General features: G+C 37.4%; 1 protein-coding gene, 1 non-coding gene and 1 pseudogene across 2 annotated transcripts; all 3 read right to left on the bottom strand.

The window, feature by feature from the left end:
* Window positions 1-19,002: 19,002 nt before the first annotated feature.
* Window positions 19,003-26,281, bottom strand: LOC130957347 (uncharacterized; annotated as a pseudogene).
* A 6,362-nt stretch (window positions 26,282-32,643) lies between these two features.
* On the bottom strand, window positions 32,644-35,394 carry LOC130958051 (chloroplastic import inner membrane translocase subunit HP30-2). Its single transcript, XM_057884939.1, has 6 exons — window positions 35,002-35,394; window positions 34,604-34,719; window positions 33,570-33,696; window positions 33,133-33,281; window positions 32,970-33,032; window positions 32,644-32,879 (listed from the first exon to the last, which is right to left on the bottom strand). Exons 1-6 carry the CDS (start codon window positions 35,296-35,298, stop codon window positions 32,840-32,842), a joined length of 792 nt encoding a protein of 263 aa, XP_057740922.1. The 5' UTR covers window positions 35,299-35,394; the 3' UTR covers window positions 32,644-32,839.
* Window positions 35,395-48,678: 13,284 nt separating this feature from the next.
* LOC130958799 (small nucleolar RNA R71) lies at window positions 48,679-48,782 on the bottom strand. Its single transcript, XR_009077904.1, has one exon. It is a non-coding gene; the product is annotated as a small nucleolar RNA R71 (small nucleolar RNA).
* Window positions 48,783-72,089: the final 23,307 nt, after the last annotated feature.

Consider the following 72,089-nt stretch of genomic DNA (forward strand, 5'->3'; position numbering starts at 1 on the left):
GTCATCCCTGTAACTGGAAGTCCGTCCGTTGGAAGACCAAGTATTAGAGCAACATCTTCAAGAGTGACGGCACATTCACCAATGGGAAGGTGAAACGTATGTGTGTCGGGGTGCCACCTCTCGATTAAAGCATTCACCAATGCCTTTTGACATTGGACTACCCCAATCTGTGATGCATGGTAAAAGCCAGTAAGTCGTAGATGCTCCTCTACCCTATCATTGTACCGATCCGGAGGAACAGGATGCTCACATGTCAACATTCTTAACTTCTGCAAAGAACATAACAAAGTATCACTCAACTTCTTAACACTTACTAGCTTACTACTAAAATAAAAATATTTTTTACCACAACAACTATTAATAATAATGATAACTAATACATAAATACCTAATCAAATCTCTCTACAATAACACATTTATCTTGAATAATATGTAATACTAATTACATATACTATTATTTAAATAAACATATTTGACTGAATTATAAAAAACATTGATAACAATCACTCTATGCCTAAATTCTTTTTGGAACATCATTCATACTAACTAATTAATAGTTTCCCAAACTAAGACTAATAGTTTCTCACAACAAGAATAACATTTACCTTCATTCATTACAATTATACCTAGTTAATAATTTAAAAAAATTATAAAAATTAAACCTATTTTCAATATTAATTACAATTATAAAATTGAACCGTTGGGGCTCCAATTTTTTTTTAATTTGCTTATATTTATATTTAAACATAACTATAATTACAAAACATTCAAAATTCACAAACAAAATTTCCGTGCTCTATAAAAACGTCCCAAACTTACAAAATAATAACAATAATTTCACTAACAATAATATTTACATTTAAAAATTAATTCAAAAAATTCTAAAAAATTTTAAAAATACATATAAATGCTAAAAAATAGTAATAATCATTCTATCCTATGGATATTTCAAATTTGCACTTCTAATAACAACAATCATAACAAATAAATATTTTACATTAATACTTTTAAATAAAAAATTTAAAAACTTTAAAAAAAAAACTTACATAATCAGAATGACTGAGATAATGCATAATATGAAGCTCAGGTCGATCAACATCTCTAGTTTTATTTTTTTTGGCATTCTCTTATGTATTCAAACATGCAGAAATGAGAGGAGGAAGATGAACAACAATGGGGGCTTCAGCTTTGAAAGTGAAAGTTGGGAGAGTGATGTTTTTGGATGGTGAGAGGAGTGAATGCATGAGTGAGGGTTTGGTATAAGGGCACCGAATTGGGGAGCTCCTGCTACGCAACACGTGTCCTTCAGTGAAGCAATCGGACGGTGAGTGTCCTGGGACGGAAATCGGACGGTGCGTGTTGCCAACTGGAACTCGCACGGTGCGAGTTGGGTGCTTACTGACACCACACTCTCGTCATTCCCCTCCCTCTCCCATAACGGCGTCTAACTCAACCACAGTTACAATATTAAAATTAAAAAGTGCCAAAAGAGGTTAACATGTGTCATATTCTTTTCCTAATTGACATTGCGTAATCCGTAATATAACCATGGAAGAACTGGATTAAGTTGGTCTAATAATTAATTTACTAATTTATTTAAATAAATATTAAAAATTTAATATGACAATTGAGATAATAAAATAAAAATACATTACAGAAAAATTTTTTTCTTGATTATTTTGTTACTATTGATTTGTCTTGTTGCTCTTCTGGCAAACACAAGGCGTAAGGTGGGTCTGTAGGAGAGTTAAAAATGTCATCATCGATATCAATTATATCTTAAGTTTATCAGGTGGATCAACATTATAATCCTATTAAACATGGACTCTTCTTTCATTTTTAATTGCATGTTTATACATTTTGAAATCACTATCAAATCTAATTAAGTGTAAACCATCATCAAGTCTAAAATTATTTTATTGTAATAGAAATTTTTAAAAGTGGTGTATCCCAAATCTTTGAATAACCCTTCCATACAGAAGATATTCTGCACTTCAACATTAGCCCTTTCAATTTCTGACACCTCTCCTCCAATATATATCATAACTCCATTGGCATTTCTCTTAAAATTTTTCTTATGATAATGTAGAAAAGTTATGTGATTTGACAAGTTATTAACAAAGTTTATGAAAAAAAAAATACCTCAATCAAATACGATCAAATAATCAACCCATCACGTTAAGAAAGAAAAACAACTCATGAATACAAAAATATACCTCATGAAATCAATATCCAAATGAGAGTTAAAAACAAAAGAAAGGAAAATGTGTTGCCTTTTTTTGCTCCCATCTCTTTATTTATTGTGCCTTTTAAAAAGACAAATGAAGGAATTAATACCTAACTCCTCGACTGTCCTTTTTCAGCTTGATTACAAAATGAACAAGACAAATAGATGAAAATGAAAAAGAAAAATGGGACGCGAGATGATCAGTATTCCATTCTTATTTTCACCTCTCTAGATCTCTTGAAGTTTGAAAGTTAATGAGTTACAAGAATGCAAAAGAGTTCTTTTCTCTTGATTTTAATATTGTTAGAAAACTTTTTTTAAAGCAATTTTCACCTTATTACATCTATTGCCACATCACTAATTGTACAGTGCCAGCTAGGACAAGAACGTGACACATGTTAACCTCTCTTGAAGTTTGAAAGTTAATGAGTTACAAGAATGCAAAAGAGTTCTTTTCTCTTGATTTTAATATTGTTAGAAAACTTTTTTTAAAAAACTGGACTGAACTGCAGACCAAACCTGACCGGTCATTTGACAACGTCACCTGCTGGGTTCGAACCTGACACTCCTGAAAAGATTGCAAATTTGTAACCACCAGGCCAACATAATTTTTGAGGTTATATACGCCTTTTTATAAATATATAATAACTTATTAGACATATCCTAATTAATAACTTTATCTTATTAACTTTTTTACTCATGTAAAATTTAAAATTTTCTTACACTTTTGTCTTTTTATTCTAATGAGTAATTTTATATTTAATTTTTTATTTTATATTTATTCACTTAAATTAATTATTTTTTAATTTTACATAATTATTAAAAATATTAAATGTTGTTAAATATTCTTTAAATTAAAAAAATAAACAAAAATATTTTTATTAATCTTACCATAATTTTTATCGATAATTATATAATATTTATTAATATTAACTTTTTTCAACATATATTTGATTAATATAATTAATTAATAAATTATTAAAATATTAAAATAACTTAATTTTGCATAAAAAAATTTATTATAAAGAGAAATTAAATTTTATATAATTATTTAATTATAACCGAGTCAACCGGTTTAACCTGTGACCCAACGGTTAAACTAGTGACCCGGTAATCCAGTAGTCTCACCGGGTTGATTACCGATTCGGTTTTGATAACTATGCCACTTTTATTAATATACCCCTTTAATTAAATAAAAATAAAAAAATATTTTTTATTTAATTTTATAAAAAGTCTTATACATCCTTACTTTATTTGATTAGACAAAAATACTCTTTTAAATCAATCAAAATTTTGAATTTAATTAATTCTAATTTTTTAGTTTCAATTAATTTAAACAACAAAACAAAAACATATTAAAAAAAACAAAAATCAATCATTCTTCTCCAATTCCCCTAATCATTCATCCCCCTCTGAAACAAAGCAAAACATATAAAAAAATAAAAAAAATCAATATGTTCTTCATCTTCTCCTAATATCATTCGTGCCCCCTCCCCTCTGAAGCACACCAAAACGGCAAAACCCTAACAATAATTGATTGCGTTGATCTTGGTAGCTAGCCACCCACAAAATTTAAAGAACCTAAAAGAGAAGGAAGGCTAAACCACTCAACTGGCAAACACTGCGTCTTTCTCCTCTATGGAAGTTCTTTGAATGCCCCTTCGCCCTCCATCGTGGAGCCCCGTCCAGCCGTCATCGTCCAGCGCCTCTCCCTTTCTGGTAGCCACCGCGTCTTCCTCCACTCCTCCCTACACTCTGCCACTCTCTGTCTGCATCATCAAGAATGGAGCCTCGGACTCAGGTTGGTTCTTGATTTTTTTGGTCTGATTTTTCACTGCTTCTATTTGTTTTTTTGTTCTGTTCTTGAGTTAATTTTATTCTCTTAAGAAGCTAATTTTGCGCTGAATCAATTGATTAAGAACTGAAATTAGTTTTGGTGTTAATGTATGAGGATAGTTTTGTTCTTTTGTTCCTTTTTTAATTTTCATATAATTGTTGAGTTATTATGTTCTGTATTCTGATTTTGTTCATGTTAAAAACCAATAAGTAAGATATGCAAGTGTACTGTTTGTCAAATTAGAAGTAAGAGTATCGTTGGATTATAAATATAATACACTTAGAATATCATTGTGATATGTATGTGAAGTGTAATTACTCAATGCTATTCTCAATTAGATAGCGTCACACCTCTTTGTAACTCAGGAGCTGAAAATACCCGTTAGTATTGGACTATTATCTATTGGTGGACACGTGGAGAAAGAAGTTAAAATCAGGGAGATCCGCCACAGTGCTAGGATTTGAGGATCCCACCCAGGACATGATGATTTTGTAATAGGTTGATGGTATTAATAGGAGAATAAGATATCAGGAAGGGTGTGTTTAGTTGATGTGAATGGTCGCCCTTTCCCTCTTATTTTTCTTCGATACTTCGGTTTTTTTTCTCCCTACTTACTTGAGCAATTGAGACCCAATTGGCTCTACTTCTTTTCCCTTGTAAGAAACACATAACTGATAATACTAGTACAAAGAATTAACCACTGTATTGTTCTGATGATCTTGGAAAAACTGTGGCATAGACCTTTCACATAGTCCAGTATTTTTGTATTTTGTATCAGTCTTGGTCCTTTCTCACTGTAAATATTTGTATCTGGGTTGTATGCTTTGGACTTCATAACAAACTCTTCGTTGTCATGTGAAAAGTTAGTCTAAGATTACTTATCCTGTGCTGTCAGTTCAGAAGTTGAGAAGATTTGACTGAAGATTAAGTAATGGATTCAACAAGGGGAAAGTGCACTTGCAAAAGCAAACTCTTAAAGTGTATTGGCATAGATTTTTAGTAATGGAGGATGATATGAACTCATACCGTGCCCCTTAGGAACTACCAGGGGAGCTGTTGGTGGTCATGGTATCAAGGTGCTTCCACCTCTACACTGGGGATCCTATATTTGATTATCTATCATAAATATCAAAAAGAGTGTTTTTGTAGTTTCATCTTTTTGTGATTACAACCTTTAGCTTAGTTCAATTGAACAATGGATGAAAATAATGTAATGTTGCTGCTCTATATTGAGCTTCCTTAGCTGACTTTGACTTATGAAAATACTGTTAGTGTTCTTTTTAAAGGAGACAACCTATATACTTTTTGGTTGAAATGCATATAGTTATAGTTCAGTCTCCCTAATTTTGTTATTTATTTTGAATTGCCACTTGGTTACCTGTATGTATGAGTTTTTTTATTTTCAAATGTAGCAGTAGTTTGCTTCATCTTTATCGATTTTAACTTAGAAGTTTCATGTTATGCTTTTTAATTTTTAGCATAGAGTTATCTGGTCCTAGATTTTGCTTTTCTAGAGTATACATGGCTCTTTAGGTAGTAGAATGCGCAATAATAGCCGTTGATGAGTGTAAAACCAGATTAATTAACGGCTAATTAACCCATAAATGAGAATTTATTCTAGAAAGCCTAAAATGTGATTTTTATGGCTAAATGTGATAGAGGAGATTGAGACGAAAATTTCGGTACCAATTTTATAGAATTCGGACCAAGATTGGACCAAACGGGCCAAACCGGGCCAACTGGACCCAAAGTGGGCCCTTGGCCCAACACAACTAGACCAAAACCCTAGTTTTCAGAACTCTCTCTCCTCACAACACTCAAAAACACGCTGAAAAAGAGAAGAATGGGGGAAGAACACTCTCTCAAACTTCTATCTCTCACTTGATCTTCAAACCACCATAACTTTTGATCTAGAGCTCCGATTGCCGCTCCGTTTGAGGCCACGCGTTCACCACGGAGAGCTCTACAAAACCCATACAATTAATCTTGAGGTAAGCCACGTTTTGTGCTTTGAAATTCCAGCCTTGTTTTCGAGTTTTATGAGCAAAAATGTTGAGATTTTGGGCTCTTTGATGTTATAGGACCCAACTCTCTTGAAGGAGAAGGTTAATCTTGTCTCCTTGGACCTTGGGTGTGGTAAGATTCTCAACCCTAGTGTAATTTGTGGTTCTATGATATTTGAGTTTTGAGATGTTGTGTATGGGTGTGATGATTGTGGCTTAGGTTGTGTATATGTGAATATTGGAGCTTGATTGGTGATATTGAAAAGCTTAAAAAGGGATTTGGTGGTGAAAAATCTGTTCTTGGAGGTGTTGAGGCCTTGAGAGCTTGTGGATAAGTGATTTGGAAGTGCTCCGGTTGAGCTTGGGAAATTGGCTAAGGTATGGTTTCGGTTTTCCGTATCTAATATGTAATGTGGTTGGAAATACTTAGGTTAGAGGCCCTAAGATAGGCATTGAATGGTTGATGTTGTTGAATGATTGAGATATACGATGTGGGCATATATGTGGTGATGATTATTGATGCCTTAGTGGTATGATGTATGAGAAATATGCATGTTGTGATATATGCTTGATGATTGGTTATGGTTGAATTGTGGGTTGAACCATGTTGATGGTGAGTATGATATTGATTGTGTATAATGATGATTTAGTGGAATTGATGTTGTTGAGAATTGGCATGAGGAAGAGTATATGATATGTCAATATATTTGAGTTTGAGCCAATTGGGTGAAGTGGGTTAAAATGATGAGATAGTGATTTTGTAAAGTGTGGTAAAGTCTCAATGTGTGAGTTGAGGAGGCTTGATGTTGGATTTAATATATTTTGATTGATTTCAAAGAAAATGGATGAAATTGGTATGTTTTGATTGATTTTGAAAAGAGTTGGAAATGGCTTGTTTTGAAAATGGCACTTTGTGGTTTTTATGAAAAATATGGTTTTTGGGCATATTTTGGTGGGACATAACTTGGACTACGGATCTCTGTTTTGTGCCAAATCTATTTAGAAATGAAATTGGATCCGGGATGTCCATGTCGTTCGAAGAACGGGTGAAAAATGATTTAAAATGAAGAAGTTATGTCCGTTGGAAGATTGGGGTTTAAATTTGTGAATTCTGCCGCTTTTAACTTAGAAAATTTTTAGCAGAATGACCCCTTGCGCGTGGGCGCACTTGGCGCGTACGCGTCGTTCTTCCAGAAAGCGTCATCCACGCGTGCGCGTGATGTGCGCGGGCGCGCCGATCGTGCTGCACCCAATGCCCAGCCATTTTCCAGAGAGTTATGCCAGAACTGTGCCAGTTTTGTGCCTGGGGCACGAGAGTACCCACGCGTACGCGTGGTTGACGCGTGCGCGTCGTTTGGCTAGTTTTCAATCCACGCGTTAGCGTGCATGACGCTTACGCGTCGATGAGTTTTCGAGGCCATCCACGCGTGCGCGTGGAGTGCGCGTACGCGTGGACCTGTTTTTATCCCAAAGTTGATTTTTGAGTTTTAAAAGCCAAATTTCATACTTCTAAGCCTCCGATCTCACCACTTATGTCTTAAATCATTGTGATATGCCTAGCTATAAGAAGAAGGGCTAGTGAATGTGGTAACTTGCGAGTGAAGCAAGGGAAAAATGAATGATCAATGAGGATCAAGCATGATTATGTGAGAGGCGGAGGATGGTGGTGGAAGTGCTTGTTATGCCACGGGCCGAAAGGCTGTGATTGTTAATGAAACGGCTGGTTATGGATTTAACCGTGAGCCGGATGGCTGGATTATTGCCGTGTTACGGCGGAGCCATGATTATGGCTATGTATAAATACATATATGCTATTGAATGAATTGTGAATGTTGCACTTCCACTGTTGGAGATGAGAGTTTCCCTGGGAGGAAGCAGTGACTAGCCACCACGTGTTCCAGGTGGAGACTCGAAGCTCTTTTGACCCTATGTCATAAGTGTGGCCGGGCACTGTGAAAGACCCGGATGAGCTCGCTCCCGTAAATATTCACCAGTGAAGGTGATGGATATAGATCATGATTCTGATCAAGTTTATAATGAGTATAACTCGAGTTAGGGATGCGTGATAGAGGGACAGTCCAATGGTTAGCTACCAGGACTTGTCGGGTTGTCTCTATAACCGACAGATGATATCATCAGCCACTAGGGACAGGCATTCATCATATGCATACTATATGAATTTTTTGAGATTGCCTATTTGACTGCATATTACTTGCTAATTGTCTAAATGCCTTAACTGTTCCTATTTGTATATTTCTTGTCTGATATAACTGTGTTTGCTACATTATACTCCTGCTGGTGGTTGGGAGGTGAGAAGGAATTGGAAAGGGAAGTATTAGTTAGACTGAAGAATCTTTAGTCAGTCGCCACATATGGTTTAGCTTGTTTATAAGCTTTGATATTATCTGGAGGAAGTTCTAGGATTGCCTTTGGCTTTCCTCTATTATTATGTATTATATATGTGGAAGCTGTTACCATGATGGGGACCTCTGGTTCTCACCCATGCGGATTTTGTGGTTTTCAGATGCAGGGCGTGAGGTTTCCCGCTGAGGCATGCTAGAGACTTCTAGATTTGCAAAGATCCTTTGTTCTCGGGGCTATGTTTTGGTTTATATGTTTTGCTTAGATACTTTTATCTCCATTAAATAATACAAACTGTGATGACTCCTCTTATGAGAGATTTTGGAGAATATGTTTTATGTATTTGTGTCCCTTTGGGTTTTCTTTGGGGTTTTCCTTATTTTATCATATGTATATATTACTATGCTCGGACCGGTTATCTTCGCAGCCGGATTTTGAGTCTTGATATTCCTGTTTTTGACACTCCTTTGTATATATATATAATCTCGCGTTAGTTATCCTTGTTTGTTACGTTATCGATCAGAGTGTTGCGCGTTCGAGTTGCGATTTTTGTTTACCCCTTTTTCTACCAAGGCTCCTAGTTATAATCAATCATTCATACTACTATACTTACTAAATTTTTATTTTAGAGGTCGTAATACCTTGCCATCTCTGAATTATGACTTAAGCATAAGACTCTGTATGGTAGGGTGTTACATTATGGTATCAGAGCAGTTCGTTCCTGTAGAGCCTGAGGGATGGACTGACTATGCTTCTGTGCATTCTCTGTATGTGTGTTATGTGCTATTAGTATATCTGCTTGATATAATTGGCATAAACGTTCATGAGCATGCATTTGGGACTTTGAAGCACTAGACTTCCGATATTGAGACTGATCAACTTAATATCGATTGTTTGGTGTGTATAGGAACCAGATGGCGCCGTGGACGCGGTAGAGGTAGTGTGAGAGGTCGTACGAATACTCGTACACCGGAGAATAACCCTAATGACCCGGTGAACTTTATGACTGCGTTGGAGAACATGGCTGCTGCTATGCAAGCCACTGCTGAGGCTCTTGGTCAATAGATGAACAACCATGGTAATGATGGAGGTGGAGTTCAGGGCCCGATGACACTGGCAAACTTTTTGAAGGTTAATCCGCCTAAGTTCAAGGGAACTACTAGCCCGACTGAGGCTGATACATGGTTTCAGGCTATAGAGCGAGCACTGCAAGCACAAGTGGTACCTGAAGGGCAGCGTGTCGAGTTCGCTACTTATATGCTCACCGGTGAAGCGTCGCATTGGTGGCAAGGTATCCGACGTCTTCTGCAGCAGGGTGATGACTATATCACTTGGAATGTATTCCAAGAGGAGTTCTATAAGAAGTACTTTCCGACTTCTGCTAGGACGGCTAAGGAACTTGAGTTACTACAGCTGAAGCAGGGTACTATGTCAATATCAAAGTATACTAACAAGTTTGAAGAGCTGTTCAGGTTCTCTCGTATGTGCCAAGGGACTCCGGTGGAATATGAGGAATGGAAGTGTGTTAAGTATGAAGGAAGACTCCGGAGTGATATCTTCAGTTCAGTAGGGCCAATGGAGATTAGGACTTTCTTCGAATTGGTGAACAAGTGTAGGGTTGCTGAAGAGTGTGTGAAAAGGGCAACCGCTGAGAAAGGGAGTCACAAAGGATCATTCCCACAGAATCGAGGGAAGAGCTTTGCGCCTAGAGGTCCGCCTTTCAAGTGAGGAAGCTCTTTCAGGAGGCCCAACAACAACAACTCCCAAGGAAAGAAGTTTGGGAAGCAGCCTCAGAATGATCAAGCTTGTACTAGGTGTGGAAGTCACCATCCGAGAGCACCATGCAAGGCCGGATGGGGTTTGTGCTACAATTATGGAAAGGCGGGGCATAAAGCTGCAAATTGTCCGGAGAAGCAGAAACAAGGTGCTGGAAAGGCACAACAGACTGGTCGGGTGTTCACCACCTCAGCTATAGGTGCCGAGGGATCCGAGACACTCATTAGAGGTAACTGTGAAATGGCTGGTCAAACTTTAAATGCTTTATTTGATTCGGGAGCATCGCATTCATTTATTGCATTTGAGAAAGCCCATGAGTTAGGATTGAAGATCGTAACCTTAGGTTATGATCTAATAATGTACAATGCTACCCATGAAGCCACGGTAACTAGGCTAGGATGCCCGAAAGTTTCCTTTAGGTTCCAGCAGCGTGATTTTGTTCATAATTTAGTCTACTTGCCGATGATCGGTCTTGATCTTATCTTGGGATTGGACTGGTTATCTAAGAACCATGTCCTGCTTGATTGTTCTACAAAGTCGGTGTACTTTATGCTGGAAGATACAGAAGGGTCGGTCGTGGTAAATAATTATTACTTGAATTCGATGATGGTGAACTGTTCTGGAATTGAATGTCAGGGTATCCTGTTGTTAGCCGCGGGTGTTTCGGGTGATGATCAAAGGTTGGAGCAGATTCCGGTTGTGTGTGAGTTTCCGAAAGTGTTTCCTGATGATATTGATGAATTTTCACCTAACCGAGAGGTTGAGTTTGCTATTGAGTTGGTACCCGGGGCGGGACCAATCTCAAGTGCTCCTTATAGGATGTCACCGTTGAAGATGAACGAGCTAAAGTCTCAGTTAGAGGATTTGTTGGGAAAGAATTTTATACGACCAAGTGTCTCTCCGTGGGGTGCTCCAATGTTACTGGTGAAGAAGAAGGATGGGAGTATGCGACTTTGTGTGGATTACAGGCAACTGAACAAGGTTACAATAAAGAATAAGTACCTATTGCCGAGAATTGATGATCTCATGGATCAGTTACAAGGAGCTGGAGTTTTCTCCAAGATCGATTTGCAATCCGGTTATCACCAGATAAGGGTGAGGGGTGAGGATATCCCTAAGACCGCTTTCAGGACTCGTTATGGTCATTACGAGTACACTGTAATGTCTTTTGGGTTGACGAACGCTCCTGCGGTATTCATGGATTACATGAATAGAGTTTTCCGTCTGTTTCTGGATAAATTTGTTGTTGTCTTCATTGATGACATACTAATTTATTCCAAAACTGAAGAAGAGCATGCGAAACACTTGAGGACCGTGTTACAGATTCTAAAGGAGAAGAAACTCTATGCAAAACTGTCTAAGTGTGAGTTTTGGAAGGGTGAGGTGAAGTTTTTGGGTCACGTGGTGAGTAAGAAGGGAATAGCCGTAGATCCAACTAAGGTGGAAGCTGTGATGGATTGGAAGCAACCAACCACCGTAACAGAGATAAGGAGTTTTCTGGGTTTAGCTGGCTATTACCGAAGGTTTATCAAGGGCTTTTCACAGATAGCTTTGCCAATGACAAAGTTAACCCGCAAAGACACTCCGTTTGTTTGGACTCCTGAGTGCGAGGAGAGCTTTCAGACATTGAAGAAAAAGTTGACCACTGCACCTGTGTTAGTGTTACCCGAGCCGAATGAGCCATTTGAGGTGTATTGTGATGCCTCATTGAAGGGTCTAGGGTGCGTGCTGATGCAGCATCATAATGTGGTGGTGTATGCCTCACGATAGTTGAGACCTCATGAAGTTAGTTACCCTACGCACGATTTGGAACTCGCTGCGGTTGTGTTTGCCTTGAAGGTGTGGAGGCATTATCTCTATGGGGTTAAGTTCTAAGTTTTCTCTGATCATAAGAGCTTGAAGTACCTCTTTGATCAGAAAGAGCTTAATATGAGGCAGAGAAGGTGGATGGAATTGTTGAAAGACTACGACTTTGAGTTGCATTACCATCCGAGAAAGGCGAATGTAGTGGCGGATGCGTTAAGTCGGAAGTCATTATATGCGGCTTGGATGATGCTTCAAGAGGAGAAGTTGCTCAAGGGATTCGAGAGTCTAAAAATTGGTACTCGAGAAGTATCCAGAACCTTATGTTTGAGCCGATTAGAAATCTCAAGTGACTTTAAGTCCGAACTCCTAAAGGCTCATCAAAATGATGAAGCGTTATGGAAGGTGTTACCGGCTATTGAGCAAGGAAAACAGTGGAGAGTGTCGGAAGAAAAAGATGGGTTATGGAGATTCAAGGGTAGGATTATTGTGCCGGATGTTGGCACCTTGAGGCATGATATCTTAAAGGAGGCACACAAAAGCGGATTCTCCATTCACCCGGGAAGTACTAAGATGTACCATGATTTAAAGGCGATGTTTTGGTGGCCGGGTATGAAGAATGATGTGGCGGAATGTGTTTCAAAGTGCTTAACTTGTCAAAAGGTAAAGATTGAACATCAAAGACCTTCCGGGATGTTGCAACCTTTAGAGATTCCGCAATGGAAGTGGAAAAGTATTGCAATGGACTTCGTGTCAGGATTGCCAAGGACTAGGGCTGGTTTTGATGCTATTTGGGTGATTGTGGATCGACTGACGAAGTCAGCTCACTTTTTACCCATTCGTATGACGTACACCCTTGAGGAGCTAGCACGGTTATACATAAAGGAGATTGTGAGACTTCATGGTGTACCTGCTACTATAATCTCTGATAGAGATCCTCGCTTCACTTCAAGGTTTTGGGGTGCATTTCAGAAAGCTTTTGGAACCCGATTAAGCTTGAGCACGGCTTACCATCCTCAAACAGATGGTCAATCTGAGAGGACGATCCAAACACTAGAGGATATGTTAAGAGCTTGTGTTTTGGACCAACCGGCGAGTTGGGATTGGTATATGCCATTGGTGGAGTTTGCATACAATAATAGTTATCATGCGAGCATCGGAATGGCTCCGTATGAGGCCTTGTATGGGAGGAAATGTCAATCTCTGCTATGTTGGTATGAAGCTGGAGAGAAAAGCTTGTTGGGGCCGGAAATGATAGCTGAGACTACTAAACAAGTCAAGAAAATCCGAGATAGGATGCTTACGGCGCAGAGTCGTCAAAAGAGTTACGCCGATCACAGGCGAAAGCCCTTAGAATTTGAGGAAGAAGACCATGTTTTCCTTAAGGTTACTCCAACTACAGGAGTAGGTAGGGCGATTAAGGCAAATAAGTTGAATCCTAGATACATTGGTCCATTTCAGATCCTGGAGAGGATTGGACCGGTGGCGTATTGGATGGCTCTACCACCTCATCTTTCGAATCTGCACGACGTGTTTCACGTGTCGCAGCTTCAGAAGTACACTCCTGATGTTAGCCATGTGTTGGAACCTGAGTCGGTTCAGTTAAGGGAAGATTTGACGCTTCCAGTGGCTCCGGTCAGAATTGATGATACTAGTATTAAACGGTTGCGTGGAAAAGAGGTTTCATTAGTCAAAGTGGCTTGGAGTCGAGGCGGTGTTGAGGAACACACTTGGGAACTTGAGTCGGAGATGCGAACAGATTATCCGCATTTATTCTCAGGTAATTGCATTTGAATTTTGTGGGCAAAATTCCCAATAAGGTGGGTAGAATGTAAAACCCGGTTAATTAACGGCTAATTAACCCATAAATGATAATTTATTCTAGAAAGCCTAAAATGTGATTTTTATGGCTAAATGTGATAGAGGAGATTGAGACGAGAATTTCGGTACCAATTTTATAGAATTCGGACCAAGATTGGACCAAACGGGCCAAACCGGACCAACCGGACCCAAAGTGGGCCCTTGGCCCAACACAACTAGACCAAAACCCTAGTTTTCAGCACTCTCTCTCCTCACAACACTCAAAAACACGCTGAAAAAGAGAAGAATGGGGGAAGAACACTCTCTCAAACTTCTATCTCTCACTTGATCTTCAAACCACCATAACTTTTGATCTAGAGCTCCGATTACCGCTCCGTTTGCGGCCACGCGTTCACCGCAGAGAGCTCTACAAAACCCATACAATTAATCTTGAGGTAAGCCACGTTTTGTGCTTCGAAATTTCAGCCTTGTTTTCGAGTTTTATGAGCAAAAATGTTGAGATTTTGGGCTCTTTGATGTTATAGGACCCAACTCTCTTGAAGGAGAAGGTTAATCTTGTCTCCTTGGACCTTGGGTGTGGTAAGATTCTCAACCCTAGGGTAATTTATGGTTCTATGATGTTTGGGTTTTGAGATGTTGTGTATGGGTGTGATGATTGTGGCTTAGGTTGTGTATATGTGAATATTGGAGCTTGATTGGTGATATTGAAAAGCTTAAAAAGGGATTTGGTGGTGAAAAATCTGTTCTTGGAGGTGTTGAGGCCTTGAGAGCTTGTGGATAAGTGATTTGGAAGTGCTCCGGTTGAGCTTGGGAAATCGGCTAAGGTATGGTTTCGGTTTCCCGTATCTAATATGTAATGTGGTAGGAAATACTTAGGTTAGAGGCCCTAAGATAGGCATTGAATGGTTGATGTTGTTGAATGATTGAGATATACGATGTGGACATATATGTGGTGATGATTATTGATGCCTTAGTGGTATGATGTATGAGAAATATGCATGTTGTGATATATGCTTGATGATTGGTTATGGTTGAATTGTGGGTTGAACCATGTTGATGGTGAGTATGATATTGATAGTGTACAATGATGATTTAGTAGAATTGATGTTGTTGAGAATTGGCATGAGGAAGAGTATATGATATGTCAATATATTTGAGTTTGAGCCACTTGGGTGAAGTGGGTTAAAATGATGAGATAGTGATTTTGTAAAATGAGGAAGTTATGTCCGTTGGAAGATTGGGGTTTAAATTTGTGAATTCTGCAGCTTTTAACTTAGAAAATTTTTAGCAGAATGACCCCTTGCGCGTGGGCGCACTTGGCGCGTATGCGTCGTTCTTCCAAAAAGCGCCATCCACGCGTGCGCGTAATGTGCGCGGGCGCGCCGATCGTGCTGCACCCAATGCCCAGCCATTTTCCAGAGAGTTATGCCAGAACTATGCCAGTTTTGTGCCTGGGGCACGAGAGTACCCACGCGTACAAGTGGTTGACGCGTGTGCGTCGTTTGGCTAGTTTTCAATCCATGCGTTAGCGTGCATGACGCTTACGCGTCGATGAGTTTTCGAGGCCATCCACGCGTGCGCGTGGAGTGCGCATACGCGTGAACCTGTTTTCATCCCAAAGTTAATTTTTGAGTTTTAAAAGCCAAATTTCATACTTCTAAGCCTCCGATCTCACCACTTATGTCTTAAATCATTGTGATATGCCTAGCTATAAGAAGAAGGGCTAGTGAATGTGGTAACTTGCGAGTGAAGCAAGGGAAAAATGAATGATCAATGAGGATCAAGCATGATTATGTGAGAGGCGGAGGATGGTGGTGGAAGTGCTTGTTATGCCATGGGCTAAAAGGCTGTGATTGTTAATGAAACGGCTGGTTATGGATTTAACCGAGAGCCGGATGGTGGATTATTGCCGTGTTACGGCGGAGCCATGATTATGGCTATGTATAAATGCATATATTCTGTTGAATGAATTGTGAATGTTGCACTTCCACTGTTGGAGATGAGAGTTTCCCTGGGAGGAAGCAGTGGCTAGCCACCACGTGTTCCAGGTTGAGACTCGAAGCTCTTTTGACCCTATATCATAAGTGTGGCCGGGCACTGTTAAAGACCCGGATGAGCTCGCTCCCGTAAATATTCACCAGTGAAGGTGATGGATATAGATCATGATTCTGATCAAGTTTATAATGAGTATAACTCGAGTTGGGGATGCGTGACAGAGGGACAGTCCAATGGTTAGCTACTAGGACTTGTCGGGTTGGCTCTATAACCGACAGATGATATCATCAGCCACTAGGGACAGGCATTCATCTTATGCATACTATATGAATTATTTGAGATTGCCTATTTGATTGCATATTACTTGCTAATTGTCTAAATGCCTTAACTGTTCCTATTTGTATATTCCTTGTCTGATATAACTGTGTTTGCTACATTATACTCCTGCTGGTGGTTGGGAGGTGAGAAGGAATTGGAAAGGGAAGTATTAGTTAGACTGAAGAATCTTTAGTCAGTCGCCACATATGGTTTAGCTTGTTTATAAGATTTGATATTATCTGGAGGAAGTTCTAGGATTGCCTTTGGCTTTCCTTTATTATTATGTATTATATATGTGGAAGCTGTTACCATGCTGGGGACCTCTGGTTCTCACCCATGCGGATTTTGTGGTTTTTCAGATGCAGGGCGTGAGGTTTCCCGCTGAGGCATGCTGGAGACTTCTAGATTTGCGAAGATCCTTTGTTCTTGGGGCTATGTTTTGGTTTATATGTTTTGCTTAGATACTTTTATCTCCATTAAATAATACAAACTGTGATGACTCCTCTTATGAGAGATTTTGGAGAATAGGTTTTATGTATTTGTGTCCTTTTGGGTTTTCTTTGGGGTTTTCCTTATTTTATCATATGTATATATTACTATGCTCGGACCGGTTATCTTCGGAGTCGGATTTTGAGTCTTGATATTCCTATTTTTGACACTCCTTTGTATATATATATAATCTCGCGTTGGTTATCCTTGTTCGTTACGTTGTCGATCAGAGTGTTGCGCTTTCGAGTTGCGATTTTTGTTTACCCCTTTTTCTACCAAGGCTCCTAGTTATAATCAATCATTCATACTACTATACTTACTAAATTTTTATTTTAGAGGTCGTAATACCTTGCCATCTCTGAATTATGACTTAAGCATAAGACTCTGTATGGTAGGGTGTTACAATGAGAAAATTGCAGATATATTTATCTATCATACAGGATTCTGTATGTTTCAAATTTTTAAATTATTTTATTTTCAAAGGTAGCTGACCACCCCTAATGGGATAAGGGTTTGTTGTTGTTTGTTATTAGTGGCTATGATTGTTGAATGTGAACGTTAGAGAATCCAAATTCACTGATCTTATAGTGCTTCAATCTCTCTTGCTACTTTCAATTTTATTCCTTTCTATTTTCTTGCTCTCTTATTTTACCAGGTTTGAGAGGGAAAGGACCTGCCCATTGTGCAGGGCTTTGGTAAAACCAGCAGACTTGAGGTCATTTGGTGATGGTTCTACTAGTTTATTCTTCCAGTTATTCTAAGATATTATAAATACAAGCCAGGATGTTTTTCTGCTATGAAGCTTTTTACATTTTTGAAAGAAGCAACCTTGATATATATACACCAACAACACATGTAAAACTTCACCGGAGGCATTCGTGGTTACACTTTGAGAACGTCGAATGCGGAAGAGTCACATTGAACTGGTCGTATCATGTTCATATAATGTAGTAGTAAGAGGTTTAGTGTATCTTCTAATGACCCTATAAGCTAGAGGAAGTTCATTGTAAGTCTATGACTCTTCATTAAGAAATGAAGGTCTATTTCTGCAGTTTCTGCCATATATAGTGTAAAAGTGACAAATATTTCCGAATGTGGTTTATAAAACACACCCGCAAGGAGTGTTGCTTCACTTCACACAATCTTTGTGTAGTTTTATTTTTTTGTTTTATTGCATTTGATCTGATAGTTTCCTTTTCTATATATTATGATAACTTAGTAGGCTGTAGTTTTAATTAAGAACTATGTGAAGATGCTTTTAATTATAGGTTATTCTGAATTTATTAGATGAACATTTTGTTTCTCTTTATTTGTAAGAAGGGAGACTAAGGATAATCAACATCATTTCACTTGTGATATTGCTTCTTTAATTTGTTATAGATTAGTTATAAATAACTAAAGTTATGATAAAACAATATACAGTGGTTTCATAATCCTGGTTGTCACTTGAAATAGGTATGTAGCTCAAAAAATGGTCTAACTATGAAATAGGTTCTCCATCTCACTAGACCAAAATAAATACTGATGACAGTAAAGATTAATTTTCAGAGAATGGTAAAAAAGGAAAATTTAGTCACTATTACTTAAATACTTCATACGAGACATGAGCTGAGTTAGTTCTAGGTCTTTCTAAAGTACAGTGGTGATTGTTGAAAAGTATATAAAGGACATGAAATGAGATCATTTTCGTAAATGCCTATATGGTATCGTTATATGAAACAATTACAAGTATATATAAACTTGTGTTAGCTACTTGTACTGGTTAATATTATTTTACTAGTAGAGAATTTTAATTACTTCTAAGATGAGGCAGTAAAATGAAGTCATTTCAAAGCTTGATTGTGCATCTTCTGATGCAAAAGAAAGGAATGAATTGATTTGGACTTGTTACTAATACTTTGTAACATTCTGATTCTAAGGCCACTGTACCATATAATATAGGATTTTTGTTCAGAAAATTCACCATCCAAAATCTCTGGCTGGTTTTGTTGTTATTTAACTTATTAATCTTCTTATGATAATTTGACTTCTATTAATGCATTGAATCAGAATACCAATACTTCCCTAATATAAAGATAAAAAAAAGTGCAATTTCAATTACAAGAAGTTACAAAAAGAAAGAAAAAGAATAACTTTGTATAGATCAATATCAGCCAATACAATCAAAAACCATGAACATAAGTCACACAAAAATAAATAAATAAATAAATGTGTAGTTTCTTGAAATATCACCCAACCTCTTCCTCACTGTGGTAAAAAATAGAAACAAATTAATAAATGCTACAAAAAAGAAAAACATGCATTTTCCTTGCTTCTAAACAAGAAGAATCCCATCTAAACTAAATGCTATTGTTTTAAGGAGAACAGATATATCACTTTGGAGAAGCTGCACTAGGAAGAGGAGCCTCATTTTCTGATGCTCTCTTACTATCTTTCTCTATCACAGTTAACATCTCGTTTGGGAGAATAGGTGAACTTTCTGAGTTCCGAATAACCACTCGAAGAGGTGATTCTGACGGTGATGGGTTGAAAAGACGTTATACGGGACACCCCACTTGAGCTGTCATAAACCTCTGGGACTTCGGCGATGCCATCATCCAGGTACACTACATCCTGCATTGTCAACTGGTGGTACTCCACAATCTCCCTTAGGAAATGGTTTTTCCTAGCATATACCTCATTCTCACCTGCCAAGCAAGCCTTCTCGGCAAGAAGCGTCTCCAGTTGAAACCGAATCTGTACAAGTTACAAAAACATAGCCATATAGGACCTAAAGTTTCATATTTAAATGATCATATTCTTGTTAAAAACACAATGAGTTCTTTGGATATATGCATAACACAGGGTAGTTAGTATATATGCATATAATAAACAATTCCATAGTATGCTTGAAGCAAAAGAAAGCTCTTGCCTTCAACCACTAAATGTGTACCACTTCAACTATCTTTCAATGCTGTATATGATAGGCAAACATGCAATGGTGTAAAAGCTAGAAGGGATGAAAAAAATAATCTCCAGCAAAAATGAGGTTATAAACTTATGAGACTCAGACATATAACTCATGTTTAGATAAAACAACACATGAAATTGGAATATGCTTTCAAATTTTGTTATGCCTGTATGAGTGCTTCATAGGTGTTGTCATATCAAATTTGAAATAGGGAACAACAAATAACCAATACCATATCATCATCTTCATGGTTATGTCCCTTAGTGGTAGTGGTATCACGGTTGCAGAGCATTTTATTTTCTTCTTCTAGTTGAGAACATCTGGCTTTTGCAAAAGCCAAATCTGCTTTAACAGTTTTTTAGCTCGTGAAGAAGTAGTTTTGCTCTAGCAGCTGTTGCCATTGCCACCTGCAAGTTACAACCAAAGCAAAGTGAAATTATGCTTGTTCAGTTACTTAAGAACATAAACATTTTATTCAACTAAACTGTCATTACAAACTCAATTTCCTACTCAGAAATGCTATCATAAGCGGTTGATAATTCAAAGGAGTAAAAGGTTGAAAACTACTCATCAATCCAATGGTTAAAATATTATGATGTTCCGCCATAAACTTCTGACAATGAAATTCTGGTTTAGTATTTTTCTTATGATTTTATAATGGTTGAATGTGTCATTACTGATCTGCATAGAACCATCTTATTCAAACTAAAAAAAATCTATTAACATCTCTGATATAGCTTATACAGTCTGTGCCTTCACTTAGTGAGGCAAGAACACACGATTACATAGTTGGCAATACTTCTCGAGATGCCTTGAGTTGTGATTCATTGTCCTCGTGACTTCCTTTAAGCCAGATTTGAGTCTTTAATTCTGCTGTCTTGCTCTCCACGATCATTCGGCCTTCCTGAAGAAATTTGAGAAGCAGCAATGAGATGAACAATGTTATGTTGTTTCAATACTTGAAATGATACAATTCCCATACACCAGATAATGAAGAATCAAATTAGTAGTTAACTATGTGTCTCAGCTAGTTAACAATTCTGTTTTTTTCTGAAAGCAAGATGTTACTACATTGTTACCCTATATAAAACATCATTAATAGACATAGATCAGGTTTGATGTTTCAAGCGTGGAAGAAACATTTCCCAACTAATTCAAACAAAGCCATGTAACTTGTTATGAACTGTGGACATAAACCAATTCCAAGGTAGAAACATATAAGACAGAGAATTTACCTCAAAAGCCTTCTCAAAGGTGTCACCTAAGTGATTAAGGGAACTAGTGATTGCCTCCAATCCCTTCCTAATTGTAGGCTTGTCCCCTAAATTATGAGATTCATGTTGTTGATATGATGGCTTCGACTGTAAAGGGAAGTCCCAATCATGGCAAACAAAAGAAAACACAATTGATTCCAATTCAACTAGACATAGATTTAGAGTCTCAGTTCTATGGTTCATGTTATTTACATTGAGTTTAGGAATCAATTAGAGTGGCAGAGTCTCCATTCTTGATGATGCAGACAGAGAGTGGCAGAGTGCAGGGAGGAGTGGAGGAAGACGTGGTGGCTGCCAGAAAGGGAGAGGTGCTGGACGACGATGGCTGGATGGGGCTCAACGATGGAGGGCCAAGGGGCATTCAAAGAACTTCCATAGAGGAGAAAGACGCAGCGTTTGCCCAGTTGAGTGGTTTAGCCTTCCTTCTCCTTTAGGTTCTTTAAATTCCGTGGGTGGCTAGCTACCGAGCTCAATGCAGTCAATTATTGCTAGGGTTTTGCCGTTTTGGTGTGCTTCAGAGGGGAGGGAAAGTGCTGAATCCTTCTCCACGAATCAGATCCCAAAGTATGAACCCTAGAGTTGAACCCCGAGGTAACGATGGAAAAGTGTTGATCTTCCAACGACGGCAAATTTCTGAACTTTCCGATGGACGGATTCCAGAAGGAGATTTCTGGAAACGGTTAAGAGACAGAGAGAGGGAGGATATGAAGAGGAGAGAAGAAGATGAAGAATACTGAAGGTTTCTGAACCCAGATGTAGAACAATTTTGGTTTTTTGTTTTTTTAATATGTTTAACACACATGAAGAACAATTTTGATTTTTTGTTTTTTTAATATGTTTTTGTTTTATTGTTTCAATTATTTGAAACTATAAAATTAGAATTAATTGAATTCTAAAATTTGATTAATTTAAAAGGGTATTTTTGTCTAATCAAATAAAGGAAGAATGTTTAAGTCTTTTTATAAAATTAAATAAATAAATGTTTTTTATTTTTATTTAATTAAAAGAGTGTTTTAGTAAAAGTGGTGATAAACTATATATTTAAAAAAGAAAAAATTAAATGCTGACGTGGAAAATAAATTCCACATGTCTTATTATTATTTGTCTATATTTTAAACGTATTGGTACATATGAATTTATCATCGTACCGTAGCAAACACCTTAAAGCTTTTGCTAATAATTTTTTGCTAATAATTTTGTCACTCATGTGATCTTTCGTGTATATTTTTTCTATTATAAAGGTATTAAATTTGTCTTCTTAATGTTGACAACTCAGCAATTAAAATTAACAAATTTATCATTTCAATCAATTTTAGTCAAATATTTCTTTTATAATCTTCTTAAAATATATTATTACAGCATTTGTTAGCAAAAAATATAAAATTAGTTATATACTTATTAGACATTTACTGAACACTTTAAAACAAAGGAATTAGCTAAGACGCAAAATAAAAAAATACTAAAAGTAATTAAAGTAGTACTTTTAAATTTTTTATGTGTTTGAGAGACTTTAAAAGTTTATTAAAAATGTAAAAGATTTTAATATTTCAATCCTGTTGGTAACTAAGAGGGAGTCCAACTAACTTTTACCAACTTTTATTAGGCTGGACTCCAGAGTTCATTTCATCAGAAAAGTCACATATCCAATTACCATAGTAAACTTAATTCACCCAAATTACCTATAGTAAACCTAATTAACTCTAACTTTCACCGTTCAGCCTCATCCCCCAAAATCAAACGGCAGCGTCACCTAACATCCTTCTTCGTACGCATTTTTAACGCCGACGTCAACCCTGGTCAACGCTGCCCCCGCTTCCATCGCCGAGCAATTGCGAGTCTTCGGAAGGTCAATGCAGCGCTGTCACTACTGCTGCCGGTCACTGTCACCACTCTACTGAAGATGCGTTCCCTTCTTCGCTGGACCACTCGATGGCGCCTCCCCATGCTCTGCCTCCACGCATAGCACGTCGGACTTCTCCTTGTCCTGGTGAAGCACCACCATCCCACTTTGTCTCTTCTTCCTGACCAGCCTTAGTCAGCGCCGCAACCAGCACTGCCTCCAAGACGCGTCTTCCTCCTCCGTCGGCGTTGCTGCTCTAACAGGTTAGTAGTAATTCATGGTTTCAGTAATTAGAGGACGTTGCTGATCTGTTTGGGGTTCACATACTAGGATTAGGTAAATATATAAAATACGTTTTTGAATTTGTTGATGTAACTTTTATGTAATATTAGACGTTAGATTAGATTAGATGAATTGAACTTAATCTTCTATGATACTGGTTCATTATGCTTTGCTGGAGATCTCTTGTATGCGTCAGTAATTATTTTTGGTTAGAGAATTTGCAATTGTGGGATAAAAACAGAGTTATAAGTTTGTTTATTTTTTCCTTTTCGGATTAAAATTAGATTTGAATGTGGCCAAATTAAATTTGAAGCATTAAGATAGTCTATGGAATAATTGTTGGGCTGTTTGGGAGAAAAAATAGCTAGTTATTATCCCCATAACTAAGAGTAATTTTTTAGAGTTATGAATAAAAAATAGTAGTTGTAATCCCATTAACTGAGTGATTTTTTAGATGTGTCTTCTAATTAAAGTTGATTTTTCTTTACTATTCCATGGTTCGGATTATATATATAGTTGTCACTAACCGAATTTATTTAGTTTCGTTCAGTGTTCCTTGATTTTTGTTTGATTTAGAGGTGCTATTGAATGACTTTATATCTTGTTATCCTTGTACCTTGGATTTAATTGATGCTTTCTCAATGTTTTAGGAGTTTTGGAAAATTGAAAAGTTGAATCTTGGAATTTTTTTGAATTGGTGTTGGTTTATAATTTAGTGTTTTATAGGTTCAATGGTCTAAATTATCTAAAAATATTTGATATTGCTCTTGGTACTGATATACCGTTCCTTGTGTTGAGTATTTTTTTTCTCTCTTTTTACTGTGCATTTAGTTGAAATTTGATTAATGAATAAGGTGTTTTCTCTAAACTAGATGTGGGGTGTTATTGTTTGAGTTGTAATGTGCGTTTAATTTAGTATTAATTGGATGCTTGTATCGGATTACATTTTTCAGTTAAACTTGTTTGCATTCCCAACCAGCGTCAAAAGTACTTAACTATTGGAGTGTTGCTGAAAATCACCTTGCAAAATGGGAAAATCGGTATTACATCATTCACTATTATGTGATTGTCTTTTAATTTGTGACTCTATTTTCTTCTTATGGTCGCTTCCTATGTTGACAGAAATTATTAAAGACAAGGTACTTGCCCTGTTACATTGCTGATATGATGAAAGATCTGGAAAGAAACCAGGCCAAAAGCAAATCTAGTAGAGATTAAATCAATGGAATTTGGGTTTCTGAAGCTAATCCCAAAGTGGCCTGTGAAGCAAAGCATCACAGTTTCGTTGGCAAGGTCCTACAAACTTGATACAAGCACGTTGGATGTAGACGCTGGACACATCGGCATTAACGCCGAGCTATTTCAGCGTGTTTTTGGAAGCCCTTCCGGTGGTGAGAATCGCTTTTCGTATTAAGCAGCATTCCATGGGCCAATTCGTTCGGTTTCCTTTTTATCCATATCATACAGCTGCTTTTAAACTAATAAACCTCCATATTGTAGTCGACGACTTTCGATCTTTTGATGATGAGAATGCTGCTTATGTGGCCAATAAAAAATAATTCCACAGAATGAAAATCATATAACTTCGAGATTTTATCAACAACTGCTCTATGGAGACCATAGCCGACAGAGTGGAGTTTAGGCGACATTTCATCCTACTGGTCCTGAAGATGTTTTTGTGTCCAACATTGCAACATGTAATCTCGTCATGGCACATCTATACAATACTAGATGTTTCTGATCCGAGGAGATTTTGTTGGCTGTTTCATATTTTCAAGTGGTTAGAGCAGGTGATCGAGAAGTATCAACGTAAAAACAACAAGTCTTGTGAGGGTTTCATGTTCGTCTTGTTGGTAATTTTCTTAATATAAACTGCCATTTAATTGGACTCAACATTTACATCCAGACACATAACTTGTGTCTGTGTTCTCCCTAGATATTGTACTTTCAAAGACTAAAACATGGTAAACTGGAGCAGTGTCAAGAACCGGAGCTATAGCTTTCTGCATGGACTACCAAGGAACTCAATGATATGACATCAAATTTTCAACCTGAGGTATTCAGTAAAACAAGCCTAAAGATTCCTACAGCACCTGGCACTTTTTTTCTTTATGTATGTTGCTGGTTTTAGTTTATGTGTCTCTTAGATTTTTTTAATGACGCTATCATTTTTTTAAAATTAATTGCATGTGCCTTTCATAGATCTGACATTAATGGATGTGTCCTCAGTTAACACTTGCTTGGATTTGTCCGTAATGGTAATGTCTTCTATTTCAATAGTATATGGATGTGTCTGTCCTGAATGTGCTTTTGCTGTATGTGCCTTCTGACTAACTACTTTTTTCGAATAGGATTATATCGGCCCCGGCAAGAACAATGGGAGGTCATGAAAGGTCACGAAAGTAAGGTCATGATGAACCCAACTTTTTGAATAAAAAAAGGCTCACATTGCACAGAAAAATGTTTACAGTCCACAAAAGTGAGTATAAATTACCATTTGAACAATTTTTAAGTTGCATGTTTTTATCTTACCAAAGTGAGTATAGTACAACTTATCTTTAAATTTAGTTGGTGATGCCATTTTTTAAATTGCATGATGACATGTTGTATTAATGTATCTTTCCTTGGTTGTTTAATTTAAAAGCAATTTGAAGTTTTTCTTTATGATTAATTAGGTGTTTTGAATTCAAGGATTTAATAACAGGGGGTTTAGCAATGGCTCAGTGCACACAGATGCACCTTTAGTTGCATCCGACAAGGATGACGACGATGACGATGAGTCCATTGCCAAGAGACTATCCAGAAAAATTAATCAGACAGGAACACCTCAACATCATAGGACGGGGAGGGACAAGGGCAAGATCAGCTAGGAAAAAATACCAGAGAAACCAACCAACCTGAAAGTTCCTAAACCTAAGATTCCGTCAACAGCATTGGCATAATATTTAAAATTTGATGACTATTCTTGTGAATTCAAAAGTCAAGAGAATGCTAGAAACTTGTCTGTGGCTATTATGCATATAATTTTGTTTCTGTTCCTTTAAATCCATAAAGATTACCCCCTCTAACAATAGTTCCTTTTAAAACAGTCATCCTGACATCTTTTCTCAGTGAGATCCAGAGTGCGAAAAGATATGGGCATATATTGAAGAATGTTACGACTCGAAGACCATTAGCATGGATCTCATAAAAATCATTATTCCAAAAGTTTCATCTTACCACACACCGATTCCATAGTGTCCTTCATTCTCACTTGGAATGATCCAACTGGTAAAAACATCCACACTGTCCCCTCCTTGCGTCATTCATCCGTTACTTTGGGGGTAAAACTCACTGAACGTGATGAGCAACGAATCCAAGGATGGGTTGTAGACATGTCTCTCGGTAACCAGCAGATATTGGAGTTGTATGATAGTAGACCACACCCAGTCTTGGTAAGGGAGGAGTTGTGCGCGTTGAAAGTCTGTCGCTGGCTCAATAACAACGTATGTAACCCAAACACACTTCAGTTTGTTTTAATCACATATTTTGGCGACATTCATATATGAAAACTTGGTAATGTAGGTCGTGCAATGGATGTGTTGCGCATTCAATGACTCAGTGTCATCAAGATTTACGCGTCATTTTTACTGCGTGTGTCCGGGGATATTGGTATTGATACTTTTATAGCAATCTTATATTTACATTACGTGTTAGCAACACTCACAAGTCTTGCTTTCACAAGAAATGGTCATGCTCTCGAAAAATCTAAAGGACTTTAAGGACGAGCCAACTCCCGTGTATGTGGGTTTAGATGAACACTTTACTGTCGACACCAAGTATTTTGACAAAACAGCTGCTGCAAAAAAGAAGCTGGGTAAGTCTATTTGTTGTATAACATAATACTAACATCAATGCAACCGAACAAGCCAGATGTGTTTTTGTTTATCCATGTACATAATCTGTCTAGTTACACATGTATATTATTGTAGTGATTCTTTCCTATATGTATACCTGGTCACTAGTGGGTGTATGCATTCGATGTCTCAGAAAAAAGGTTGTTCATCCTAGATAGTTTACACTATAAACCATTTGATATATCACGGATGAGGATAGATGCATTTGTGGTACAAAAAGATCTCATGTCTCCCTTAATCTATTTAACCCGTATTATTGTGTATAATGTTCTAACTTTAACTGCTTTTCAGGGGATACTCATTGAAGACATAGCTAAAAGGGTTATCCCCTCGTATGAGCCCACTCAAAGTGACTCGTCTCGCACATACGCCACTGTTCCAATAAAGCCAAACAACTGAGTCCCCCTCAAAATCTATTAATATCTTAATTTGTAATTTCACTTAAGATCTATACCTATTCTCCTAATATAACCCATTATTTCAATTCACCTAGTTTCGATTGTGGCATTTACGCCATAAAATTCATAGAGTACTGGACTGAAGGCAGTAAACTACATGAATGAGGTTATGTAAGCTTCTAAATCCTATTGCTGAATAATTGATTCTGTAAACACACATGATTGTCGTTAACTAATGCCATCATACAATATTGATTTTTACTTGCAGGACACCCTGAAGGAATACAGGAAGAAAATAATGTTTGATATCATTCTGGATCCTAATAATTTAGCCATTAACCAAGTACTGAAGGCCCTCGATAGCCGTTCTCAACCTGATGTGCGTCGCAACCATCCAAGGAACAAATGTAAGAAGGTTAGGACATTATTCATAGCACTGAGCACAAAGAGCATGCTTCGGCAAGATGACAAATTACCCAAGAAAAAGGCCTACCAAGGAGATAAACATGAGAAGAAGAAAGTTGCATAGAACTTTCTTGTTTAACTAGTCTTATGATACCCTCCCATGCTGAGCTACATTTTGTTGCATCTTGATATTTTTCTTGTGTTACACATATTGACTGTTTCTTTTGGATTCATATATTCTTATTAGTGAGTGTTTCTATTGAGACCCTTGTGAAATTTTTTTGGTTAACTCATGGACCTTGGGTCTATTGTGGATGTGAATCCTCTATTGGAACATTGATGTGTCTTCTTGCAAAAGCTAAACACTTTGTTTTTACAAGTTAATGTTTGGATGTATCTTTTATGGATGTGTCTTTTGTTTATGACCTCCTTTGTTGTGTCTTATGTGTATGTATCTTTTGGATGTGTCTATCTATGGATGTGTTTTCTAATGGAGGTATTTTTTGTTAATGTGTCTTCTATTGTCGTGTCTTCTAATGACCATGTCTTTTTGGGAGGTATTTTTTTGGATGTGTCTTCTGTGAATGTATCTTCTAACAGAGGTGTCTTTTATGGTCGTGTCTTTCAATGGATGTGTCTTCTGTTTTCTTAAATCGAAGTTCCTTATCAAGACTTGTGGGAATTTCTAATGAGATTCTCGTGGAATTCGTTTTGGTTAGTCTTAGTCAAAATAACTTGGAAATATAACCTTGAAAATTTGAAACACAACCTTAGTTAAAAAATCTCCTATGTTGTTTCCTCCATAATAGAAATTATATAACTCGTGCTGATTTAATTTCAAGTTTGAACTTAGAAAACTTATAATAGTATAATCATATCAGTGTATCACACTCAAAAATAATGATATATTCTCAATTAAAAATTGTTTATTAAATCATATACCATAAGAATTGTGTTAAAAAGAAGGGAAAAACCCAAAAAACCAAAGTACTTATCTTTACAAGTTCCTAATCAAAATTCTTCAAACTATTTCCAAATGAGTTTAACAAAGACATGAACATGCCATGTTCTTATGATTCATTCGTTATAACAGTAGAACTGACCACTACATTTTGAGAAGGTACTACATCATTTTCCTGAAAAAAATTATCACGCAAAAAGTAAATAAGTCAATTGTATCCATAAAGCGATATCAACAAAGGGTCCAAAATTAACTAATGCTAAACACATATCGGAGGTGTATTTCTCTTCCTTCTTCGTATATATTTCTTGATCGATCTATCCAATTTAGCTCCAAACCTCTTTGATCTCGGTCAACCCTTACTTTCCACCTTTGAAGGACTTTGAATGTCATCTGGACCAACCACGCACTCATACTGTATGGCTATGTTGTTCTGTGTACCAGCAACACTTTTAGATCTCAAGTTGGTATGATAATCAACTAATTTGGCCTTGACATCATCAAGAGCCAAATGCAACATTTGCGAAATTTTGGGCAACATTAAAGAAATATGAACATAATCCTCTAAATAAGTTATGGCTTTCATCCGATCGGTTCACGTCATAGCTGCTCTTGATGTAAGTGTGCTTACGCTGTACATTCTTCCTCTATCGAGGAAGAACATAACAAGATGATACTATATCTACTCTGTAATATGAAAACACAGCAAGGTAATGACAACACAGTATACCTCTTGATTCAAACATGTTGCACTCTGACTAAACCTTGTATGTCAAAGGGTCAAAATCAACACTGTTGGTGCAGTACCTAGACTCCCCAAAAAGTAGGTATCGCTCATCCACGTTCACACAAAACGAATCACCCACTTGTGTCACACCACGGATTAAACAATTGCCTTTTTTCCTGAATTCCTATTGGACTTTCCTAAACATAGAGCTTGTGTACTCCTGTTGAAATTGTTTTTCAATTGTATAGCTGGATGAATAGGGGATAACTCCTTTAGAGTCTGTAGCATCATCCTCCACTTCCTTTTGCTCCTTGTTCCCAGTACATTGTCATACTCATGCACGAACTGAACCAATCCACTGTTGCAATGTAAAAATCTCGTAAAAAGCGTGCATACTTTCACTCTTTGAGTACTCCTCATATCTGTCCAAAATTCACCTTGAAAAAAGATTGAAACCCATATTCGTCGATCGTCATAAAGATCTACAAAAACAAAAATGTGAAAAGCACCATCATGAACACTTAGCTGCATCATCACAAACATCTATTGACTTAGGAAAAGAAACATCCATCAAACATGAAAAAGAGATATCCAATAAAATATCCAAATAAGTTATAATCCATCCGATGAAAATGGAACTGAAAATCTAGTATAATCAGAAAAAACTTTACAAAGAATCTACTCTCCAAAAAGAGCATACAAGAGACACCATGTCTCTAGAGACACAAACACACACATAGTTGTTTCTCCTGTATGTTGTATCAAACGACACCATGTCTCTATAATATTCGTACAACGCCCTGCACCTTGCATCTACCAAGAGCACACTCCTGAACTTGTTAGCTTTGTCGATATCTGCTGTATAAAATAAATTCGAGTTGATCTCTTTCATTCGCAAAAAAAAAAAAATAGCTGAACATTTCCTTAACATCCGCGTTATCATTATCACAGTGGAGATTGCTTGTAATATAATTCCTCACGTTCTTTTCTGAGTAACTCAAATTCGACGACCCACTAACATCATTCGCCAGTGCGAAAGTAGGTCTTGTTAGGCCATATGCAGCCTCATAGTTGTCATCAATCACACACTTGGAATGTATGTTCAGTTCTTTGTACTCATGGTAATGGACCAATTTCTTAGCAGAACATGGGTGGATATGCTTCAATTCCAATTTTGACACCATCCAATTATCTTTCTTCCTATCCAACATCACGTACATCATTGCTCTACATCTCGTGGTTATTATTTTTTTTTTTACCTGAGATGCTGCCTTCACTCGAGACTCCCAATAACCTTTCCGATTGCAATGTATCGATTAGTTAATGAATATCCTTAATTCCTTCCTTGTCTTGTCAAAATTAGTGTTCCTAATCTTAGTGACTAACCCAACTTTTTTTTGCATAATTCAAATAGAATTCCTGTGCCCACTGCAACGAATCAAATCGCAATCCTATGTAGGAGATTTTCTCTAGGTAAATGCCAATATGATCCAGCAACTGCAAATCATTCAGAAAAAATAACATTCAATGGCACACACATCTAAAAATTGGATTCCATTAGTATTGTAATAACAATAAAATAAAACTCACACCTTATGACTCAACTCCGTATCATCATTTTCCAACTCAATAACGTCTATAACTTCTTCCACCAGCAATCGAAAACACCTTAATACAGCTAAGCGAATCCAACCAAAAATGTATAACATAAAGATATAAGCATCCTCTATTCAACACCCAAAAAACCTCTTCCAACATCCACTTATTCATTGAGAACACAAATGTAAAACAAAAAATTCAATAATTTACAAACAAAAATCCACTAAATTACTACGGAAGATCAAATAATAAACAAGAGTATCCCTCTTAATACCTCCAAAAAAAATTTAAACAAAGTTGCAATGAAACATACAACTTGCATAACAAAAATCCATGAAAAACACATCATATATCAAAGTTGTACCATCAGACTAGTATAAAAAAAAAATCCACACCAATTATACTACTAAACCACCACTTACCTTGTCTACATGTTGAGTATCATCATCACTCAAATACGGGACATTGACTTCGAAGCAATTAGAGTGATCACTCATATCATAGGAAGTGACATACAATCCCTCTTCACCAATTGATGGTTCCATTGACGCAACACTCTCAAACTTCTTTCGGCGACAACAACTGCACCTTGCTCCTATGGATGTGGAACACTATGGCTCCACGAGAATCCCTTGATCACATTGCTGCTTGTTTGGGCGGGCCGTTTGGCGGCACGATGACGGCGCATGCATGAGACGACGACAACTAGGGTGGGGTTGGGATGCAATCACGGTGTGTACGTTGAATTTCTTGTTGATGGGACGGGTTGGATTTTAAATGAAGTCGGGAACTGGCGATGCGCGTTTGATCAGTCTGCCCGGCGGCACAATGACGGCGCAAGTACCACAACAATGACAACACTGAAGAGGGGTGCGGGTGCGATCGCGGGCCTAGCGTTGGTACTCCTTGATGCAGACGACGTGAATGTGAAGCTAAATTTGACAACTTTTATTTTTCAAATTTGTAATTAATATTGATCATTAACATATTAAACATATTCTTTTTAATAAAAAAAAATAAATATTAATTATAGTTGTTAAAACTTGAGTAATTATAAGTTGTTCTCCAATACTTTTTCTGAACATTTTGCCTTTAACAAGTATGACACGTGTTACCCAAGCCATTCTTAATTTCCTAAATTCTTCTTGTTAAATTTCTATAGTACAAGAAAATTTGTTTCAATATCATTCTAAATTTCTTAAATTCTTATTGTTAAATTTCTACGGTGCAAGAAAACTTGTCGCACTGTTTGGCCAAGCAGTGGCTTACACACATTAAATAGTTGAAATATCAAGTAGAGCTCGAAAATCAAAACCAGGTTGGCAGGTCATAATACCATGATCAAAATTCAAAAGCCAACAACTCTGAATGAAGATGCCACTTAAATACAATTTATATCACTAGTAATATCGTTGATAAACATGAACCGAATGTTTTTCTCCATTGATCTTATAATCACCGAGTCTAAAGCATCTCGATGTGCTAGTTTTTAGTTGGCTAGTATTCTTTTGTACGTTGTAACACGGTTTTTTGCTATTCATAATATCATTGTCTATTATCTTCACTTCTGAGCATTCATTTCGAGGAACAAGTTTTAGAACTTACAAGTTACAACCAATGGCAACAATTTCTCGACCGATTGGAGTTTATCATTCATGCCCCATAATCAACTTTCACTCCATTGACCTCAATAGCAACTTAAGTTATTTGATTAGATGAGCAAATTTTATTAAAGTACACACTGCAACAATGGAATAGAAAGCATAATAAACAAAAATGACAAAATTCATTTGAAACACAAACTTCCTACTATCATTCTCAACTGTTATTAACCGCTAAAACTTTGGAGGAGATAGCTAACTCCTACTCATAAGAAATCAACGCCGGCTTCCTCGCTTTTCTTTCAGATCTGTGTCCCTGAAAGTAAAAAGAGCAGCATTTAGGCGTGTCATGAAAGGCATAGGAATAAGGAATGGCTACATTCAAGCCATCAAGCGAAACCCATACCTCTCTATGTGGTCAAGAATCAAAAGCCTGGGTCCAGGAGGGATCTTTACATCTCTGAGAGCACTGAAACACATCATAGAAAAATAAAAAACTTTGTCTAAAATAAAAAGTAAAAAAAGAAGGTAAAAAAAAAATAAAATTATGCCTTGACTGAACTTCCTACCTATCAGTGAGTAAAGGAAGAGTGTTGTCTGTTAACAAGCCCCTCTTAAAATTCTTCTCATAACTCTGAAGGCCAAGGTTTTGCAGCATGCTTCTTGTTTTGATATAGTGAATATCTTCAGCAGGTGGTTGAGAAAACTTCTGTCCTATCTGCATGATTAATGAATAGTTATATACATGCTCCAAGGATAAACCAAATATAAACCTACATAACACATAACATCTGCAAACTTAGGCAAGCAAATCTAACTTACCACAAAGACAACTATAAAACAAAAAATTGAAGCTCAAGTAGGATCACAACCACCAGGCCTAAACAAGAGTTATCCCTAAAATCGTACCCACGAAGAGATAGAAAACAAAGACCAGAACAAACCTTTGTAAAGACATATTTTCTTGCACAACTAAAGAGAAAAGAACAGTTATTTTTACACCCACCTGGAAAAGTCCACCCTGAACAAGTGCAAAGAAAAGTCCAGAAGTGACGGCATTTGCTGCTTGGTTTGGTCCACCCATGCCACTCACTAATGAAAACATGGCCCCAGAACCAAAAGCTGCCGCCATGCTGAAAAATACATAAGATTTATTTCAATAAGGAAGTCCAGAGGGAAAAAAAATTGAGAACCATTAAGCAAGTGGAAATGAATAAAGAGAAATGTTAGGGTACCAACACTTTTTATCGATATAAGCCAAATGGTCAACATCTTATTTTTATACTATTAGGATTTAGGGTTTAGAATTTAGTATTTAGGGTTTAGTGTATACAACACCATATTTTTTGGATATCACCTATAAAAATATCTTTTTGGCCATGTATTGGCCAAAAATGATAAATTTTGTTGGTCATATAGCATTATTTATAAATAAAAAGCTTTCGTTGGGAAAACATACAGCTAAACAAATGGTCTCCTTGAAAGAGCCATTTCATCGACTCTAATGGTCGATATCTGTCCTGTTGGCAAGTTTATTATAACACCAGCATCAAAAACACCTTCAAATACATTATATACATTCACCCCTATGTCTGAACGAAATTTAAAACTTTGGCATAAAGGCCGAGAACACTTTCTCTAGAATTAGTTTAGCAAATATTTTGAAGCCACAAGAGTATTTAAGTTAGTATCAATATAGTATTCTAAGTTTCGAACCAAAAACACACACAAATATCTACTGAACAACTTTAACAAATCATCATCATCATCATTAATTAGCCCCCTTTGGGCAATCTGATGACATTTGAATTTGCCTTAATTTGGGAAGAATGACAAATGGACAGCTTAAAAGTTAAAATTCACTTATTCACTCATTCAGAATTGGGCGATACTTAATTACTTATTGCTATGTACTTTTCCCAGAAGAAAAATATCCTTCCCATAGTAAGGCTAGTATCATTTCACCCATAAATAACTTTAGGTACAAGCTTATTGAGCCAGTGTCACTAAAATAACGAGAGAGCTTATGTGAAATCTCACCTGGACTGAACATCTTCCTTGCCCCTTAACCTTTTCAACACACACGAAATACCGGCGTTGACTCCAGTCATGACAGCAAAGTTACGAGCTTGAATTAGAGGACCTCCAGAAAGAGCCTACAATCAGAGTTAAACAAAATCATGTTACTTGCACACAACAATTCTAGAAAGAACTCTATGAAAAACCTAAAGATTTCATATTCCATAAGGAAAAACCTTGGCCTACTTAATTAAGTCAACATGAATGAATGATTACACATTCAATAAGATTGAAATTCAACCATTAAATTACCAACAAATAGAAGGACTTAGATTGAAAAAGTCAACTAAGGATAACCGGGTAGGAAAATTAAAAGCAACGATTTTAGAACCCTAAAAGAGAGAAAGGGGAAAAGGAACCTGAGCTTGCTTGAGAGATGCCATGGCTTGGGGATTGAGAGAGGCGTTAGGTGGAGGGGTGGGAAAAGTTGCGGCGGAGTCGGCGGTGAGTGTTCCCATGAAGGCACCTATGGCGGCACCCTGGGCGGCGCTGGTGGTCGTGACGACGGCCGCCTCGACGGCGAGGGACTGGCGCGAGAGCCATACTCGGAAGCGGGTCTCAAGCTCCTTGAATCGACCTTGGAGCTGTTCAATGGGGTTCTGAAGGTGCTGAGGCAAAACCTTAGCCACCATCACTCCCTGCTTCCCTTGTTCCATTTCTCGCGTAAATTCTTGAGTGCCGCACCTAAGCGAGAGAAGAGAACAGAAGAGAAGAACGAATAGAGATAGATATTTTTGTTATGATAATGGGAAATATGGATAACTAAAAACGTTATGCGCCTATGTATGTATATATAATATATTTTAGGGTTAATTATTTAAATCAATCCCAAAATTTTTTAAAGCGGAGTGATTAATTTTTAAAATTTTATTTTAATAAATAAATTAATTTTCAGCTTATTTTTTAATAAAATAATTATCTAAATCAGTCTTAAAATTTTAAAGTGAATATTTTGATCCTAAAAAAATAATATACAAATTAATTTTTAATATTTTTCATTTAGATATAGTTAAATTTATATTATAAATATATATATAAAATTTAATAAATAAATTTATTATTATTTTTGTTTAAAATATATAAAATATTATAGTATAGTAATAGTATTATTGTATAAATAATAATAATAATAATAATTTTTTTTACGAAAAACTATTAATTTGATGGAAAAAATATTAAAAATTGATTTATACATTAAATTTTAAGAAATTAAAATATTTATTTTTAAAATTTTTAAGAATTAATTTAAATAATTATTTTGTCAAAAAATAAATAATTAGAATAAAATTTTAAAGATATTTTTGTATTTAAATAACTATTCTAATATTTTATATTGGTGTGAACTATTTTTTATTAATTATTAAAAGAAGAAAATGAAAATTACCACCTGTTTGTTCGCCCTATTAGGCTACCAGACAAGACCGGCACCTTCTCTTTCAATGGGAATCGGTGCCCAATTCTTTGCCTGCTTAGCCGCTACTGCTATTACTACTCTTTTGTGTGCACTTTCCACAAAAAATTTTTTTGGAAAACATTTTAATAAAATGCAAACATAAAGAAATGAATTTTGAAATATTGTTAGTAACTTATTGCAGTGTAAAACAACTTATTATTATAAATATTTAAATTTGCTGCTCATTTTGCAAAACTTTTTACCGTAATAATGTGCTACACCAACAATTTTGGTCAAATGAATAATCTTATACATTAATTTGTCTCGGACCAATTCTTTAACAATCTTATATATTTTTCCCGGCGGCGAAAAAACGCCATTGACTATCGATTCTGTTTTTCACGGTATATTATTTTATCATCAATCATATATTAAAAAAATATTTAGGAGATAAAGGTACCGCTAATCAATATTGAATAAACTGTTATGATATATTTTAGGTTTAATTATTCTGTTGATTTTTATAATTTTATAAAATTTTTAATTAAGTTTTTATATATATTTTTTTAATTGAGTTCTTGTAATAATTTTTTTTTAATTAAATATTTTTTAGTAATAATTGGCTTAATTATATAGGAGCTCAACTAAAAAAAATAAATTAGTATAAAGATCTAAATAAAAGAAAAAAAAGTATAGAGACCCAATTAAAAAAATTGGTACAAGAATTCAATTAAAAAGAAAAAAAGTATAAAAACCTAATTAAAAATTTCGCAAAACTATAAAAACCAACATAATAATTAAATCTATATTTTATTATAAAATTTGAGTAACAATTATAAAATATGGATCTGTCAAAAACATATCATTTGCCACTTAAAATTACAAAATGATAATGAAATATTAAAATTACAAAATGATAATGAAATATCATGAAATTTTATGCAATTAAATGGTTTATAAAATTTTAATTTCATCAATTACATCTTTAAAATTAATAAATATACACCACATTTATTTTTAACTCAGTTTTTATTAGTGAATCGCTAACGACATAATGAATGGACACATCTTTAGTCTATATTCTCTTGATCTCTTCGTAATCTTCTTTATTGGCAACCCCTGCTTTACACCACATCATTATCATTATATCCTCCTCGTTATCACTATCACCATCAGTATTGCCATCGTCACAAATTCACAATTGTCATCACCAATGCATCACCTCTTTTCTTCTTTCGTACCTCTTTTACTGTTAAAAACAAGAGAGTAATCTAAAGAAAGTATTTTGTGTATTATTCAATTTGAGAATTAGTATAATGTACAAGGGGTATATATAGCTACTAGAAGAATCAAAGTAATAAAAGCATAGAATCCTACAATTAATATACAGATACGCTATATAAATACAAACGATACTAATTGATCTAATTTGATTCTAATTATTCTCTTAACATCCCCCCTCAAACTCAAGTGGGAACTAAGGATATCATCTTGAGTTTGGATATTAGAGTCCGAAAACGAGTCGGATGATGAGCCTTTATGATGATATCAGCAGTCTGATCTAATGTGCCAACAGCAATGAGACGAACAGCATCAATAAGGATACATTGCCGAACAAAGTGACAGTCAATCTCAATGTGTTTGGTGCGTTCATGAAACACATCATTATGGGCAATCTGAATAGCACTGCGGTTGTCACAAAAGACATCAGTTGGAGATAACTAAGGAGCACCCAAGTCTTCAAGAAGCTAACGAATTGAGATAACTTTAGCAGTGATGTCAGCGAGAGCACGATATTCAACTTTTGTGCTTGATCGAGCAGTGAATGTTTGCTTCTTAGCTTGCCAGGAAATGAGAGAGTCGTCAGGAAACAAACAATAACCAGTAGTGGAACGACGATCAGTGGGATCACTAGTCCAATCAGCATCTGAGTACGCCTGAAGGGATAAAGATGAATGGGCAGAAAAATAAAGGCCATGAAATAGGATGCCTTTGATGTAACGAAGAATGCGAAGAACTGCCGCATAGTGAGTAGTACGAAGAGCCGACAAAAACCGGCTAAGAATATGAACCGAATAGGCGATGTCTAATTAGGTGACAGTTAAGTAGACGAGTCCTCCAACGAGCTATCGATAAAGAGTAGGATTTTCCAAAACAGTGCCATCCATTGGAGTAAATCGAACATTAGGCTCAAGAGGAGTAGACTCAGTGCAACTATCTGTAAGTGTAGCTCAAGCAAGAAGATCTGAAGCATATTTAGCTTGAGAGAGATAGATGCCATCATTGGTAGATATGACTTCTAAACCAAGAAAGTAGCTGTGAGAACCAAGATCTTTCATCTCAAAAGTACAGTGAAGGGATGCCTTGAGATTAGAGATACCATCAACATCATCTCTGGTAATGATCATGACATCAACATACAAAAGTAAAAGAACAACTCCACATTTGCTTTTACGAATGAAGAGGGCATTCTTATGAGGGCTGCATGTGAAACCAAGATTGCATATGGTAGTGCTGAACTTGTCAAACTGTAAGAACTAAGCTTAATTAACGTTTAATTAAGTAATTAATATTGCCCAAATTAGGTTACAAAAAATTAGAGTGAGAATTTGAGGATTTAAATAGGATTTTTGGACTCAGTAGGCTTTTTTGAGTCAGAAAATGTATTTTTTACGAAAAACCGTGAAAAACCGTAAACCGGCAGTTGAACCGGTTCAAGTCTGCCCGGTACTGCGCGAGAAAAAGTGAAAATAGTCAAAAACCTTAGAAAAATATTAGAAATGGAAAACCGGACGTTAATTTTAAAGGTTTGGCCCGAAGTTGGGTCAAACAGGCTAAAAATGCTAACGGGTTGGACCGGACCCAAGTTGGGCCCATGCCCAACATATATATACCCTCATTAAAAGCCAACTCAGCACACAACAATCTCATAACTCACACACACACCAGCTGAGAAAGCGAAGAGGGAGAAGAGAGAAGAGACACTATTCACACATCATTTCAATCCGCGATATCTTGAGCTACGGTGCTCCGATTCGCGTGCCGTTGGCGGCTACACGAAGCTCTCACCGAGCTCGTAATTTTTATCTAAGTATTGTGGTAAGTTTTTCAAGTTTCTCTGCCCAGTTTTTGTGCCCTTGTGAAATTCGAATTTGGGGCTTTGGTTTTGAGTGAAATCTTGTGTTTTGGGTGTTTAGCTACACTCTAACACTTGATTGCTTGTGGTTTTGGCTTCCAAAACTGTTGGGTAAGGTGAGTTACTCTTGAACCCTTATGAAATTTCAATTTTTATGAGCCATAGGTTGATTTGTGATGATTTATGTATATATAGCTTGATTATTGTGAGTTTGGAGGCCTTTGGTGATTGTTGGTGCTTGTTGGAGTTACATTGGTGGCTTGATTTGGTTGGACACCTAGCTTGTGCTCAAATTTGGGTTAAGGACATATTGAGAATTGGCCAAGGTATGGTTTTAGTTTTCTCTATGTAATATATAATATTCATGGACACTTAGGCTAGAGACCCATAGGACAAGTTTGGATTGATATGGTTGTTGATGTTTGTTGGTTGATAATGTATGATGAATTGATATTATTAATGTCGTTAAATATTGAAGTTGAGGTATGATGTGTGATGAGTTTGAATGAATGTGTAGTGTTAATTGTTGATATAAAGCATGAATGAGAATTGATGATGAAGAATGATGGTGATATAATGATGAATGGTGAATGTGTTGGTGGAAAATTGTTTGTAATGATTATATGTTGATAATTGAGATTGAGAATGATGAAGTGCGATGGAAAAATTGGTGTGAATGGTGAATTGTGACCCAAGAAGGTAGATTGTGCTGTAATTGGAAGGTTGGTATTGTTTTGGTTGGATGTGGTTTGTGAAAGATGGTAAATTGAGATTTTTGTGGATTTTGGTAAAAGTTAGTTTTTGGTGAACTTTGTCTGATCATAATTTATGCCTCAGTTTTCAAAATTTATTGAAATTTATTTAGAATTAAAGTCCATTGAAAACTCTTCAAATTGATATAAAGTTTGTAAAATTTGGACTTTTGTAGAGGAAGTTATGATCATTCAAAGTTTGGTGTTAAAATCTGAAATTTTGTAAAGTTGCAGAATTTTGTGATTTCTGGTATGCGCGCATGCACACCCGTGCGAAATTTACAACCTGTGCATACGCACAGACCTATGCCTACGCACGCGCAGAGGCAGGCAATCTGTTTAGAGCGCTAGCACAGCTTGTGCGCGCACATACCCAATGAACATTTACAACTTGTGCGCATGCACAGCCTTGTGTGCACGCACACGTTGGGAAGGGCAATCTGTAGAGGGTGTGAGCACACTTTGTGCGAGCAAACAGAATTAAAAAATTTGGTACCTGTGCATACGCACACCTCTATGCGTACGCACACCTCTATGCATACACACACGTTTTAAAACTTCACATGGGCGTGTGTACGCACACCCCTGTGTGTATGCACACGTCCTGTTTCTCAAATTTAAATTTTGTTTTCAACTATTTCACCTTTCCAACAAGATTGTAAGCTTTTGTGACACCATTTTAAGACTTTTGGGCTCAATTTTGAGTATGAGAACATGGGAAATAACCTAAGAATTTTAGTTGATATTATTATGAAAAATTAGAAAACGGAGGCTTAAGTTTCTGGTGTACTGAGAATGGGTTTGATGGCGTGTAAAGAATGATTGGTATATGAGATGAGAACTGATGAACTATTGAGTTCGGAATGAAAATGTGAATTGACAGTAGTTGAGATGAGTCGAGGACTCGAAATGGAAATGTTGATTTGACAGTCGTTAAGATGAGTCGAGGACTCTAATGTGCAATGATGATTCATTGATGTATTGAAAATGTTTTCTGAAAAACCACTGAACTACTGTTTTATATTGAGATTATGAGACGCTATATGCCCGGTAGAGACGGTGGTTAATCCCGCTTACGTTGAGATGTGAGGTCTGAGGCAAGAGTATCCCGTTCGCATCCCCTCGGGTCAATAGACTGTGCAGGCACAAAATCCTAGACGGTGATCCGAGCACCATATCTCGGGGGTTCCCAATGATGATTCCGAAGGGCGACATCTCCATGGAGATGTGCTGGATTGGCAGTTGAACCGACAATGTGATATCACAGTCAGTAGGACAAGCATTCATCATGTGCATTTTCTATCTGTTTGTTTGCTTTGCCGACTTCTAATTGCTTGCCTAACTGTATAACATGCCTAATTGCTACTTGAATTACTTGCCTTACATGCCAATACTTGTGTTTTACTTGCATTGTATATAATTGTGCTTTCTACTGGGATTGAGGCGGTTCAGAAGGCGGTGGCGATGGGATCGCATAGAGGATAGGTTGGTGAAGGCTGTGGGACAGCAAAGAACTATTAGACTAGAGAATCCTTTAAGTTAGATTACCCTTTTATTATGTTATGGTTTTAGTTATGCTTTACTATTTTAGTATGTGGTGCACGGAATTGTGATCATCAACAATGGCTCCAATAGTTTGGTAGCGCTCTCAAACGTGAATCACACTTAGTCACAACTCCGCACAACTGACCAGCAAGTGCACTGGGTCATCCAAGTAATACCTTACGTGAGTAAGGGTCGATCCCACGGAGATTGTTGGCATGAAGCAAGCTATGGTCATCTTGTAAATCTCAGTCAGGCGGATAATAATTGGTTATGGGAAATATAAAGAGATACTTGCTTAAATAATAAAGGATAGAACTACTTATTCAAATTAATGGTGGGAATTTCAGATAAGCGTATGGAGATGCTTGTCCCTGTTGAATCTCTGCTTTCCTACTGCTTTCATCCAATCCTTCTTACTCCTTTCCATGGCAAGCTGTATGTAAGGCATCACCGTTGTCAATGGCTACATCCCATATTCTCAGTGAAAATGGTCCAAATGCTCTGTCACAGCACGGCTAATCATCTGTCGGTTCTCAATCAGGTTGGAGTAGAATCCAGTGATTCTTTTGCGTCTGTCACTAACGCCCAGCCTTCAGGAGTTTGAAGCTCGTCACAGTCATTCAATCCCGGAATCCTACTCAGAATACCACAGATAAGGTTAGACTTTCCGGATTCCCATGAATGCCGCCATCAATTCTAGCTTATACCACGAAGATTTTGATTAAGGAATCCAAGAGATATGCGCCCGGTCTAAGGTAGAACGGAAGTGGTTGTCAATCACGCGCGTTCATAGGTGAGAATGATGATGAGTGTCACGGATCATCACATTCATCAAGTTGAAGTGCAATGAATATCTTATAACATGAATAAATCGAATTGAATAGAAAATAGTAGTAATTGCATTGAAACTTGAGGTACAGCAGAGCTCCACACCCTTAATCTATGGTGTGTAGAAACTCCACCGTTGAAAATACATAAGTGAAAGGTCCAGGCATGGCCGAATGGCCAACCCCCAAAACGTGATCAATAGTCTCCTAAGATGAATAATAAAATAAAACTGAGACCAAAGATCTCTAATACAATAGTAAACTATCCTATTTATACTAGACTAGCTACTAGGGTTTACAGGAGTAAGTAATTGATGCATAAATCCACTTCCAGGGCCCACTTGGTGTATGTTTGGGCTGAGCTTGATCTATCCACGAGCTGATGCTTCTTTTGGAGTTGAACGCCAATTTGTAACGTGTTTTGGACGTTCAACTCCGGTTCGTGACGTGTTTCTGGCGTTTGACTCCAGACAGCAACATGGAACTGGCGTATAAATTATCCGCTCATCACAACACCAAACTTAAATTGTTGCTTGTCTCCAAGCAACTGAAAATCAATTAGGATAAAAAAGAAGAGAATATACTATAAATTTCAAAATATCAATGAATATTAATTCTAATTAGATGAGCGGGACTTGTAGCTTTTTGCTTCTGAACAGTTTTGGCATCTCACTTTTTCACTTGAAGTTTAAAATGATTGGCTTCTCTAGGAACTTAGAATTTCGGATAGTGTTATTGATTCTCCTAGTTAAGTATGTTGATTCTTGAACACAGCTACTTTTATGAGTCTTGGCCGTGGCCCTAAGCATTTTGTTTTCCAATATTACCACCGGATATATAAATGCCACAGACACATGACTGGGTGAACCTTTTCAGATTGTGACTCAGCTTTGCTAGAGTCCCCAGTTAGAGGTGTCTAGAGCTCTTAAGCACACTCTTTTTGCTTTGGATCACGACTTTAACCACTCAGTCTCAAGCTTTTCACTTGGGCCTTCATGACACAAGCACATGGTTAGGGACAGCTTGATTTAGCCGCTTAGGCCTGGATTTATTTCCTTGGGCCCTCCTATCCATTGATGCTCAAAGCCTTGGATCCTTTTTACCCTTGCCTTTTGGTTTTAAGGGCTATTGGCTTTTTCTACTTGCTTTTTCTTTTTCTTTCTATTTTTTTCGCCAAATAATTTTTTTTCACAAGCTTTTGCTTTTTCACTGCTTTTTCTTGCTTCAAGAATCAATTTCATGATTTTTCAGATCATCAATAACATTTCTCTTTGTTCATCATTCTTTCAAGAGTCAACAATTTTAACATTCATAAACAACAAGATCAAAATTATGCACTGTTCAAGCATTCATTCAGAAAACAAAAAGTATTGTCACCACATCAATATAATTAAACTAAATTCAAGGATAATTTCGAAATTCATGTACTTCTTGTTCTTTTGAATTAGAAACATTTTTTATTTAAGAGAGGTGAAAGATTCATGGAATTATTTATAGCCTTAAGACATAGTTACTACATACTAATGATCATGAAGTAGAGACACAAAACATAAATAGACATAAAGCATAAAAATTGAAAAACAGAGAAATAAGAACAAGGAATGAGTCCACCTTAGTGGCGTCTTTTTCTTGAAGGACCAATGATGTCCTTAAGCTTTTCTATGTCCCTTCCTTGCCTTTGTTGCTCCTCCCTCATTGCTCTTTGATCTTCTCTTATTTCATGGAGAATGATGGAGTGCTCTTGATGTTCCACCCTTAATTGTTCCACATTGTAACTCAAATCTTCTAAGGAAGTGTTGAGTTGTTCCCAATAGTTGTTGGGAGGAAAGTGCATCCCTTGAGGCATCTCCGGGATTTCTTGGTGATGAGCTTCCTCATGCGTCCCTTGGGCTCCATGAGTGGGCTCTCTTGTTTGCTCCATCCTTTTCTTAGTGATGGGTTTGTCCTCCTCAATGAGGATGTCTCCTTCTATGATAACTCCAGCTGAGTAACATAGATGGCAAATAAGATGAGGAAAAGCTAGCCTTGCCAAAGTAGAGGACTTATCGGCTATTTTGTAGAATTCATGGGAGATGACTTCATGAACTTCTACTTCCTCTCCAATCATGATGCTATGAATCATGATGGCCCGATCCACAGTAACTTCAGATCAATTGCTAGTGGGGATGATGGAGCGTTGAATGAACTCCAACCATCCTCTAGCCACAGGCTTGAGGTCCAGTCTTCTTAGTTGAACCGGCTTGCCTTTGGAGTCTCTTTTCCATTGAGCTCCTTCCACACATATGTCCATAAGGACTTGGTCCAACCTTTGATTAAAGTTGACCCTTCTAGTGTAGGGGCGTGCATCTTCTTGCATCATGGGCAAGTTGAATGCCAACCTCACGTTTTCCGAACTAAAATCTAAGTATTTCCCCCGAACCATTGTAAGATAATTCTTTGGACTCGGGTTTATACTTTGATCATGGTTCCTAGTGATCCATGCATTGGCATAGAACTCTTGAACCATTAAGATTCCAACTTGTTGAATGGGGTTGGTGATGAGCGGATAATTTATACGCTTTTTGGCATTGTTTTTAGGTAGTTTTTAGTAAGTTCAAGCTACTTTTAGGGATGTTTTCATTAGTTTTTATGTTAAATTCACATTTCTGGATTTTACTATGAGTTTGTGTGTTTTTCTATAATTTCAGGTAATTTCTGGCTGAAATTAAGGGACTTGAGCAAAACTCTGAAAAAGGCTGACAAAAGGACTGCTGATGCTGTTGGAATCTGACCTCCCTGTACTCAAAATGGATTTTCTGGAGCTACAGAACTCCAAATGGCGTGCTCTCAACGGCATTGGAAAGTAGACATCCAGAGATTTCCAGAAATATATAATAGTCCATACTTTATTCGGGAATTGATGACGTAAAGTGGCGCTCAACGCCAAGTACATGCTGCTGTCTGGAGTCAAACGCCAGAAACACGTCACGACCCGGAGTTGAACGCCAGAAACACGCTATAACTCGGCGTTCAACTCCAAAGGAAGCCTCAGCTCGTGGATAGATCAAGCTCAGCCCAAACACACACCAAGTGGGCCACGGAAGTGAATTTATGCATCAATTACTTACCTCTGTAAACCCTAGTAGCTAGTTTAGTATAAATAAGACATTTTACTAGTGTATTAGTTGTCTTTTGACCACGTTACATCTTTGGTCTCACTTTTGTTTTATTCTTCATCTTAGGAGGCCATTGATCACGTTTTGGGGGCTGGCCATTCGGCCATGCCTGAACCTTTCACTTATGTATTTTCAACGGTGGAGTTTCTACACACCATAGATTAAGGGTATGGAGCTCTGCTGTACCTCAAGTTTCAATACAATTACTATTATTTCCTATTCAATTCTTTTTTATTCTTATTCCAAGATATACGTTGCACTTCAACTTGATGAATGTGATGATCCGTGACACTCATCATCATTCTCACCTATGAACGCGCGTGACTGACAACCACTTCCGTTCTACCTTAGGCCGGGCGCATATCTCTTAGATTCCCCAACAGAATCTTCGTGGTATAAGCTAGATAGATGGCAGCATTCATGGGAATCCGGAAAGTCTAACCTTGTCTGTGGTATTCCGAGTAGGATTTCGGGAATCCGGAAAGTCTAACCTTGTCTGTGGTATTCCGAGTAGGATTCTGGGATTGAATGACTGTGACGAGCTTCAAACTCCTGAAGGCTGGGCGTTAGTGACAGACACAAAAGAATCAAGGGATTCTATTCTAACCTGATTGAGAACCGACAGATGATTAGCCGTGCCGTGACAGAGCATAGGACCATTTTCACTGAGAGGATGGGATGTAGCCATTGACAACGGTGATGCCCTACATACAGCTTGCCATGGAAAGGAGTAAGAAGGATTGGATGAATGTAATAAGAAAGTAGAGATTCAAGAGGAGCACAGCATCTCCATAGGCTTATCTGAAATTCCCACCATGGAATTATATGAGTAATTATTTACTATTTTATTTTCTGTTTATTATTTATTTTCAAACTTATCATAAACCATTTAATCTGCCTAACTGAGATTTACAAGGTGACCATAGCTTGCTTCATACCAACAATCTCTGTGGGATTGACCCTTACTCACGTAAGGTATTACTTGGATGACCCAGTACACTTGCTGGTTAAGTTGAACGGAGTTGTGACCACACATAATTGTGAACCATGGTATTGGCATCATGTTTTTGGCGCCATTGCCAGGGAAAGAAAAAGTAATGAATTTTACAAAATGCAATAACATATGAATCACAATTTCGTCCACCAAGTTTTTGGCGCTGTTGCCGGGGATTGTTCGAGTATGGACAACTGACGGTTCATCTTGTTGCTCAGATTAGGTAATTTTCTTTCAAAAAGTTTTCAAAAAAAATTTTTTTCTTTTCGTTTTTCTAAAAAAATTTATTTTCGAAAAAAAATTAATAAAAATACATAAAAATTTATAAAATCATAAAAACCAAAAATATTTTGTGTTCTTGTTTGAGTCTTGAGTCAATTTTTAAGTTTGGTGTCAATTGCATGTTTTTAAAATTTATGCATTATTTTTTTCAAAAATCTCATGCATTCATAGTGTTCTTCATGATCTTCAAGTTGTTCTTGACAAGTCTTCTTGTTTGATCTTGATGATTTCTTGTTTTGTGTTGTTTGTTGTTTTTCATATGCATTTTTCGTTTGTTAGAGTCCATGCATTAAAGATTTCTAAGTTTGGTGTCTTGCATGTTTTCTTTGCATTAAAAAATTTTTCAAAAATATATTCTTGATGTTCATCATGATCTTCAAAGTGTTCTTGGTGTTCATCTTGACATTCATAGTGTTCTTGTATGCATCTTGTGTTTTGATCCACAATTTCCATGTTTTGGGTCATTTTTGTGTTTTTCTCTCTCATAATTAAAAATTCAAAAATAAAAAATATATCTTTTCCTTTTTTCTCTCCAAATTTTCGAAATTTTGGGTTGACTTGGTCAAAAAATTTTAAAATTAGTTGTTTCTTACAAGTCAAGTCAAAATTTCAATTTTAAAAATCTTATCTTTTCAAAATCTTTTTCAAAAATTGTATCTTTTTCACTTTTTTTTTTCTATTTTTCGAAAAATTTCAAAAAAATCTTTTTCAAAATATTTTCAAAATCTTTTTCTTATCTTTATATCATATTTTCGAAAATTCACTAACAATTAATGTGATTGATTAAAAAATTTGAAGTTTGTTACTTTCTTGTTAAGAAAGGTTCAATCTTTAAGTTCTAGAATCTTATCTTGTAGTTTCTTGTTAGTAAAGTAAGTAATTTTAATTTTTTAAATTAAATATTTTTAGCTTTTATCATATCTTTTTCAAAATTTTATCTTTTTCAAAATTTGATTTCAAAATATCTTATCTAACTTCTTATCTTCTAATCTTTTCAAATTTGATTTTAATATCTTTTTCAACTAACTATTTGACTTTTTGTTTGTTTCTTATCTTTTTCAAAACCACCTAACTACTTTTCCCTCTTCAATTTTCGAAAATACCTCTCTCTTTTTCAAAAATTATTTTTAATTGTTTTAAATTTTAATTTTAATCATATCTTATCTTTAATTTTCAAAATAACTAACTCCTTTTCAAAAATATTTTCGAAAATCCCTCTCTCATCTTCTTCTATTTATTTATTTACTAACACTTCTCTTCATCTCTTATCACTTCCCCTATCCTTACTCTTTATACAGACTATTCATCCCTCTCCTTCCATTATCTTCTTTTCTTCTTCTACTAATAATAAGGATCCTCTTTACTGTGACATAGAGGATTCCTCTTTCTTTTTTTCTTTTTCCCTTCTCTGTCATATGAGCAGGAATAAGGAAAAAAGCACTCTTGTTGAAGCTGATCCAGAACCTGAAAGGACTCTGAAGAAGAAACTAAGAGAAGCTAAATTACAACAATCCAGAAACAACCTTTCAGAAAATTTTGAACAAGAGAAGGAGATGGCAGCCGAACCCAACAACAATAATGCAAGGAGAATTCTTGGTGACTTCACAAAACCAACGTCCAAATTTGATGGAAGAAGCATCTCCATTCCTGCCATTGGAGCAAACAATTTTGAGCTTAAGCCTCAACTAGTTGCTTTAATGCAACAGAACTACAAGTTTTATGGACTTCCATCTGAAGATCCTTACCAGTTTTTAACTGAGTTCTTGCAGATTTGTGAGACTGTTAAGACGAATGGAGTTGATCCTGAAGTCTACAGGCTCATGCTTTTCCCTTTTGCTGTAAGAGACAGAGCTAGAATATGGTTGGATTCACAACCTAAGGATAGCCTGGACTCCTGGGATAAGCTGGTCACGGCCTTCTTGGATAAATTCTTTCCTCCTCAAAAGCTGAGCAAGCTTAGAGTGGATGTTCAAACCTTCAAACAAAAAGATGGTGAATCCCTCTATGAAGCTTGGGAAAGATACAAGCAGTTGAACAAAAGGTGTCCATCTGACATGTTTTCAGAATGGACCATATTAGATATATTCTATTATGGTCTATCTGAGTTTTCGAAAATGTCATTGGACCATTCTGCAGGTGGATTCATCCACCTAAAGAAAACACCTGCAGAAGCTCAAGAACTCATTGACATGGTTGCAAATAACCAATTCATGTACACTTCTGAGAGGAATTCTGTGAATAATGGGACGCCTCAGAGGAAGGGAGTTCTTGAAATTGATGCTCTGAATGCCATATTGGCTCAGAACAAAGTGTTGACTCAGCAAGTTAACATGATCTCTCAAAGTCTGAATGGATGGCAAAATGCATCCAACAGTACTAAAGAGGCAGCTTCTGAAGAAGCTTATGATCCTGAGAACCCTGTAATAGCAGAGGTAAATTACATGGGTGAACCTTATGGAAACACCTATAATTCATCATGGAGAAATCATCCAAATTTCTCATGGAAGGATCAACAAAAGCCTCAACAAGGCTTTAACAATGGTGGACGCAATAGGTTGAGCAATAGCAAGCTTTTTCCATCATCTTCTCAGCAACAGACAGAGAATTCTGAATAAAACACTTCTAATTTAGCCAATCTAGTCTCTGATCTGTCAAAAGCCACTTTTAGTTTCATGAGTGAAACAAGATCCTCCATCAGAAATCTGGAGGCACAAGTGGGCCAGCTGAGTAAGAAAGTCATTGAAACTCCTCCCAGTATTCTCCCAAGCAATACAGAAGAGAATCCAAAAGGAGAGTGCAAGGCCATTGATGTAATCAATATGGCCGAATGCACAAGGGAGGAGGAGGACGAAAATCCTAGTGAGGAAGACCTCTTGGGATGTCTCTCAAGCAAGAGGGAGTTTCCTATTAAGGATCCAAAGGAATCTGAGGCTCATATAGAGACCATAGAGATTCCATTAAATCTCCTTCTGCCATTCATGAGCTCTGAAGACTATTCTTCCTCTGAAGAGGATGAAGATGTGACTGGAGAGCAAGTTGCTCAATATTTAGGAGCTATCATGAAGCTGAATGCCAAGTTGTTTGGTAATGAGACTTGGGAAAGTGAACCTCCCTTGCTCATTAATGAACTAGATACCTGGATTCAGCAAATTTTACCTCAAAAGAGACAAGATCCTGGCAAGTTCTTAATACCTTGTACCATAGGCACCATGACCTTTGAAAAAGCTCTATGTGATCTGGGGTCAGGGATAAATCTTATGCCACTCTCTGTAATGGAGAAGCTGGGGATCATTGAGGTACAACCTGCCTTGTTCTCATTACAATTGGCAGACAAGTCATTGAGATAAGCTTATGGAATAGTAGAGGACGTGTTAGTAAAGGTTGAAGGCCTTTACATCCCTGCTGATTTCATAATCTTAGACACTAGGAAGGAAGAGGATGAATGTATCATCCTTGGAAGACCTTTCCTAGCTACAGCAGGAGCTGTGATAGATGTCAACAGAGGTGAATTAGTCCTTCAATTGAATGGGGACTACCTTGTGTTTAAGGCACATGGCCATCCTTCTGTGACAAAAGAGAGTAAGCATGAAGAGCTTCTCTCAGTTCAGAGTCAAGAAAAGCCCCCACAGTCAAACTCTAAGTTTGGTGTTGGGAGGCCACAACCAAACACTAAGTTTGGTGTTAAGACCCCATATCCAAACTCTAAGTTTAGTGTTGAGACTATACAACATTGACTTGATCACCTGTGAGGCTCCATGAGAGCCCACTATCAAGCTAATGACATTAAAAGAGCGCTTGTTGGGAGGCAACCCAATTTTATTTATCTAATTTCTATTTTATTTTATTTTATTGTTATTTTGTGTTTTATTAGGTACATGATCATGTGGAGTCACGAAAAAAATATAAAAATTAAAAACAGAATCAAAAATAGCAGAAGAAAAATCACACCCTGGAGGAAGGACAGACTGGCGTTCAACGCCAGTAAGGAGCATCTGGCTGGCGTTCAACGCCAGAACAGAGCATGAATCTGGCGTTGAACGCCAGAAACAAGCAACATTCTGGTGTTTGAACGCCAGGAATGTGCCTTGAGAAAAGCTGGCGCTGAACGCCAGTAACAAGCATGGAACTGGCGTTCAACGCCAGAAACATGCTACACATGGGCGTTGAACGCCCAGAACATGCTACACATGGGCGTTCAACGCCTAGAGTGTGCATCATCTCGGTGTTTAAACGCCAGAATGGTGTGCAAAGGCATTTTACATGCCTAATTGGTGCAGGGATGTAAATCCTTGACACCTCAGGATCTGTGGACCCCACAGGATCATCTTAGGATCTGTGGACCTCACAAGATCCCCACCTACCTCGCCCTCTCTCTCTCCATTCATGGTCATCCCTTCTGTTTTCCATTCACCACTCACATCCATCCACTCTTCCCCATACACCCCACTTACCTTCAAAATTCAAAATCTCTTTCCCACCCAATCCAACCCATATAGCCGAATACACACATCCCTCCATCTCCTCCATATCTTCTTCTTATTCTTCATCTTTTCTTTCTTCTCTTGCTCGAGGGTGAGCAATTTTCTAAGTTTGGTGTGATAAAAGCATAACTTTTTGTTTTTCCATAACCATTGATGGCACCTAAGGCCAGAGAAACATCAAAAAAAAAAAGAGAGAGAAAAGGGAAGACAAAAGCTTCCACCTCTGAGTCATGGGAGATGGAAAGACTCATCTAAAGGGTTTATAGCTCAGTGGTAGAACATTTGACTGCAAATCAAGAGATCCCTAAGATACCTCAGGGGATAAATTATCCTCCACACAATTATTGGGAGCAACTAAGGATAGGAGCACCAAAATTACTAGGGATCATCCAACAGAAGCAAGGAAGAGACATAAAGGAGCTCAAAGAACACCATTGGTTCTTCAAGAAGGCGCCACCCTCACTAAGGTGGATTCATTCCTTGTTCTTATTTCTTTCTGCTTTTCGGTTTTTATGTTGTGTTCATTTATGTTTTGGGTCTCTACTTCATGATCATTAGTGTTTAGTAACTGTCTTAAAGTTATGAATAATTCCATTAATCCTTCACCTCTCTTAAATGAAAAATGTTTTTAATCAAAAGAACAAGAAGTACATGAACTTCGAATTTATCCTTGAATTTAGTTCAATTATATTGATGTGGTGACAATACTTTTTATTTTCTGAATGAATGCTTGAACAGTGCATATTTTTGATCTTGTTGTTTATGAATGTTAAAACTGTTGGCTCTTGAAAGAATGATGAACAAAGAGAAATGTTATTGACAATCTGAAAAATCATGAAAATTGATTCTTGAAGCAAGAAAAAGCAGTGAAAAGTAAAAAGCTTGCGAAAAAAAAATGGCGAAAAAAATAGAAAGAAAAAGAAAAAGCAAGCAGAAAAAGCCAATAGCCCTTAAAACCAAAAGGCAAGGGTAAAAAGGATCCAAGGCTTTGAGCATCAATGGATAGGAGGGCCCAAGGAAATAAAATCCAGGCCTAAGCGGCTAAATCAAGCTGTCCCTAACCATGTGCTTGTGTCATGCAGGTCCAAGTGAAAAGCTTGAGACTGAGTGGTTAAAGTCGTGATCCAAAGCAAAAGAGTGTGCTTAAGAGCTCTGGACACCACTAACTGGGGACTCTAGCAAAGCTGAGTCACAATCTGAAAAGGTTCACCCAGTTATGTGTCTGTGGCATTTATGTATCCGGTGGTAATACTGGAAAACAAAGTGCTTAGGGCCACGACCAAGACTCATAAGTAGCTGTGTTCAAGAATCAACATGCTTAACTAGGAAAATCAATAACACTATCCGAAATTCTAAGTTCCTAGAGAAGCCAATCATTCTAAACTTCAAAGGAAAAAGTGAGATGCCAAAACTGTTCAGAAGCAAAAAGCTACAAGTCCCGCTCATCTAATTATAATTAATATTCATTGATATTCTGGAATTTATAGTATATTCTCTTCTTTTTATCCTAATTGATTTTCAGTTGCTTGGGGACAAGCAACAATTTAAGTTTGGTGTTGTGATGAGCGGATAATTTATACGCTTTTTGGCATTGTTTTTAGGTAGTTTTTAGTAAGTTCAAGCTACTTTTAGGGATGTTTTCATTAGTTTTTATGTTAAATTCACATTTCTGAACTTTACTATGAGTTTGTGTGTTTTTCTGTAATTTCAGGTAATTTCTGGCTGAAATTGAGGGACTTGAGCAAAACTCTGAAAAAGGCTGACAAAAGGACTGCTGATGCTGTTGGAATCTGACTTCCCTGCACTCAAAATGGATTTTCTGGAGCTACAGAACTCTAAATGGCGCGATCTCAACGGCGTTGGAAAGTAGACATCCAGAACTTTCCAGAAATATATAATAGTCCATACTTTATTTGGGAATTGACGACGTAAAGTGGCGCTCAACGCCAAGTACATGCTGCTGCCTGGAGTCAAACGCCAGAAACACGTCACGACCCGGAGTTGAACGCCAGAAACACGCTATAACTCGGCGTTCAACTCCAAAGGAAGCCTAAGCTCATGGATAGATCAAGCTCAGCCCAAACACACACCAAGTGGGCCTCGAAAGTGAATTTATGCATCAATTACTTACCTCTGTAAACCCTAGTAGCTAGTTTAGTATAAATAAGACTTTTTACTAGTGTATTAGTTGTCTTTTGACCATGTTACATCTTTGGTCTCAGTTTTGTTTTATTCTTCATCTTAGGAGGCAATTGATCACATTTTGGGGGCTGGACATTCGGCCATGCCTGAACCTTTCACTTATGTATTTTCAACGGTGGAGTTTCTACACACCATAGATTAAGGGTGTGGAGCTCTGCTGTACCTCAAGTTTCAATACAATTACTATTATTTCCTATTCAATTCTTTTTTATTCTTATTCCAAGATATACGTTGCACTTCAACTTGATGAATGTGATGATCCATGACACTCATCATCATTCTCACCTATGAACGCGCGTGACTGACAACCACTTCCGTTCTACCTTAGGCCGGGCGCATATCTCTTAGATTCCCCAACAGAATCTTCGTGGTATAAGCTAGATAGATGGCAGCATTCATGGGAATCCGGAAAGTCTAACCTTGTCTGTGGTATTCCGAGTAGAATTCCGGGAAACCGGAAAGTCTAACCTTGTCTGTGATATTCCGAGTAGGATTCTGGGATTGAATGACTGTGACGAGCTTCAAACTCCTGAAGGCTGGGCGTTAGTGACAGACGCAAAATAATCAAGGAATTCTATTCCAACCTGATTGAGAACCGACAGATGATTAGCCGTGCCGTGACAGAGCATAGGACCATTTTCACTGAGAGGATGGGATGTAGCCATTGACAACGGTGATGCCCTACATACAGCTTGCCATGGAAAGGAGTAAGAAGGATTGGATGAATGTAATAAGAAAGTAGAGATTCAAGAGGAGCACAGCATCTCCATAGGCTTATCTGAAATTCCCACCATGGAATTATATGAGTAACTATTTACTATTTTATTTTCTGTTTATTATTTATTTTCGAACTTATCATAAACCATTTAATCTGCCTAACTGAGATTTACAAGGTGACCATAACTTTCTTCATACCAACAATCTCTGTGGGATCGACCCTTACTCACGTAAGGTATTACTTGGATGACCCAGTACACTTGCTGGTTAAGTTGAACGGAGTTGTGACCACACATAGTTGTGAACCATGGTATTGGCATCATGTTTTTGGCGCCATTGCCAGGGAAAGAAAAAGAAATGAATTTTACAAAATGCAATAACATATGAATCACAATTTCGTCCACCAGTTGGTTAGAACTTCCCAACCTCTTCTTTGGATCTCATGTCAGATCTCCGGATACTCATTTTTCTTGAGCTTGAAAGGGACCTCAGGGATTACCTTCTTCTTGGCCACAACATCATAGAAGTGGTCTTGATGGGCTTTGGAGATGAATCTTTTCATCTCTCATGACTCGGAGGTGGAAGCTTTTGTCTTCCCTTTTCCTTTTCTAGAGGTTTCTCCGGCCTTAGGTGCCATTAATGGTTATGAAAAAACAAAAAGCTTATGCTTTTACCACACCAAACTTAAAGTATTGCTTGCCCTCGAGCAAGAGAAGAAAGAAGAGAAGAAGAGGAAGAAGAAAATATGGAGGAGAAGGGGAGGTGTAGGTTTCGGCCAAGGTATAGAAGAGGGGGTTGTGTTGTGTGAAAATGAAATAGAATGGAGGGGTATATATAGGGAGGGGGGAGAGGGTAGGTTCGGCCATTTAGGGTGGGTTTGGGTGGGAAAGATATTTGAATTTTGAAGGTAGGTGGGGTTTATGGGGAAGAGTGGATGGATGTGAGTGGTGAGGGGGTAATTGGGAAGAGAGATTGAGGTGATTGGTGAAGGGTTTTGGGGAAGAGTGTTTATTGGAAAGAGAGAATGAATGTTGAGAAGAGGGGAGAATATGTTAGGTGGGGATCCTGTGGGGTCCACAGATCCTGAGATGATCATGTGGGGTCCACAGATCTTGAGGTGTCAAGGATTTACATCCCTACACCAATTAGGCATGTAAAATGCCTTAGCATACCATTCTGGCGTTTAAACGCCGAAGTGATGCACGTTCTGGGCGTTCAACGCCCATGTGCAGCATGTTTCTGGCGTTGAACGCCAGTTCCATGCTTGTTACTGGCGTTCAGTGCCAGCTTTCCTCAGGGAACATTCCTGGCGTCCAAACGCCAGGATGTTGCTTGTTTCTGGCGTTCAGCGCTAGATCCATGCTCTGTTCTGGCGTTGAACGCCAGCCAGATGCATCTTACTGGCGTTTAAACGCCAGTAAGTTCTTCCTCCATGGTGTGATTTTCCTTCTGCTGTTTTTGATTCTGTTTTTAATTTTTGTATTTTTTTTTGTGACTCCACATGATCATGGACCTAATAAAACACAAAATAATAATAAAATAAAAATAAAATTAGATAAATAAAAATTGGGTTGCCTCCCAACAAGCGCTCTTTTAATGTCACTAGCTTGACAGTGGGCTCTCATGGAGCCTTAGAGAAGTTCATAGCATGATGAAGGTTTTCCAACACCAAACTTAGAGTTTGAATGTGGGGTCTTCTCAACACCAAACTTAGAGTTTGGTTGTGGCCTCCCAACACCAAACTTAGAGTTTGATTGTGGGGGCTCTTTTGGACTCTGTACTAAGAGAAGCTCTGCATGCTTACTCTAGAGGGATGGCTGTGTGCCTTAAACACAAGGTAGTTTCCATTCAATTGAAGGACTGATTCTCCTCTGTTAACATCTATTACAGCACCTGCTGTGGCTAGGAAAGGTCTTCCAAGGATGATGCATTCATCCTCTTCCTTCCTAGTGTCTAGGATTATGAAATCAGCAGGGATGTAAAGGCCTTCAACCTTTACTAATATGTCCTCTACTAATCTATAAGCTTGTCTTACTGACTTGTCTGCCAATTGTAATGAGAATAAGGTAGGCTGTACCTCAATGGTCCCTAGTTTCTCCATTATAGTGAGTGGCATAAGATTTATGCCTGACCTTAGGTCACACAGAGCTTTTTCAAAGGTCATGGTGCCTATGGTACATGGTGTTAAGAATTTCCCAGGATCTTGTTTCTTTTGAGGTAAAGTTTGTTGAACCCATGTATCTAGTTCACTAATAAGCAAGGGAGGTTCACCTTCCCAAGTTTCATTACCAAACAACTTGGCATTCAGCTTCATGATAGCTCCTAGATATTGAGCAACTTGCTCTCCAGTCATATCTTCATCCTCTTTTGAGGAAGAATAGTCTTCAGAGCTCATGAATGGCAGAAGGAGATTTAGTGGAATCTCTATGGTCTCTATATGAGCCTCAGATTCCTTTAGGTCCTCAATAGGGAACTCCTTCTTGCTTGAGAGACGTCCCAGGAGGTCTTCCTCACTAGGATTTTCGTCCTTCTCCTCCCTTGTGCATTCGGCCATATTGATTACATCAATGGCCTTGCACTCTCCCTTTGGATTCTCTTCTGTATTGCTTGGGAGAATACTGGGAGGAGTTTCAGTGATTTTCTTAATCTGCTGGCCCACTTGTGCCTCCAAATTTCTAATGGAGGATCTTGTTTCACTCATGAAACTTAAAGTGGCCTTAGACAGATCAGAGACTATGTTTGATAAGTTAGAGGGGCTCTGTTTAGAATTCTCTGTCTGTTGCTGAGAAGATGATGGAAAAGGCTTGTTATTGCTTAGCCTGTTTCTTCCACCATTATTAAAGCCTTGTTGAGGCTTTTGTTGATCCTTCCATGAGAAATTTGGATGATTTCTCCATGATGAATTATAGGTGTTTCCATAAGGTTCACCCATGTAATTAACCTCTGCCATTGCAAGGTTCTCAGGATCATATGCTTCTTCAGAAGCTGCCTCTTTAGTACTGTTGGATGCATTTTGCCATCCATTCAGACTTTGAGAGATCATGTTAACTTGCTGAGTCAACACTTTGCTCTGAGCCAATATGGCATTCAGAGCATCAATTTCAAGAACTCCCTTCCTTTGAGGCGTCCCACTATTCACGGAATTCCTCTCAGAAGTGTACATGAATTGGTTATTTGCAACCATATCAATAAGTTCTTGAGTTTCTGCAGGCGTTTTCTTTAGGTGGATGGATCCACCTGCAGAATGGTCCAATGACATCTTAGAAAACTCAGATAGACCATAATAGAATATATCTAATATGGTCCATTCTGAAAACATGTCAGAAGGACACTTTTTGGTCATCTGCTTGTATCTTTCCCAAGCTTCAAAGAGGGATTCACCATCTTTTTGCTTGAAGGTCTGAACATCCACTCTAAGCTTGTTCAACTTTTGAGGAGGAAAGAATTTATCCAAGAAGGCCGTGACCAGCTTATCCCAGGAGTTCAGGCTATCTTTAGGTTGTGAGTCCAACCATGTTCTAGCTCTGTCTCTTACAGCAAAAGGGAAAAGCATGAGCCTGTAGACTTCAGGATCTACTCCATTCGTCTTTACAGTCTCACAAATCTGCAAGAACTCAGTTAAAAACTAGTAAGGATCTTCAGATGGAAGTCCATGAAACTTGCAGTTCTGTTGCATTAGAGCAACTAATTGAGGTTTCAGCTCAAAATTGTTTGCTCCAATGACCGGGATAGAGATGCTTCTTCCGTCAAATTTGGAAGTTGGTTTAGTGAAATCACCAAGCATCCTCCTTACATTATTGTTGTTGGGTTCGGCTGCCATCTCCTTTTCTTGTTCGAAAATTTCAGAAAGGTTGTCTCTGGATTGTTGTAATTTAGCTTCTCTTAATTTTCTCTTCAGAGTCCTTTCAGGTTCAGGATCAGCTTCAACAAGAATGTCTTTTTCCTTGTTCCTGCTCATATAGGGAAGAAGAGAACAAGAAAAAAAAGAGGAATCCTCTATGTCACAGTATAGAGATTCCTTTATGTTAGTAGAAGAAGAAAGGGAATAGGAGTGAAGAAGAATGAATAGATAGGGGCAGTGATTTGAGATGAAGAGAGGTGAAGAGAAGTGTAGTAAATAAATAAATAAATAGAAGAAGGGGAGAGATAGAGAATTTCGAAAATAATTTTGAAAAAGTAGTTAGTGATTTTCGAAAATTAAAGATAAGATATAATTAAAATTAAAACAATCAATTAATTAAAAAGAATTTTTGAAAAAGGGATGAGATATTTTCGAAAATTAGAGAGGGAAAAGTAGTTAGGTGGTTTTGAAAAAGATAAGAAACAAACAAAAAGTCAAATAGTTAGTTGAAAAAGGATATTAAAATCAAATTTGAAAAGATAAGAAGATAAGAAGTTAGATAAGATATTTTGAAATTAAATTTTTGAAAAAGATAAAATTTTGAAAAAGATATGATATAAAAGATAAGATAAGATAGATTTAATTTTTAAAATTAAAATTAATTACTTAACTAACAAGAAATTAAAAGATAAGATTCTAGAATTTAAAGATTGAACCTTTCTTAACAAGAAGGTAACAAACTTCAAATTTTTTGAGTCAATCATATTAATTGTTAGCATAATTTTCAAAAATTTGAAATAAAATTAAGAAAAAGATTTTTGAAAAATATTTTTAAATTTTCGAAAATCATTAGATAAAAATGAAAAAGATTTGATTTTTGAAAAAGTTTTGAAAAGATAAGATTTTTTAAAATTGAAAATTTGACTTGACTTGTAAGAAACAACTAATTTTTAAAAATTTTTGACCAAGTCAACCCAAAATTTCGAAAATTTGGAGGGAAATGAGGAAAAGATATTTTTTGATTTTTTGAATTTTTAATTATGAGAGAGAAAAAATAAAAACGTCATTTTTGTGTTTTTCTCTTTTCTTTATGGATCAAAACAAAGAATGCATGCAAGAACACTATGAATGTCAAGATGAACACCAAAAACACTATGAAGATCATGATGAACATCAAGAACATATTTTTGAAAAAATTTTTATGCAAAGAAAACATGCAAGACACCAAACTTAGAAATCTTTAATGCTTGGACTCTAACATCAAGATCAAACAAGAAGACTTGTCAAGAACAACTTGAAAATCATGAAGAACACCATGAATGCATGAATTTTCGAAAAATGCAAGAAAAATTTTTAAAGCATGCAATTGACACCAAACTTAAAAGTTGACTCAAGACTCAAACAAGAAACACAAAATATTTTTTATTTTTATGATTTTATGATTTTTTTGTATTTTTATTATTTTTTTTGAAAATATTATTAGAAAAACGAAAAGGAAAAGAAAAATTTTGAAAAAAAAATTTTTTTGAAAAGAAAATAAAAAGAAAATTACCTAATATGAGCAACAAGATGAACCGTTAGTTGTCCAAACTCGAACAATCCCCGGCAGCGGTGCCAAAAACTTGGTGCACAGAATTGTGATCATCAACAATGGCTCCAATAGTTTGGTAGCGCTCTCAAACGTGAATCACACTTAGTCACAACTCCGCACAACTGACCAACAAGTGCACTGGGTCATCCAAGTAATACCTTACATGAGTAAGGGTCGATCCCACGGAGATTGTTGGCATGAAGCAAGCTATGGTCATCTTGTAAATCTCAGTCAGGCGGATAATAATTGGTTATGGGAAATATAAAGAGATACTTGCTTAAATAATAAAGGATAGAAATACTTATGCAAATTAATGGTGGGAATTTCAGATAAGCGTATGGAGATGCTTGTCCCTGTTGAATCTCTGCTTTCCTACTGCTTTCATCCAATCCTTCTTACTCCTTTCCATGGCAAGCTGTATGTAGGGCATCACCATTGTCAATGGCTACATCCCATCCTATCAGTGAAAATGGGCCAAATGCTTTGTCACAGCACGGCTAATCATCTGTCGGTTCTCAATCAGGTTGGAGTAGAATCCAGTGATTCTTTTGCGTCTGTCACTAACGCCCAGCCTTCAGGAGTTTGAAGCTCGTCACAGTCATTCAATCCCAGAATCCTACTCGGAATACCACAGATAAGGTTATACTTTCCGGATTCCCATGAATGCCGCCATCAATTCTAGCTTATACCACGAAGATTCTGATTAAGGAATCCAAGAGATATGCGCCCGGTCTAAGGTAGAATGGAAGTGGTTGTCAGTCACGCGCGTTCATAGGTGAGAATGATGATGAGTGTCACGGATCATCACATTCATCAAGTTGAAGTGCAACGAATATCTTAGAACAGGAATAAATCGAATTGAATAGAAAATAGTAGTAATTGCATTGAAACTTGAGGTACAGCAGAGCTCCACACACTTAATCTATGGTGTGTAGAAACTCCACCGTTGAAAATACATAAGTGAAAGGTCCAGGCATGGCCGAATGGCCAGCCCCCAAAACGTGATCAATAGTCTCCTAAGATGAATAATAAAATAAAACTGAGACCAAAGATCTCTAATACAATAGTAAACTATCCTATTTATACTAGACTAGCTACTAGGGTTTACAGGAGTAAGTAATTGATGCATAAATCCACTTCCAGGGCCCACTTGGTGTATGTTTGGGCTGAGCTTGATCTATCCACGAGCTGAGGCTTCTTTTGGAGTTGAACGCCAAGTTGTAACGTGTTTTGGGTGTTCAACTCCGGTTCGTGACGTGTTTCTGGCGTTTGACTCCAGACAACAACATGGAACTGGCGTTGAGTGCCAGTTTACATCATCTAATCACGAATAAAGTATGGACTATTATATATTGCTGGAAGGCTCTGGATGTCTACTTTCCAACGCCGTTGAGAGCGCGCCATTTGGAGTTCTGTAGCTCCAGAAAATCCATTTTGAGTACAGGGAGGTCAGATTCCAACAACATCAGCAGTCCTTTGTCAGCCTTCTATAAGAGTTTTGCTTAGGTCCCTCAATTTCAGCCAGAAAATACCTGAAATCACAGAAAAACACACAAACTCATAGTAAAGTCCAGAAATTTAAATTTAGCATAAAACCTAATGAAAACATCCCTAAAAGTAACTAGATTATATTGAAAACTACCTAAAAACAATGCCAAAAAGCGTATAAATTATCCGCTCATCAGTATGCCTTAAGATTGAATATTGCGATGGATATGAAGTCTAGGATTGCCTTTGGTGTCCCGGGGTCTTATATCTTACATCACTGGGCACTATTACCATACTGAGAACCTCTGGTTCTCATACCATATTCTGTTGTTGTTTTTCAGATGCAGATCGCAATCCACCTCGGTGAGTTGCTTAGATGGTGACAGAAGCGGAGGATCATGATATTTTTTTGAGTCTTTTGTTTATTTTGTATGTGTATATCTCTCAATTTTGTATTTGTTTTTGGCCTAGAGGCTTGTATTTAGGAGAGAAAACTTGTATAAGCTATTTTAAACTTCAGATTCTGTTTTGTCTGCATATATGGCTAGCCGGCTTAAACTCCACGAGCCGTGGCTAGATTCTCATGATATTATACCATTATCTTTCGTTATATTACATCTATACCTTGTGCTTTAAGTTAGAAGCTTCGTTAGTATGTTGCGCTTTTTAAATCCTGTTTTTGAGCTATAACCTTCATCGGGCTTCCAGATTATATTAATTCTTTCTATATATTATATGTATGAGCCTAGAACTGTCGTAATCTTTGATTAACCTTTGCTTTATGATACGAGGTAAAGCTTAGGCTAATTGGGGTATTACACAAACCATTCACAAGGAGCTTGCTTAAGTCCATAAAGTGCCTTTGATGAATCCATATTTAACGATATATTTTGGTTTGATTTGAGTGGATTTCATCACATAAACCTACATTTATTCATCTTAATAGCATATTTTTGTGTTCTCTCCCTAAATTGAGCCTAATTGTGAAAATATGCTATTTTGAGCTTAAATTAGTGATTTTAATCCCACTTTTATGCCATTCGATGCCATGACATGTTTGTTGAGTGATTTTAGGTCCTAGAGGCAAGTTTGGCAAGGCAAAAGTAGAAGGGAGCATGTATGAAGGGAGAAAACATGAAGAAAGCAAAGGAGAAGCACACATTGGAATGTGCGTGCACACAACCATCTGTGCGTACGCACAAGAAGAAAGCCAGCGAGTGTGCGTACGCACACATCTGTGCGTACACACAAGTCCCAGCACGTGACTCACTTAATGGAAATCGCTGGGGGCGATTTCTGGGCCTCCAGAGCCCAGTTTTTGGACTTTCTGAAGCTGATTCTTCCTATATCTGAGAAGGCCTCACTCCATGTGAAAGGGGGAAGCAAATTAGGGTTTAGTTTAGTCATGTAGTTCATTTTCTAGAGAGAAAAGCTCCCCCTTCTCTCTAGAACCTAGGGTTTTTAGTTTAATTGCTTTGTAATTTCTTGTTTTAATTCTTGTTTTAATCTAGTTTCTTCTATCTTTCCTTGTTCTATTGTCTTAATTTTATTACTTTATCTTGTCATTTTCTCCATTTTTTGCCACTTTTATGTATTTGCACTCTTGTTACTTTAATTTACATTTAATGCAATTTTATGTTTCATGCCTCTTTTATTGCTTTATTGGGTTGCTATCTTTATTTTCCTTGCTTGGTAGTTGTAGCATTTATTATTTCTTGTCATTTATCATACTTTATTTTCATGCCTCCTAAGTGTTTGATAAAATGCTTGGGTTGGTTTTAGCTTAGTCTCTCTCACTCTTGGTTGGGAAATTGTGTGAGGGTTGTTAATTAATTTGGTTTCCACTAACGCTAGTCTTTCACTAACTTAATTAGTGAGTCGATTAGGACTTGTGGATTGAGATTAATTATACCCAATTGACTTATCCTCGACGTATGGTTGACTAATTGGGATTAATTCACACACAATTTACCATGTTTGTGGTCCACTACTAGGATGGCAAGCCCTAATTACCCAATTCTCACCAAGAGCCTTTTTAGTATTTAAAGTCTATTTCCATTGCTTTTAATTGCTTTACTTTAATTTCTTGCATGCCTATTTACTTTCTTGCCTCTTTATTTCATTGTCATTTACATTTCTTGCAATCTTTTCCATCAATCCCCCTTGTTCCCTCATTGCCAATAATAGATACTTAATTGTAACTCCTAGGGAGAACGACCCAGGATTTCAAACTCCCAGTTATTGTGTTTTGATTGTGACTATCTTTTGATTTAAATTTGATTATTGGCCAATTGTTGGATTGGAAACTATACTTACAATGCCGATTCTAATTTTGAGAAAAAAAATTCCTAACCCGCTTTGGGCCATCATCAGCCTTGCGAAGGAGATAGACCTTACAAGAAGGTCAAGGATATCCCGAAGGTGGTTTTATATAGACTTTCTTTTTAAATCCTCATTAAAAAAGGCATTCTTCATATCCATCTAACTGAGAGACCATTTTTTAACCGCAGCAATGGCAAGGAGAGGTCGAACAGATGTAAGACAAGCAATAGGAGCAAAAGTCTCTTCATAATCAATACGATACTCTTGTGTACAACCTTGAGCAACCAATCATGCCTTATAACGATCAATAGAACCATCAGAGTGAGTCTTATTCTTGTATACCCATCTACTACCCACAACTTCTTGATCAGAAGGAGGATCAACCAAATCCCAAGTGTGTGCTTTTTCAAGTGCCTGAATTTCTTCCTGTATTGCTTGCTGCCAATTTGGATTGGTAGATGCTTCTCGGAATGACTGAGGCTCATGATGATGAAGAATAGTAGAAAAATAGTGATAATCAAGAAGATAAGGAGGAAAATTTCTTACCCTAGAAGAACGGGTGGAGGAAGGAGGCATGACAGCAGGAGCAGGAGCATCGTCCGGTCTGAAATCATCGGGAGATCAAAAAGACAGAAGAGGAGGGGCCTCGAGGGATGAACTTGAGGTAGACTCTATAGTATCATCACTAGGAAAGAGATCAACATTGAGGTTAGTAAAAAACAGTGACGGAGTAGAAGGAATGGACTCAAAAGATGAAAAACTAGAGAACATGTGATGCTCCCAAAAGATAACATGACGAGATATACAAATGCATCGAGCGATAGGATTTCAACAATGATAACCCTTATATTTAGAACCATAACCAAGAAAACAACACATGGAGCCCAAGGTTCAAGCTTATTGTGTTGATGAGGCTGAAGAAGGACAAAACAAACACAACTAGAAACACAGAGAGAACTGTAATCGGGAAAAGTATGATAGAGACATTCAAAGGGAGTAGTGTTACCAAGAACAGAAGAAGGGAGTCGATTGATAACATGAACAGCAGTGAGAACAGCTTCACCCCAAGCACGCTCAGGACAGGAAAAAGAAATAAACATCGCACGAAGAGAATCAAGAATATGACGGTGTTTACGCTCAGCTCTGCCATTTTATTGAGAGGTACTAGGACAAGAAAACTCAGACAAAGTCCCTGTTCAGCGAAAAATTTAAAAGTTTAGAGTCACGATATTCCATAGCATTATCTCGTCTGAATATTTTAATGACCTTTGAAAATTGAGTTCGAATCATAGTGGCAAAGTTAATATAAATCTGAGGCAGCTCATGACGATTAGTCATCAAATAAATCCAAGTAAAATGTGAATAATCATTAATAAATACTACAAAGTATCGAGCTCCTCCCATAGAAGCGGTGGGAGTGGGGCCCCAAACATTAGAATGAATAAGATCAAAAGGAGAGCAAGCAAAAGAAGAATTATTATAAAAGGATAAGGCAGATTGTTTTGCAGTTTGATAAGAAATACAATCAAAAGACTCATTTTGAACTTGACGTAAAACACCTGTAGACATGAGAGGACGCAATTTTCTTAAGGAGTTGTGGGCAAGACGACGGTACCACAAGTGAAGAGTAGATGGAGAGGAAACAGCACAGAGATTTGACATAGAGGGAACATGAAGGTTCTCGAGCTCAAACAAACGTCCGACCTTACAACCAGTCCCGATGATCTTTTCCGTCCGACAATCCTATACACAACAACCAGAAATAGAGAAAGTAACATCAAAATCGAGTTCAACAAGTTGACCGACAGAGATAAGATTAAAATTCAATTTCAGAATAAAATAAGTATTAAGAAGATGAATGTTGGACTGTGAAATAAACCCTTGATGTGTTACATGCAAGAGGGAACCTTTAGCTGTGTTGACAGAAGATGCATTTGTAGTGGTAGACAATGACGAGAAAAGATGACGCAAAAGAAACATATGATTAAAATAACCAGGATTAAATACCATTTAGAATTACTTGGAGGGTTGGAAAGAGCAGTAGGGGTATTACCAAAAAAAAAGAGTTGCTTAAGAAGAGATTCAATATCTGATGGAGACACAGAAGGGGTGTTGAGAGAGGTAGAAGGGGTGGACTCAGTAGTAGGAGCAGCAGTAGAAGCAGGCACATGCAGAAAGTTGTTGGGACGAGGTTGATACTTATTCTGATCCAAATGTGGTGGTCTAGTAGGATAGGTAGTAATAAGTGACCCGAGAGCTTACAATAATAGCAAAACAGTTTTGGGTAATTGGACCCTATGTGACCTTTTTGTTTGCACTTACGACATTCAATAGAGGGACAGTCGGAGAAGGAATGGCCAGAACGATTACAGTTTTGACAGATTTTACCTTTTCTGTCGGTGGCAGCAAAGACAGTTTCACTCTTAGAACGAGTCAATCCCAAGCGCGTTTCTTCAGACTTAAGACAGGGAAGAGCATCTTCAAGACTAGGGAAGGGGTTCTTATGAAGAAGAGAAGCCCTGACCGGCTCATAGTCATCATTAAGTGCCATAAGAAATTGGATGAGACGTGTCCGGTTCCGATAATCCTCATATGCTATAGCATCAATGGGATCTTTGAGAACAGGCTCCCAAGAGGTCAATTGATCCCAAATAATTTCCATCTGAGCAAGAAAATCAAAAACTACTTGGCCACGTTCTTGCTTAAGGCTATAAGCTCCTTTAGTAGTTGGTACTGATGAGAGAGATCAGAAATAGTGTAACGCTTTGCCAAATGATCCCATACCTCTTTAGCAGTTTCATAACGCCCAAACTGTAAATGAATGTCAGGAGTAGAAGTGTTGCGGAACCAAGTGATAATCTGGTGATTTTTACTATCCCAATTTTCCAATTTCTCTGTAAAGTCTTTCTCAACATCCTCCTTGGATTTGGAGGTCACAGTTTGCTTAACAAGACAAACAATATAACAGTCACATATCGCCACAATTTTCTCCCTTTAAGAAATCCTCGCATAGCTTCAACCCAGTGAGCATAGTTAGAGCCATTAAGGACAACAGGAAAAGGCTGGAAAACATCTGGTTTCTCCGTAATAACAGAAACAAAGGCAAAAAAGAGAAGAAACGGAAAATTTGGAGCAGATAATGAGAAAATGAATGGAAAAATCAGAAAGAGCTCACAAAAAACCTTAGGGAGGGGCCCACTGCCTGCCACGTCAGCTGCCACGTTGGATGACATGTCAACAAGAGAGGACACGTGGCGCTGCGTGATTGAGTGTGGAGAACACGTCAGCTGCTGACAGGGCGGGGTGCCACGCAGGTAGCGGATCGGATCGGGTCGGACGCGCAGGTCGAGCACAGGTCGGGGAAGCTTATGGCTGACACGTGGCTGGCGCGGAACCGTTGATCTGGGGCGTTGATCTAATGGCGTTGGAGGCGTCTGGAGGGAGAACTAGTGCATGCAGACAGGCAACTTTGACTGGAGCGTCCGGCGAAGTCCGACAGTGATTCCGGTGGCGTTTGAAACCTTGCAACGAGGAGAAGGCGAGGGTGGCGGCGGTGACGAATCAAGGCATCGGGAAGAAGTAAAAAAAATAAAGACAAAGCATTGCCGGAGAAACAAAATAAGGAAGCTAGAAACCAATTATTTTTGAAAAAAAAACAACCTAAGCTTTTGATACCATGTTAGAAACAAGAGAGCAATCTAAAGAAAGTGTTTTGTGTATTATTCAATCTGAGAATTAGTACAATGTACAAGGGCTATATATAGCTGCTAGAAGAATCAAAATAATAAAAGTATAGAATCCTACAATTAATATACATATACGCTATATATACAAATGATATTAATTGATCTAATTTGATTCAAATTATTCTCTTAACATTCACACCATCGTTGTGATCACTATTTTCACATGCGTTACTATTATTGTTAATTCTTTTCCTCTCATTTGTCTTCTCTTTCATTCCTTTCTATTGTTATTTTGTCATTGAAGATATTGTTTTTGTAGTGCTGGTGATGGTAATGACATCACCATTTTCCCGAACAATAAATATTTTCGTGCATGGGTCAGGCTAAAAAAGTGGTTATGGATTGATTATTGGTGTTTTAGTTGAAAATGGTGTAGTGATTGTATTTATAAGTTGGTGGACGTGTCAAATGGAGGCTCCAACACGCGGGGGCGTGTTGCATGCAACATGTGGGGGGCGTGTTACATGTGGCTTCTTCTCATTGGCTGATGAAGCAACAGGTGGAGGGCGTGCTGAGTTCGCATGTGGGGGGGGGGCGTGTTGCCACGTGTCTCAGTCTGGTTGGTTGGTGATGCAACATGTGGAGGGTGTGTTGAGTGCTCCCTTCTATATAAGGCAAAGATCGGTACCATTTTCATTGCGAAAAAGAGTGTTCTTTGATTGTGTTAGTGTAATGGAGGGTACCACAAACTTGGTAGTGTATCACAATGGTGAGATTATACGGAATACTCATGAGGAAGTGAGGTTTGTGTGTCAGAATCTATTTTCGTTTGTGGTTCTATGCACCATGATGTTCATGGAGCTTCAGAACGGTCTCTGTCAAAGCATGGAGAAATGTATGTTGTGGAGAGTTAGCAGTATTCCGTACTAGAATCCAGTTATAGTTTTTGGTGGTCTAATATAGTTTGATATTATGTCGATCATTGATGAAGCAAGTATGCAGAATATATTCCAAATTCACCGACAGAGTCAGATGGGATTCAAAATGATTTAGATATATGGAATGATAGAGCTGCTATGTACAAAAGAATAAATAGTGACAGCGAGAGGACTTCGAAGCCACTTATGAAGCCGGCGATGAAAACGAGGATGGTGATGTGGGAGTTAAGGCAGCAGCAAAAAATATAGTGGTTCATCCCTCAGTTAGTCAACCGATGAACGTTCCACCTTTTATGCATAACTTGGATCTTGACATCGTGCATGCACTGAAATTTTTGGAATATGCAAATATAGGTACATGATGAGTGAATAATACGTTTTTGTTAATTTATATTTTGGATTGATTAATGAATGATGATTTCTACTTTCTGTAGGCGTTGCTGATCCTAAGGACGGAGAGTTCAAGATATGAATGGAATATAGTTCTAGAAAGTCGGTTGTCACAGAAATTAGAAGTTACACTATCTCTAGAGGAGTTGACTATAATGTATATGAGTCTAAGCCACAGATGTTCTATACAAAATGCAAGACGTATGGGCGTGGGTGCAATTGGCTTATTCGAGCCAGCTTGATATGGAAAAAAGATTGTTGGGAGATACACAGATACAATGGTAGGCACACGTGCACAATGGAAAATATTTCATAGGATCATTCTAAGTTGGACTCGGATACAGTTTCTGAGGCTATAAGGCCATTGGTCGAGACCGACCCGTAAATCAAAGTGAAATCTATAATAGCGGAAGTTCAGTCAAGGTTCAACTATACCAATAGTTACTGAAAGGCTTGGTTGGCAAAGCAAAAGTCTATAGCCAAAGTTTTTGGTGGTTGGGAGGATTCTTACCAATTTTTGCCATAGTGGCTCTCGATCATTGCTCAGAAGATGCCTGGTTCAATTGTCCAAATAGAATCACGACCCCTGTACAATGGGAGTGAGGAGGCGGATGGTAGCAGAATACTTTATCGCGTATTTGGGAGTTTCAATCCATGCATTAGGACATTCAGGCATTGCAAGCTTCTAGTTCAGGTTGACGGGTGATGAGCGGATAATTTGTACCCTTTTTGGCATTGTTTTTAGTATGTTTTTAGTATCTTTTAGTTAGTTTTTAGTATATTTTTAGTAGTTTTTAGTTAAAATTCACTTTTCTGGACTTTACTATGAGTTTGTGTGTTTTTCTGTGATTTCAGGTATTTTCTGACTGAAATTGAAGGTTCTGAGCAAAAATCTGATTCAGAGACTGAAAAGGACTGCAGATGCTGTTGGATTCTGACCTCCCTGCACTCGAAGTGGATTTTCTGGAGCTACAGAAGCCCAATTGGCGCGCTCTCAACGGATTTGGAAAGTAGACATCCTGGGCTTTCCAGCAATATATGATAGTCCATACTTTGCCCAAGATTTGATGGCCCAAACCGGCGTGGCAAATCAGCCTCAGAAATTCCAGCGTTTAACGCTGGAACTGGCATAAAACTTGGAGTTAAACGCCCAAACTGGCATGAAAGCTGGCGTTTAACTCCAGAAAAGGTCTCTACACGAAAATGCTTCACTGCTCAGCCCAAGCACACACTAAGTGGACCCAGAAGTGGATTTTTACGTCATTTACTCATTTCTGTACACCCTAGGTTACTAGTCTACTATTAATAGGATCTTTTGACATTGTATCGGAACCTCATGACATTTTTACACATTTCATTGTATACCTTCCACGGCATGAGTCTCTAAACCCATGGTTGGGGGTGAGGAGCTCTGCTGTGTCTTGATGGATTAATGCAATTACTACTGTTTCTTATTCAATCATGCTTGCTTCCATTCTAAGATATCACTTGCTCTTAACCCGGATGAATGTGATGATCCGTGGCACTCATCATCATTCTCAATTATGAACATGTGCCTGACAACCACCCCTGTTCTACTTTAGATTGAGTAGATATCTCTTGGATTCCTTAACCAGAATCTTCGTGGTATAAGCTAGAACTGATGGCGGCATTCAAGAGAATCCGGAAGGTCTAAACCTTGTCTGTGGTATTCTGAGTAGGATTCAATGACTGAATGACTGTGACGTGCTTCAAACTCCTAGCAGGCGGGGCGTTAGTGACAGACGCAAAAGAATCAATGGATTCTATTCCGGCCTGACCGAGAACCGACAGATGATTAGCCATGCTGTGACAGAGCATAGGAACGTTTTCACTGAGAGGATGAGAGGTAGCCACTGACAACGGTGAAACCCTACATACAGCTTGCCATGGAAGGAGCCTTGCGTGTTTGATGAAGAAGACAGTAGGAAAGCAGAGATTCAGAAGATGGAGCATCTCCAAAGCCTCAACTTATTCTCCATTACTGCAAAACAAGTACCTATTTCATGTTGTTTTGCTTTTCACAATCAATCCTGATAATTTCTGATATCCTGACTAAGATTTACAAGATAACCATAGCTTGCTTCAAGCCGACAATCTCCGTGGGATCGACCCTTGCTCACGCAAGGTATTACTTGGACGACCCAGTGCACTTGCTGGTTAGTTGTGCGGGATTGCAAAAGTGTGATTGCAATTTCGTGCACCAAGTTTTTGGCGCCGTTGCCGGGGATTGTTCGAGTTTGGACAACTGACGGCTTATCTTGTTGCTTAGATTAGGACTGTTTTATTTTTGTTAGTTTAGAGTCTTTTAGTTGAGTCTAGTTTCATATTCTAAGTTTGGTGTCAATTGCATGCTTTTGTTTTTCTTTTAAAATTTTCGATTTTGCATGTTCTTAGTCCCTTTTTGATTCATAAAAATTCTAAGTTTGGTGTCCTCTTTGTGTTTTTCCTTTAAAATTTTCGAAAATTAGTGTTTGATTTTCTAAAAATTTTAAGTTTGGTGTCTTTTTGTGGTTTTTCTCTTTCCTCTGTTCAAAAATCAAATCTTTTTCATAAAACTTTTCAATCATATCTTTCTAATTGCTTTTTTCAAAATCTTTTTAATTAACTAATTGATTCAGTTCTCAATTTGCTTTGATTTTGTTTTCTTTTTTATTTTCGAATTTTTTTTAATTTCCTTTTATTTTATTTTAATTTTTTTCGTTTAATTCAAAAAAAAAATAAAAAAATAAAAAGAAACAAAATTGATCTATTTGCAATCATTATCATTTCCCTTTTGTCCATTATGGACCTAAGAGGGATTGATCAGTCCAAAAGGACTCTGGGGTCATATGCTAACCCCATTACAGCTGCATATGGGAGTAGCATCTGTACACCTCCCATCAAAGCAAGCAGCTTTGAGCTAAATCCTCAACTCATTATCATAGTGCAGCAAAACTGCCAGTATTCCGGTCTTCCACAGGAAGAACCTACTGAGTTTCTGGCACAGTTCTTACAAATTGCTGACACAGTACATGATAAAGAGGTAGATCAGGATGTCTACAGACTATTACTGTTTCCATTTGCTGTAAAAGATCAAGCTAAAAGGTGGTTGAATAACCAACCTACAGCAAGCATAAAGACATGGAAACAGTTGTCAGACAAATTCCTGAATCATTTTTTCCCTCCAAAGAGGATGACACAGCTAAGGCTGGACATCCAAGGCTTTAAACAAGAGGATAATGAATCCCTTTATAATGCCTGGGAGAGGTATAGAGGTATGCTTAGAAAATGCCCCTCTGAAATGTTTTCAGAGTGGGTACAGTTAGACATCTTCTACTATGGGCTCACAGAAAAAGCTCAGATGTCTTTAGACCACTCAGCTGGTGGATCTATACACATGAGGAAGATAATTGAAGAAGCTCAAGAGCTTATAGACACTGTTGCTAGAAACCAATACTTATATTCTAGCAATGAGTTCGTTCCAAAAGAGGAAGTCATGGCATTAGTCACTGATCCTAATCCTCAAGAACAGATGAATGAGCTTAATCAACAATTGCTCCTGATGACAGAACAGTTAGCAGAATTTAGAAAAATGCTCCATGATACTAAGGTTGCTAACAAGAACATAGAACTGCAGTTGAATCAAGCAAAACAGCAAATATCTAAACAGATAACAGAAGAATGTCAAGCAGTTCAACTGAGGAGTG

This window comes from Arachis stenosperma, chromosome 10, assembly GCF_014773155.1.
Source record: "Arachis stenosperma cultivar V10309 chromosome 10, arast.V10309.gnm1.PFL2, whole genome shotgun sequence".
Lineage (NCBI taxonomy): Eukaryota > Viridiplantae > Streptophyta > Magnoliopsida > Fabales > Fabaceae > Arachis > Arachis stenosperma.

Excerpts from the sequence above, each read along its gene's own strand:
- LOC130958051 (XM_057884939.1), bottom strand. The coding sequence starts at position 35,298 with ATGGAACAAGGGAAGCAGGGAGTGATGGTGGCTAAGGTTTTGCCTCAG. Across the intron at positions 33,697-34,603 it reads AAGGAAGATGTTCAGTCCAG|CATGGCGGCAGCTTTTGGTT; the intron begins GTGAGATTTCAC and ends TGTATTTTTCAG. Across the intron at positions 32,880-32,969 it reads ATTCTTGACCACATAGAGAG|GGACACAGATCTGAAAGAAA; the intron begins GTATGGGTTTCG and ends TTTTACTTTCAG.